This window comes from Budorcas taxicolor, chromosome 4 (assembly GCF_023091745.1).
Source record: "Budorcas taxicolor isolate Tak-1 chromosome 4, Takin1.1, whole genome shotgun sequence".
In the NCBI taxonomy this organism is placed as follows: domain Eukaryota; kingdom Metazoa; phylum Chordata; class Mammalia; order Artiodactyla; family Bovidae; genus Budorcas; species Budorcas taxicolor.
In genome coordinates, this window is record NC_068913.1 from 33538737 (window position 1) to 33610825 (window position 72089).

Sequence of the window (72089 nt, forward strand, 5' to 3'; positions counted from 1 at the left end):
GAACACTAAAATGTGAATCACAAAAGGTAAAATGACAAATTGTACTTCAACAACTAACGACATATAAGTGGTCAATAAGCACATAAAAAAGATGCTCAGTATCATTAGTCAATAAGGAAAGGCAAATAAAAACCATAATAAGACACCATTTCACACATACTAGAATGAACAGCTGGATGAAAAAAAAAAAACAGAAAATAACAAGTATTGGTAAGGAAGTAAAGAAACTGCAACCCTCATGAACTATACTGCAGGATGTATAAAATAGTGCAGCCATTGCAGAAAATCATTTCTCAAAACATTAAACACAGAGTTACCAAATAACTCAGCAATACTACTTTGCTATGGCCTGAATGTTTGTGTCCCCTCCCACCCCAATTCATATGTTGAAATCTTAATGCCCAATGTGATGATATTAGAACAGAGATACTCTGGGAGATCTTGGATCAAGAGGGTAGAACACTCATGAACGGGATGTGTTCTTATAAAAGAGACCCCACAGAGCTCCCCAGCCCCTTCCACCAGGTGAGGACACAAAGACAAGTCTGACACCATGAAGAGAGCCCTCACCTGACTATGCCAGTGTCCTGATCTCAGAATTCCAGCTTCTAGGACCGCAAGAAATGAATTTTTGTTATTTATAAATTACCCAATCTGTGGTATTTTATTATGGCAGCTGAGGCTAAAACACACTCCTAGGTATGTATCAAAGAGAAATGAAAACATACTTGCACATAAAAAGTTGTACACAAATGCTTATTCTGAGCTTTATTTATAGTATCACAAAACTGAAAACAACCTAAATGTCTATCAACAAGTGAATGGATAAACACACTGTGGTATATCCATATACTAGAATACTATTTAGCTATCTTGACTACAAAAAAAACAGACTATTGATTTAAAAGCTATGACAAACCTAGACAGCATATTAAAAAGCAGTGACATTACTTGGCCAGCAAAGGTCCATCTAGTCAAAGCTATGGGTTTTTCCAATAGTCATGTATGGATGTGAAAGTTGGACCATAAAGAAAGCTGAGCGCCAAAGAATTGATGCTTTTGAACTGTGGTGTTGGAGAAGGCTCTTGAGAGTCCCCTGGACTGCAAGGAGATCAAACCAGTCCATCCTAAAGATCAGTCCTTGGGTGTTCACTGGAAGGACTGATGCTAAAGCTGAAACTCCAATACTTTGGCTACCTGATGTGAAGAGTTGACTCATTGGAAAAGACCCTGATGCTGGGAAAGATTAAAGGCGGGAGGAGAGGGGCCAACAGAAGATGAGATGGTTGGATGGCATCACTGACTGGATGGACATGAGTTTGAGTAGGCTCCAGGAGTTGGTGATGGACAGGGAAGCCTGGTGTACTGCAGTCCATGGGGTTGCAAAGAGCTGGACATGACTTAACAACTGAACTGAACTGAATTGATTCACACCATAACATGGATAAATCGCAAGATAATTATGCTGAATTAAAGATGCCAGGCCAAAAAAAAAGTATTACTTTATGATCCCATTTATATGATACTAGAAAATGGAAAAACCAATCTTTAGTAAAGAAAACAGACAGTGATTGCCTAAGAATCAAATTGAAGGGAGGCATAGATTTTAGAAAGGCACAAGAAAACTGTAGTTTTCCTTTAAGGAAAAGAAAAAGTATAACAACATAGCAACAATATTTAAGCTTATATAGGAATAAAATGGAGAAGGCAGTGGCACCCCACTCCAGTACTCTTGCCTGGAAAATCCCATGGATGGAGGAGCCTGGTAGGCTGCAGTCCATGCTAAGGGTCGGACACGACTGAGCGACTTCCCTTTCACTTTTCACTTTCATGCACTGGAGAAGGAAATGGCAACCCACTCCCTGGAGAATCCCAGGGACGGGGGAGCCTGGCGGGCTGCCATCTATGGGGTCGCACAGAGTCAGACACGACTGAAGTGACTTAGTAGCAGCAGCAGGAATAAAATGGCAACCCACTCCAGTATTCTTGCCTGGAGAATCCCATGGATGGAGGAGCTTGGTGGGCTATAGTCCACGGGTCGCAGAGTCGGACACGACTTCACTTTCACTTTCACTTTCAGGAATGTAATAATATGAATGCAGAGGAATTGATTAAAATAATAAATGTGATTTGGCTAAGCCTCCTTTTAAAAAATGATAAATATCTGGGTTGAAAAAGAAATCCAACAAATCTGATGCTTTCAAAGAGCATCTTAAGCACCAAAATACACAGAAGAGTTTTTTTTAAAAAAACAAAAAATTATATTGTTTCAGAGGTTTCCAGTACTAAGAAGTAAAAAGAAACATCAACTGTGTTCCTACTTTAGATAAAAAAATAAATAAATAACTAGCAAGCCAAGAGAAAGTAAGAAAAGGGAAATAATAAAACTTAGAGTAAATATATACTAAGGAGAAGAAAAAATAAAATTAATTAACACCAATAGTTGATTCTGCAAAAAAAGTTAACAAATAACCTATTAGCACAAATAGTGAAAAGGGTAAAAGAAAATACTAGTTAGTAGAGTTTGCTGATGCATAATAGATATTTGTTGAGGAATATGTTATTGAAAATAGAGAAAAATATGAGTTCAAAAATAGAACTATAATTTAGATGTGTAATATACATAAATAAACATGGCAGAATATTACAAATTGTTGATTTTCCAAGTCAATATTTCTAAAATATTTTAAATTTTTACTTTAAACTACTGAAGAAAAATTAAGGAAATATAATTTTCTTCTATTTCAACAAATTTTATTACTACCTAGGAGACAGCTATAAAAATATTAAAAATATGAAACTGATAAAACAAAGGCAAAAAATATATAATATAGTAAGACCAGTAAGATATAAAATGTAAAAATTATAAAATTCTAAAGAAAACTTAGTAATTCAAACTTTAAACAAATTTGTCTTTGGGCTCCTAAGTGCTTACTACTGGATGGTAAAGTAAAATTGAGCATACCCAGTATGCTTTCAAGAGGAAAAGGGATTTACCCACATCTTAAAAGAAATTTTTATATGTAAGTCACCATCTTTAATTTCTTCACATAAGTATAAAGTAATATCTTTAAAGAAAATTTGCCAAAAAGGAAAAAAGAAATATAATCTTATGTCTTTATTTTATATAACTCTTTCTAATCTTTTTCCAGATGCAGCTACATTTTTACATTATATGCTCTGGTTTTACACATAGGATATCAAATATGTTTCATTTCAAATATGTTTCATCAAATGTTTCATTTCTATGTTTACATAATAAAAACAAAATTAGTTATGTAGGATTTTTAAACATGATTTATTAACATTTTTACCACCTAACAGAAGAAAATTTATGGGGAAATTAAACTAATAGGGGGGAAATATAAATTTATGAAGACATATACTTTGTTTCTGTCTGAAAAGACTCAAGTAAAACATTAACATTGTTCACTAAGTTAGATTAAATACTAGCTTCAGTCTCCAGCCCACTCTCTTGATAAATAGCATTATTTGGAAAAATTAGTGAACAAGACCACCATACAGTGCCTCTATTATGACTTGATGATGACGAAGAATAGTAGAAGCAGTAATAGTATCAAAATCATAATCTTAATGCTGCCAGTTTTTTTCAAGAATAACTCACTGCCTCAGCTCAATTAATCATTTCCATTTCCGCTGACTTCTTAGTCACAAAGAGAAAGTTCACATACCAGTGTAAACAAGAAGCAGAGGGGGACAGGAATAAACCAGGAGGATGGGTGGGACATTTCTAATACATCAGAATCTGATACATTAACTCTGAAAGCACAGTTGATCCTTGAACAACCTGGAGGTTGCAGTGCTGACTCCTGCTAAGTTGAAAATCCACGTATAATTTCATAGTTTACCTTGTAGTACATATATATTGAAAAAAATTCACCTATAAATGGACATGTGTTGTTCAAGGGTCAAATGTAATTCCAAATGAACACTGAACATTATTTTACGAGCTAGAAAAAAATGGAGTTTACTATCCAAATTATCAAACAATAATCTTAAAGGTATAAGATTAATGCCTTATTATACTTGATTTATAGTTAGCATTGACAAACTATTTACACATGCAGACTTGCAGATATCAAATTACCAAAATGAAAAATGCACAGCCTTGCTAGGCTTCTTTGATATGAAAATGGATATTCTGGGGCACAATTACACAACAATTAAAACTTTTAAATAAATTAAGGTTCAAAATTAGAAGCACTGGTTGGTGGCAGTTGGGGTTGGAGGGCAGGGAGAGTAATAAGTAATTTGCAGCAGTGCAATTTTTATTTGATTGTTCAGAAAACCTACCTAGCATTGGGCCATTAAAGAATTAATGTCTTTAAATTGGTAATTTCACTTAGGGGACTATACAAGAAATAATTTAAACTCGCCGTCTATGGGGTCGCAGAGTCGGACACGACTGAAGCGACTTAGCAGCAGCAGAATGTTCAAAGTATTGATACTACCTTGGAGAAATCATTTAACTGGTCTTGATTTTGTTGCTCTAACTATGAGTGATGGTTTGGCTAAAGCCCATGGTTCTCACACTCAGTGTGCAAGTAATACACCTGACCAAGGTTGGTCCAATCTCCCATCAAAGAATAAGCTGTTTAAGAGATGTGGGGAAGTTTTTCTTTTCTCCTTACTTATTGTTAATTAGTTCAGGTAAATGCCTGAATTAAAAAAAAAAAAACTTTATTATGAAACAAAGATAAAAAATAACAACAAAAAAATCATTCCCTAGTGACACCTAGCTGGCGACTGGCTGAGGCTGCCACATTGCCCTAGTTCCCTCCACGGATCCTCAGCAGAGAAAACCCTCAATCTCTCCAACTAAACTCTTGAATCTAGCTGATATGTTAGAACAGGAGAATCAAAGACTACTTGAACAATATTTATTGAGGGCTTTCTAGGTATCAAGACACATCATTGAAACAAAAGTCTTCCTGGAGTTAATCTAAACAAATCATTGTAAGGAAATCATTGTGTATGCAAAACATTCTGGAGAAGACAAAGTAGATACAGAAGGATGTGCTTGCTTATTAAAAATGCAGATTTCTGTGCTCCACATGCCTCATCAACTGAACCAAAATTGCTTTGAAGTGGCTGAGAAATCAGTCCTGATAAGTTCTCATGCAGGCAGTTTGGGGGGCTACCCTTAGGATAAAATGTGGACTTAAAGGAGTTTTAAGATCATTCTTTTTTTGCATTTCTTTTCCATGGGGATGGTCTTGATCCCTGTCTCCTGTACAATGTCACGAACTTCCGTCCATAGTTCATCAGGCACGCTATCTATCAGATCTAGGCCCTTAAATGTATTTTTCACTTCCACTGTATAATCAGAAGGGATTTGATTTAGGTCATACCTGAATGGTCTAGTGGTTTTCCCTACTTTCTTCAATTTCAGTCTGAATTTGGCAATAAGGAATTCTTGATCTGAGCCACAGTCAGCACCTGGTCTTGTTTTTGTTGACTGTATAGAGCTTCTCCATCGTTGGCTGCAAAGAATATAATCAATCTGATTTCGATGTTGACAATCTGGTGATGTCCATGTGTAGAGTCTTCTCTTGTGTTGTTGGAAGAGGGTGTTTGCTATGACCAGTGCATTTTCTCGGCAAAACTCTATTAGCCTTTGCCCTGCTTCATTCAGCATTCCAAGGCCAAATTTGCCTGTTACTCCAGGTGTTTCTTGACTTCCTACTTTTGCATTCCAGTCCCCTATAACGAAAAGGACATCTTTTTTAGGTGTTAGTTCTAAAAGGTCTTGTAGGTCTTCATAGAACCGTTCAACTTCAGCTTCTTCAGCATTACTGGTTGGGGCATAGACTTGGATTACTGTGATACTGGATGGTTTGCCTTGGAAATGAACAGAGATCATTCTGTCGTTTTGAGATTGCATCCAAGTACTGCATTTCAGACTCTTTAGTTGACGATGATGGCTACTCCATTTCTTCTAAGGGATTCCTGCCCGCAGTAGTAGATATAATGGTCATCTGAGTTAAATTCACCCATTCCAGTCCATTTTAGTTCACTGATTCCTAGAATGTCGACATTCACTCTTGCCATCTCCTGTTTGACCACTTCCAATTTGCCTTGATTCACAGACCTGACATTCCAGGTTCCTATGCAATATTGCTCTTTACAGCGTCAGACCTTGCTTTTCTATCACCAGTCACATCCACAACTGGGTATTGTTTTTGCTTTGGCTCCATCCCTTCATTCCTTCTGGAGTTATTTCTCCACTGATCTCCAGTAGCATACTGTGCACCTACTAACCTGGGGAGTTCCTCTTTCAGTATCCTATCATTTTGCCTTTTCATGCTGTTCACAGGGTTCTCAAGGCAAGAATACTAAATAGGAAAAGGAGTACGTCAAGGCTGTATATTGTCACTCTGCTTATTTAACTTATATGCAGAGTACATCATGAGAAATGCTGGACTGGAAGAAGCACAAGCTGGAATCAAGACTGCTGGGAGAAATATCAATAACCTCAGATATGCAGATGATACCACCCTTAAGGCAGGAAGTGAAGAGGAACTAAAAAGCCTCTTGATGACAGTGAAAGAGGAGAGTGAAAAAGTTGGCTTAAAAATCAACATTCAGAAAACTAAGCTCCTGGCATCTGGTCCCATAACTGCATGGCAAATAGATGGGGAAACAGTGTCAGACTTTATTTTGGGGGGCTCCAAAATCACTGCAGATGGTGTTTGCAGCCATGAAATTAAAAGACGCTTACTCCTTGGAAGGAAAGTTATGACCAACCTAGATAGCATATTCAAAAGCAGAGACGTTACTTTGCCAATAAAGGTCCATCTAGTCAAGGCTATGGTTTTTCCAGTGGTCATGTATGGATGTGAGTTGGACTGTGAATAAAGCTGAGCGCTGGATATTGATGCTTTTGAACTCTGGTGTTGGAGAAGAGACATCCAACCAGTCCATTCTAAAGATCAGTCCTGGGTGTTCTTTGGAAGGACTGATGCTAAAGCTGAAACTCCAGTACTTTGGCCACCTCATGTGAAGAGTTGACTCATCGGAAAAGACTCTGATACTGGGAGGGATTGGGGGCAAGATGAGAAGGGGAAGACAGAGGATGAGATGGCTGGATGGCATCACTGACTCGATGCACATGAGTTTGGGTGTACTCCGGGAGTTGGTGATGGGCAGGGAGGCCTGTGTGCTGCAATTCATGGGGTCACAAAAAGTCAGACATGAATGAGCAACTGAACTGAACTGAACTGAAACAAAAGAATCATTTTTCTATGTCAGGCCAATTTACTTTTCACTAACAGGTCTATGTTAATAATGTTAATCGACGTTAACCGGCTTTATCTTAGGGGAAGCCTCATCTAGAACAAAAGATCTGTTCTTTTCCAGGCAAGAGTGCTGGAGTGGACTGCCATTTCCGTTTCCAGGGGCTCTTCCCCACACACCTGAAACTAATTTAACATTATGTGTAAACTACACTTCAATTTAACAATTAGCATTTTAAAATATTTGTTTTTCCTAACTACAGACTACTACCAGAAAGATAATCAATTCACTGCTGTTAGCTACTGGACCAAACATTAAGGTTGTGTAAGAATCAACTGAGGAACTTGTTACAAATAAAGGTTTCCATGCTTCACTCCATGATTCTGATTTAGAGGGTTTAGCACCAGGTCTCAGAATCTCTATTTTTAAAAGCACCACTTTTTCCCTGATGCAGGCTACCATTAGATCACACTTAGAAATAATGCTTTTCTCCCCACATACCAGCAAACACACATGTGCTATACATATGTACATGTATGTATATATAAATACATATATATCCATATTAAATGTTCTACATAGAACAATGAAATTGTTCTATGACATTTTTTCCCCAGGTAACATTATAATTAAATAATCTTTCTGAATCATCACATACAAATCTGCATTGTTTTTCACAGCTACATCATTTTCCACTATATATATGTATGCACCATACTTTATCCAGTCCTCTATTAATGGTTATTTAGACTTTTTTTTTTCACTATTACAAGCAATGCTTCGATGAATATCTTTACACATTTATACTAAAATTTCCAAAAAATATAGAGAGTGTAATAAACACAGAAGAGTAGGGTTGCTAGCTCAGAAAACATGCACTTTAAAGTTTGATAGATCCTGATGAGTTGCTCATTATTTTAGTTGTACCAATTTAAGTCCTGCCAATGGACTTAAATTTCCCAACTCCTATACCAATACTAGTCTCAATCTTTTATATCCTTATCTGACAGGTAAAAAAATAAAATCTTAATTTATATTTTACTATGTTTTTAATATCTGACTGACTAGCATTCAGTTTACCACTGAAGGAAACCCAATTACCTAAAGTTCACCAAAAAGTATCATATTTTTAGAAAACTTTTATTTTCACCTTAAAACTGTCACTTATGGAATGAATGAATATCAAATATATAATATGTGTGTTATAAAATATCACTTAGTATCTTCTTTTACCAGGTGATAGAAAAATGAGTCACAAGACCTAGCTTTCCACCCAGCAGGTCTGTGACTTTGGGCAAGTCATCTGCCCTTTTGAGAGCTTCAGTTTCCTCTTTTTAAAATGGGGATTCTAATCATTTTATAGGAATGTTTTGAAGATTAAATGAGATCACAATTTTAATTACAAATTAAAATTTGGTAGCTATTACTACTACCACAGTAACAATACAAGGGAAATTACCAAATGACTAGAATTATCTGTCAAAGCCTTTCTTAATAATTTTAAAATAATTATGCTGGTACTACAGATTCTAGGAAGTGAGTCAACTATTTATGGTGATTGTTAAGTCACTAGAAGAGTTTCTCTTCCATAGGGCTAACATGTGATTTACAAAAATCACTTCTCTTGTTCTCTGTGAATGCTCCTCTAATAGTAGTTTAGAAAATATTTCCAAAATTACTCAGTTCCTTAGATGAAGTGGAATTATCCAAATATATAATCAACTATAAAACAGGATTTTTTTTTCAAGTTTCTAAGAGGGTTTTGTTTCTAAGCACACACAGTAATAGTATTCAAGGTAATGTCATGGAGATTTCCTAGAGTCAGTAAATGGAATTTTAAAATTTTACTGTAATATAATATATTGGAGAACTTATCCTTGATTGTTTCCCAACACTAATCTCAACCTAACTCACACATTCATTAAGTGTCTCAGTATCTACAATGCACAAAGTCCTATCCTAGAGGCATATAATCTCTGCATTCAAGAGATAAAGACTCATACAACAGATAAAAGGGCAAAGCATTGTTATCTAAAGTTGCCTGTACTCTCGGTATGACAAAAGTCAGTGGTGCGTGACTCATGGAGCTCATCTTTTTTTTGATGAATATTAATGAATTTGTCACACATCTCATCCACAGGCCATGTAAAACATAAAGCCAAGAATGAAATGTCATTGTCCTATGGCTTACTCCCAAAAGCTCTCAATGACTCAACTCATCTAAGTCTTCTCCTTTTATTTCTTCCTCCACATGACTTTTGCCAAATTTTATGATGGTTTTTTAATGAGTAAAGTGATCTGGAAAAAATTTTTTTTTCTGTTTTTATTTCAATAGAACAAGAGGCAGCACTGTTGTAAAAAGTATTATATATGGAGAACAATTACACAAATATACAAAACGTCAAAAAACTAAACTCCAGTTTATTTCCATAACCTTAAAAAGGTAGGGAGCACATAAAAATATCCAAAGTCATAATTTATTCTTTAGGAATGTAAACTCTAGGAATACAATTAGAAACAAGTATATTTACTATGAAAAGATTAGTATCACTATGTAATTAGAAGTAAAGATTAGAGGTACACAATAACAGTATGTGAAACAGATCTTGAGTTTACTAGTAGAAACTTTATATTAAGACATTAATACTCTAGAACTCTATTATTAAAAAACACAAAAGCATCTTCTAAAATGTTCACTGTTAGTCTCTTTAGATATGCACAAGTTACAAAATACAGAAGACAATATACTTATATTCTCTGATGAAGAATTTATCAATATTAAATATAAATGTGAATAACTCAAAGCATTATATATAATTTTACTAAACAATTAATCTAAAAGTATAAATTCATGCTAATCAAAGGACTAGAGAGTTAATTTTTTTATCCAAAGATTGGGAAGACACTATTAATACACTAATTTTTATCTACAATGCTTAATTTAAGTACCCATCAAATTATTCTTTTTAAATGGCTTTTTGAAAAAAATTTTTTTAGTTACATTAACATACATATTTTCTTGATTTGCTTCCCTTTAATAAAGTATAGACTTACAGTGCCTACAGACTCAAATGTTAAATAACCTTATTTTAAATATTTGCTGAAAATTAAGTCTGAGTGTATTTTTCTTTATAATTTAAATGTAAAGGCTTCAACACTAATTTTATTCTTCCAAACAGGCAAAATCCCCTAAAATGGGATCATTTTTATCTATTTTGGTTTAAAATTTTTATTTCCCTTTATTTCAACTCTTTTGTCTTTAAATGAATAATCTTTGCTAAGCAGTTACTTCATAATTGAAGAGAACAATGAAATATTGCTTTTTCAAAAACCTCTGAAATCATTTAAGGACTGAGAATTTCTACTCTTCAAATCTACAGTTTCCTTTAAAAGCTCCATGGTGGTATAACAAGGGATTCCAGGGTGCTCACCTGCCCTAGACATTCCCCTTAAGTCTTTGTTTCTCTCTCCACTTGGATTCCAAAAGGTAAAATCTGGCATCCAGCTTCACTAGAATATCCTAGGTAGTTGGGTATTTGAAGAGTGAGAGGTTGGGTAATTTGAAGAATCTTTTAGAGGTTTAAAATGTAGAATGGGACTACAGGGTCTACTGAGATCCTCGGAGCTATGGGGTACAAGGCCCCAATTTTGTCCAGACTTCTTGTGATAAAAGATATTACTCTGAATATACAGAGGTCTGTGACCAAATGGTCACGTCAGCATCTTCAGAAGAAAATGACCTACAAAAGCCACCCCAACTTTCAAATTTGGAAAAGTAAGTGGGACAAGAATAGTAGAGACAATTACAATTGTTACAATAAGTTAGCATTACCCAGTATTTATAATTGCTATAAAATTTTTCAATTGTATAATCCTTACTTGAAATAGCATAAAAGATACTACAAAAGAATTTTCTCGTTAACACAACTCCACATAATTCCACATTCCAGAAAATCAACTGGTGCAAATTACTTGGAGCAAAAATTCAGAACCATTCCTTTGAGTAATCCTTCAGGGTATTTAAAAGAATAAACACATGCAGATTTGCTGTATAAAAGAGTGGCATCCCTTTCATACTTGAAACTGTAGAGCTCTGATTCCATTTTTAGTTATCAAAAAAACACAAAATATTAACCATTTTTATTGTAAAAACAAATGAGATTCATTAAAGATTTAGAATTAGGGGACTTAAGTGAGTTGACACTATAAAAAATTAATTAGCTGTTAAGAACAGTGAAGATTATAGTATCCAACATATTTGATCTAGGGTTGTGAGACCACTGAGAATTCTAAATATTAGGTAAGTGATTTGTTTGCACTTTGATACTGTCTTCTCAAACTTTAATGTGCATAATAATCACTTGAGATCTTATTAAAAGGCAGGTTAAGATTCAGTAGGTCTAAGGTGGCTCTGAAATTCTACCAGGTGATGCTGATGCTTCTTACTGCTCCTCAGACCACAATGATTTAGAATAATACCAAAATGAGGTTCCATTACAACAGCTGAACATTAAAACCTGATCTCTTATTTGGGCTGGCTCATGTGTCCTCAAACTAATGTTTTCCAAAATCCTTCTACAACATTTCCTAAGCACCTTAACTCGCTTCCAATGCCAATCTTTTAAATTAGTTCTTAAGACTACTAAAGACTGTTAAGATTGTTAACAGCTATGCCTAGGAAAAATTCTTTGTTAAAGAATTACAAACAGACAATAGGAAATTCACAGTGATTGTACACAGGATTTAAATTGAACACAGGATTCTTAGTACATTAATACTTTGTCAACTTTCACTGTCTGGTTGACTTGACTTTTTTTTTTTTTAACTATAATGTATGCCAATAGATCTTACTTCATTTCTACCACTGGAACTAAAAATATCAAGTTCACTTATGTTAAAAACCATATTTTATTTAGGATTACTCAATGAAAACTAGTTAATGATTTTTGAAAAATTAGATAAAACAACAGCCAAAGTAGTTATAGTCAAAACTGCATTCATACTGTAAATACTTCAGCAGTCTTCAAGACATACAACTTTTCCACATATTTGAGCTCTGCATAAATAGGTACAAGATGAAAACTAGCATTTTCTCTGTGTGGCTATAGCTAAGGACTATGAATAAGGAAAACTGCGTACTAACCACTGAAAAGGGGACAGCTCCCTAGGTCTTCCTCCCCAGTAAAGCTACTCTCTCATTCTCAACCCTGCTTTTTTCTCTCTTACCCTAGATTTTTACTAAGCCTACTTGATTTAAAAGGAACCTCACCATAGCTGAAATTACCACCACTAGCAAATGTCAAAATTCTTACGTCCATCTGGAGGTCACATAATCCTCTATAGCTACATACAAGTTTGTTCAGCTTCTGTTAAATTAGCTTTTTAAAATTTTTTTTTGGCTGGGGGCAACTATACTGATTATTCTTCGTATCTTAACAAGAACATTTAAAATAGGCCTGTTCACAAAACAAGAAACACATTCAATATTTTTCATATTTAAAAATTTCAATTTAAGAACACAAACATAAATAACCTAAATTAGTTAGTACATAAATGTCTTTAGTCCACATTTCACTATTTTTATTTTCTTTCAATGATATTTAATAGATGAAAATTTTACCTAATTTCCTTCATTTATAGACAAACCATTCAATATGGTGAACACTGCTATCTTTAGAGCTGAGGTACAAAATTTACAGTGAAGTCTTCAATGATGTGTGCTCTGAATTATGGGAATCCAAACTAAGCAGTATTTCCGAAATCCAGCAGCAGGGTAAGCCAGCTTTATGGCCTATTACACCTTAGGAACTGAAAAGGATTTTCACCTGCTAAATCCAGATCAAACACTTCAAAATAACACATCTACTTGCAACCTGATTTTTGATATAAAATGTTCCAAATAAATGACAGCAATCCCTCTTCCCATTCCCTGGAATCACATAATATTTTAGGGTACTGAGTTATGAGGCATTTTCCAGTGCTTTATATTACTGTTCTACTAATCTTCAAGATTATCTGGCTACAAACATTTTTATCAGGCACTTTTCATAAGTATCATTTTTGTTTCTTCACATGCCTGTTTTTCAGAGTGGCTTCCTAAACAGCCAGCTGTAGAATTCTTGGAGTTGTACCTAGCCTCATCCTTAAAAAAACAGTTTCCATACACGGATTCCCTTTACACTGAAGGCCAAACATATAGCTACCAAAATAGGAGTTATTAAAGAAAAAGATTCACAACCTTACAGGAGATGTAACCAACCTGATCACACCACCTGTCAAAATGTACTATCACAATGTCAATCTTAGGGCAACAGAAACAAGATTTAAAAAAAAAAAAAAAAAAAAAGACTCAAGCCAAGGGGAAAAAATACAATCCAAGAAATAGCAAAACCATATTTCAACTCACTACAACCTAGAGAGTATTCCCTTCATAAAGTCAAGGTAGCCATCAGAATTTAAAACATCAGGGCTTCCATCAGGAGCAGGGATGAAAGATGACCCTGGGAACTTGCGTGAAGAAGCCCAGTTGTATTTCCAGATTCACTGCGTACATGAGGAAACCCTTACAAATTAATCTGTGGACAAAGTAATGCTAATACTAGGAGGTCTCTGCTGACCTGCTTGATGCTTCATTGGAAGTTCAGTCCTTTCAGAAGTGTATATCAGCTTTTCTTCTTGGAGACTACAAGCAGAAAACCTATTGGCATCTGTCCCAGCCCCACAGCCGACAGCAGATGACGGGTTATGTGGGACTGAGACTCCACTGACTTGTTCAAAGGATTTACTGAAAACACTGGCGGCAGTCTTAGCCAAACCATGACTGCAAGGTTTAGGCAGAGATTGGCTGGTTGTCAGCGTAAGTCTCTTTAAGGAGAGAAGCTCAAGATTCTCACTTTGGGCTCTCTGCGTTTGTTTTCGAACAAAGTGATCTTTGCAAGACTCCCCTGTAGTTTCTTTCTCTTTTCCTCCAGTTTTGTTTCCTCCTGACCTTCTCTGAGTCTTTCCTATACTTGTCTTGTTACTACAATTTTGACTAATGTTTGATAAACCCGACTGGCTGGTACTAGAGGCAGCCCTGGAGTAAAATCCCTCGTCAACTTCGGATATCTCCATCAGTTCTTCTTGACCTGTTAATTCTGTATTTCCTAAACAAAGAAATAACAAGGATTAATTAATATTAAACATTTTAAGTAATCCTTTTTCATGATTAATACCAAATCAAATATACTTTAAATAAATTTTAGAACAATTTTAGCATAATATGTAAAGCAACAGACTACTGACCAAAATCAAAGGATAAATCAAAACATTCTATAAAATGTCAACAGTTTATCACTAAAATTAGAATAATTTAGAGTATATTAAATAAAAAAGCATGCCATTAGCCACACCCCACTGTGTTTTTAGAAAAGTTTTCTTACTATTCATGCAAAGATCAGAGACAATTAGAAAAACACCACACAGTAAAACTAGGGGGTAAACTCTCCCCTAATAGCAAAGCAGTGTAAAGTCAAAGATCATACCAAGAAACTTAAAAAAAAAAATTATTAAAATAGTTTAAAGACTTTTTTTTAAGACTGCACTCCACATTCTAGATTTTCTTACTAAAAGAAAAATATATAGACCATAAATATAATCAAATTCTTTATACATTATCTTCTATATCAAAGATGGCAAAAATACAAGGATAAAAAAGTTAATTTTAGATCTCAAAACACAAGCAGTAAATTATTCTGGAAGCCACTTTCTGCCTCATTTTCATAACAATTTACTCAGAGACAGTACAGATATGACCATTCCAAAGAGCATTAAGTCATTGAGAAACTGTAGTACATAATTCATGCATTTTGATTAGATAACATGCAAGATTTTTGTGCCTGTGCAACTGTTGCTTAAGACATGCAGCAGTGACCCTTTGCCATGAGATACCTTGGAGTGCAGCTATAAAGTGCTCTGCTAAAACTGCACTCTGCCAGGTGAGTTTATTCCATCCTCCATCATTTTTCTTACAGATTTTTGCCTCCTGATCTCTGGCAAGCCTTTGCTCTCAGTTCTAGGATCTGTGGCTGTTTCCTGTACACCCTGTATATGCTGGGCATCAATCTCTCCTAGTGTTCTGCCTTTTTCCCCATTCCCGGTTCTCTCTCCGGCCACATTTGTGACACTAATCTCAGGAATGACAAGGATGCCCAATTCAGTAGTATCATTATTGTTGTCAGGTTGCTCTAGAATTGAAGATGATAAGACAAAATGATGGCTGAAAACAAAACAAAACAAAAATGCAAAACAAGAAAAGCAAACGATCCAAAACAAAAATTGGACGACTGAATGTTAGGTATTAAGCCAAATATATGCCCTGATGGAACTCCCATAATTTACAATACTCTGATAGTACTGGAGAAATGGGGTCATGTTCTTTAGTTTCAAATGACAATGAAAAAACTCAGAGCATCATTTTATGTTCTGTATTTTTTCACACACACATTTGACATGGACTGTGAAACAGAAATTTTTTTATAACTTAAATAGGATTTTTACTATTTTTAAGATGATATTGTGACCACCTGAACTTATGTCAAGCCTTAGGCAAGTTTTCAAGGATTTACAGCCAAAACTCTAGTTCCTTCCTGTCAACATGAGGAACCAAGCCATTTAGGAATTCTCCTTGTATAACTATTTTTAATTAGATTACACTAAGTCTGCCTTAATAAACCATGACATTGGAAAAATGCTTATTCACTTCTATCACGGTTAGTACTATAGGTATAGTTTTTGTTTCACACACCAATCATCTTGAATATTAGTAAATATTAATGCAGCTGTGATATAATTGAACAGTCTATTCCTTCAGACATACTAATTCCATAAATTTAGGCTAACTTGTAACAATTCATTACTAAACTGGAAATAAATAAAAATGGATTTGTAACATCAAAGTGGCTGTTGGTCCCTTATTCGGAAAATGGTAATTTGTAATTGAAACAATGAAACTCCTAAATAGTTAAAACTTGTAGACATTGTTTTGTGTCTCAAATCACAAAGCTATGGTTCATTTAAAGTTGTCAAGGAAATATCTGTAACAGATGGAAAAAAATAACATGAATATATCTACCATGGACCAGTAATGAAAGTTAAAGTTCAAAACAACGTAAGACTATGTAAAACAGTATGCACTCTTTAAAAACGTAGAACACAAATCTGGTGAGTGATGTTACCCAATACTTTCAAATATTTTTCATGATAGAACATCAAGCTCTGTGAATGGTGCTACAGCATGTGAAACAACAACAGGTAGAAGAATGGAGGCCAGAGCCACATATTCCTGTGGGTCCCCACTTTGCTGAGCATCTTGAAGAACTACTGATGCCTGGCTTTCACCCTTAACATTCTGATTTAAATAGTATGAGCTATGACTTAGGCATTAGGATTTTATAAATTTCCCACATGACCAATGTGTGGCAAATTCTGAAAGATGGATGCCTTGGGTACTCCATTACCGAGCAGCAATATGCACCTCCAAAGGTCTTCAAAGCTTCATGTTGCCCTTCATGTAGGTCAATATGTTGGCATATTAATTTTCCAATTACATAGTGCTTCATATGGAGAAGGCAATGGAACCCCACTCCAGTACTCTTGCCTGGAAAACCCTATGGACGGAGGAGCCTGGTGGGCTACAGTCCATGGGGTCGCTAAGAGTCGAACACGACTGAACGACTTCACTTTCACTTTTCATTTTCATGCATTGGAGAAGGAAATGGCAGCCCACTCCAGTGTTCTTGCCTAGAGAATCCCAGGGACAGGGGAGCCTGGTGGGCTGCCGTCTATGGGGTCCCACAGAGTCAGGCACGACTGAAGCAACTTAGCAGCAGCAGCAGCACCAGCAGTGCTTCATAAACTTTTGACTGCATATACCCTAAATGAAATCCTTTCCTAGACTGGCCAAAGTATATCAGTGAAGTATTAATGTTTAACACACTGCTGCTTCAGCTTCCCTAACAGAATTCCTAAGTAAGCCCATTCCCCATTGCTAAAAGCTGTCTTCAAAGTGAGGGCAAGTAAAATCTAACTGAGGTAAATGCCAGAGGCCACTGCCACTGAGAGTAAAATCAGCATGGCACTTGAGTCACTTGGGTGACAACCAAGACTTGTCCATTTACGTTGCAGAAGCAGTTTCACAAAAGATCTATTAACGGTATCATTGCTGCTGCTGCTGCTAAGTCACTTCAGTCGTGTCCGACTGTGCGACCCCAGAGACGGCAGCCCACCAGGCTCCCCCGTCCCTGGGATTCTCCAGGCAAGAACACTGGAAAGTGAAGTCGCTCAGTCGTGCCCGACTCTTAGTGACCCCATGGACTGCAGCCCACCAGGCTCCTCCGTCCATGGGATTTCCAGGCAAGAGTACTGGAGTGGGTTGCCATTTCCTTCTCCAGGGGATCTTCCCAACCCAGGGATCGAACCCGGGTCTCCTGCACTGCAGGCGGATGCTTTACTGTCTGAGCCACCAGGGAAACCTATTTCCTTCTCCAATGCATGAAAGTGAAAAGTGAAAGTGAAGTCACTCAGTCATGTCCAACTCTTAGCGACCCCATGGACTGCAGCCTACCAGGCTCCTCCGTCCATGGGATTTGGAAAATCCCTGGGGTCACACAGCGTAATGATTCCCATTTACAGACAAGGAAACCGAAGATCAGAAACAGTTACAACAACTACTGTTTGGGGGACCTAAACAGCAGAATCTTTTGTTGACATCAAATGTCCATTCTAACATACCATAAATACTAACTCTTCAATTCATTAAAGTCAATTTGAGTTAAATATTCTCTGACAAACATTTTTTAATTAAAAAAAAAATTCTTATTTGCCTAGATTCCTGGTCCTTTCATAGAAAGCAAACAATTTACTTTGAACAGAGAGCAAGATCAAATAAATCTCTAAAAAACCCTAAATAAGTCAGAATCTTCAAAGTTAATTTATGTTTTAAATTGGTTTTATTTTTTAAAAGATATCAGTGAAAATGCTGCTGCAATGGTGAAAATTTAGAATTTTGCAAGAAAAACTAGAAATGACAAGAAGATTATATAAAATAGCACAAGGCAGTTGGGTTACTAATCACGTTTACTGGGGAAATGGTAAAGATCTGCAGCCCAAGAAACAGTAATACTAATTTTTAAAAATCATCTAATTAAATGGCAAGTGGTAAATGAGATATGTTCTTCCACAGGCAAAAATCTTTAATAAATTTATGCGTGCTTAGTCACACAGTCATGTCCGACTCTCTGTGGCCACATGGACTGTAGCCTGCCAGGCTTCTCTGTCCATGGAATTTTCCAGGCAGGAATACTGGAAAACTTCCTACTCCAGGAGATCTCTCTGACCCAGGGATTGAAAGCAGCATCTCTTGCATCTCCTGTACTGGTTGGCAGATTCTTTACCACTAGTGTCATCTGGGAAGCCCCAATTTACGTATATTATCACTCAAAAATGGTAAAAACCACAAAATTTCTAAACTGTTTATTAAAGTAAATTCACAGAAAGAAAACCCAGAAATGAAGTATATTTCTCAGGAAAATTATAGGATAAAGAAAGATAATTACAAAAAACACAAACATCTGTTACATGATCTTTCTCTTACTTCTCCAACTTCTTCCCCATATAATTCTGTGACCCACTCCTCCTACACACAAGTACTTATTGGTCTTGTTATTCCCTAGGCCTGGAATGCTCTTCCCCACATAGCTACATGGTTCACCTTCTTACTTCCTTCAGGTCTTTTTTCAAAACTTTCCTTCAATGAAATCTCTCCTGATCATCCCATCAAGCTTCAGTATTACCCATGTGTCATACACTCTCTTCCCTACTTTGTTCCTTTTTCCTCTTAGCACTTCATCACTTTCTAACCTACAATTATTTATTTATCCTGTCTACCAGATGGAAGCTCCAAGAGGTCAGGGATTCTTGCTTGGTCACTGTTGTATACCTTGTTCCTAGGAAAGTACCTTGCATTAAGTAAGTGCCCAGTAAGATTTGTTTGGTAAGTTGAACGAGTCTCCAGTTATGAGATGAAATTATTATTAGAATAAATCAAGGTGTGGTGGTGGTGGTTTAGTCACTAAGTCATGTCTGACTCTTGCGACCTCATGGACTGTAGCCCACTAAGCTCCTCTGTCCATGGGATTGCCAGGCAAGAAACCAGCTGGAGTGGGTTGTCACTTCCTTCCCCAGGGGCTCTTCCTAACCCAGGGACTGAATCCACATCCATACCTCCTGCACTGCAGGCAGATTCTCTACCGCTGAGCCACTAGGGAAGCCCTAAACAAAGTCGAAAGCACACAGAAAAGACATGGGAAAGGTGAGAATGCGCTACTTGACCTGGTAAAACCAAACAGTAATATACAGCTTAAAAGAGTCTTTAGATGGCAAAGAAAAACACAGGCTCTTTGTTTTAGGAAAGTGTTGTATCTGCCTCTAAGTTTAGGTTTAGTAAAATGATTGTTCACATCAGAAAGAGTTATTTTTACGTCTATCCAGAGGATAACACAGATAGTTAAGAATTATTCTTTTTTGAAAAAGACTATAAAGGAGATGTTTTAAGGGAATACAAATGCGTAAGAAAACAGAATCTGCTTAAAAGCCCAGAATTTAAAATTTTATGCAAAATGTGTCATGACTATTCTATACCTATAAAAAACAATACTTACATTTGACTTCAAATAATTCGAAAAGTTCAAAAAACATCCAAAGAAAAACTTCTCAGAGAATATTTTATTTATATAATCTCTATAAATAGGTCACCTTCTCTCCATATACAGAAATGAGGAGAGTTAAGGGCATCATTTCTCCCTACAAAATGTCTTCTGGCTTCAAGAGGAAAACAAAGGTAAAAAAAATTGCAAATATCATTAAAGCTGATTATGAAAAGTTGTGATTTCTCTCACAGTTTTAGAACCTCAAATATCTATTCCATTATGTTCCTCATGAAACTCTTCATTCAAGCTTTAGCTTTTATTTTTTCAGTTTCCCTTTTTACTGAAAGTGGTAATTTAAATAAACAAACAATTTATTATTCACAGAATTTACACAAATCTATACCTAGATTGATTCACAAGTCTAAAGGAATCTGAAAAAAAAAAGAGCATCTGGTTATGCCATTCAGTTCAGTTGCTCAGTCGTGTCCGACTCTTTGAGACCCCATGAATCGCCGTAGGCACTTGCAAATTTACTTGCAAAATCAATCAAAATCTGTACCTCAAATATCTGTATCATACAATTATTGACATCAATAAAGACAAGTATTTTAGAGTAGACCCCAGAAGAAAGTTATACATATTCTTTTATAATTTATAAGATATATTTTAAAAGTCATAAAATACCTGAACAATTTCATACTATCCTGTCAGTTTAAAGTTTAAAATGTAGTCTATTCAATGGAAGACAAATGTTTTCTATATTCAGTAAGCTATTCATTGCAGTGTTATCTATAATAGCAAAACGTTAGAAACAAATTATTTAGCCTACTAAGGAAATGGTTAAGTAAATGATGGAATATCAGCTCAATGTAATATTATGTAGCCATTTAAATAATGGGACTCACTAGGAGAACTTGGGAAAATATTGGACAAGCCTAACTGAACAAAAGCAAAACATAAAAAATAAAGAGTATAACTATGAAAAATACATAAACATATGGAAAAAAACTGTAAAATGTCAATTTTTTAAGTACCAGGATTGTAAGTGAATATTCCTCTACCCAGTTTACTATCATGTTATTGCACTGTTTTTCAATAAAATAAGGAAAAAAGAAATTGCTCAGTCTACAGTATAAATTTATCATTTATTCACTCATTCATGCATTCAACTATTTACTGAGCCCCTATTATGTACCAGACACTGTTTTAGACTCTGGGCATACAATGGCCAACCAGACAAAGACACTGCCCTCACAAATGGGAATTAAGCAAACAAGAGAATTTTAGATAGTGGAAAATACAATGAAGACAAGAATAATGGAAAAGAGTAAGCAGGGTAGTAAAGAAGAAAGTCTACTTTAGATGGATAGTCTGGGAAGACCTTTTTGAGGAAGGGATATTTGAGCTGAGATCTGAATGATGAAAAAGCACTGACTACACAATAATCTTGGTGCTAGCAGTAAAAAACCTGTCTCCCAACACAGGAGACATAAGAGATGCAGGTTCGATCCCTGGATCAGGAAGATCCCCTGAAGGAGGGCATGGGAACCCACTCCAGTTTTCAATTTGCCTGGAGAATCCCATGGACAGAGGAGCTTGGCGGGCTATAGTCCATAGAGTGGCAAAGAGTCAGACACAACTGAAGAGGCTTAGCACGCACACAACAATCTGGAGGAAGAGAGTTTAAGCTGACTCTTTCCAAAATCATCAAAGCTCAGCTCAAATGTCCATAGTTGCTACTACAAAGCCCCCAAGGTAGAAACGTCTTAGTGGGTTGAAAGGTTAGAAGGGAAGGTGAGAGTGGTCTTCAGGTGCGGTCACAGTGGTAGGTAAGGCGCCATTAGGGCCACCTATAGCATAATGTTAGAGCTTAGACTTTGTTCTGACTGCGAAAGATAGCCATTGACAAGTATAGAGATAAGTTACTTGGGTACTCTATTAGCATTCTTTATCAAAGAAGTCACATTTTACACAAAATATTGAGCACAAAGTGTGTCCTGGTTTAGAAAAAACAGCAGTGTAAAAATCCACAGCCTGGGCCAGTAATTTGCAAGGCAGGTTAGAGGAAAGGACCACTGACATAGAACCACAGGATACAGTGCTGGCAGTTAAGAAGGTGCTGCACTCTGAGCACGGACATGAATGAAGACTGAGATTTAGTAATCTTGGTCCTAAAGCCAGAAGAATTTCCAGATAAGAATAGAGCAGCCTGGGTTACACAGAAAAACACAGTCTGGACCACAACAATTTATTTATGGACACACTGATTAGGAAATATTGCCCAATTTCTTAAGTAAAGAATAGTCAAGTCTTTAACTTGTTTTTATAATTCTCCTTATCGAGGTGGATTCAATCACTCTCAGTAACTTTTTCTGTCATCTTTATTAAGTCTCAAGTATTAAAAAAAAAATCTCTGTGAGAAATGCATTACTGCTGCTGGATCAGGTGAATCCTTCATGATTAAAGTACCTCATAACCAGACAGGCCAAAACCAGATAAGGAATATCTACTACGAAACTACCTATAAAACCTTATTTCTTCCTCCATGTACACTGTGCACCAAATGCTACTTAAAAGGTGGGGGGAAGAGGTAGAGCTCAACAATAAGTAACAAAATAAAAAATAAGTTCCTTAACTACAACAAAAATTATATAAGGCCTCCTTAGTAAAAAATGTAGAACATAATCATTTACAAACAACCGTTTCTGTCTCATAAGACCAATAATTTTAAATACCCTGCTTCTCTGTATAGGAAATTATTTTACTTTATTTTATCTAGAAATAAATTAAGATTTTTTTGTTTTCATCTAAAGTTGGCCAGGATCCTAAGACTACTATCTTTAAGTCTAATTTCACATATGTCAATTGTTTCAGTTCTCTGGTTAATATGTCCTTTTTCCTTGTGTCACCTAATATTTCCTAATATGTTATTTTGTCTTCCATGAATAAAAGGTCAATATAAAAAATGTCGGCTAAAATTCATGCAATGCTAAGTCTGGTCAGAAGGAAATGCTTATTTTTGGTCCAAATGTCTTATCATCTATATCAGGAAAGCAAAGTTTGCTCCTCAAATAGCATTTTAGAATCTAAAAATAATGGAGTTTCTCAAAATGATTTTTCTAAATTTCTTTAATAAGTATAAACAACTTTTAAAATAAAAATATAAGTATTATAACTATCTAACTGCAAATGCAGAATTCTAATAGCCAATTCATTAAAGTATGCTACTTTTGAATTTAAAATTACCATTTCTGCATTTTTCAAAATGCTTTTATAATTATTAGCAACTTTGTTTTTCCCCAAATGATTTACACATAAAATCATAAAATCTGATTCACAAATAAATGTTTCATTCCAAGATTTATGACATTTACCTTCTGCACTATCTAGAAAGACGAGCTTGAATGTTTTAAATAATTTTTAAAGATATTTAACTAAAGTATATCTTTTTATAATTATTCAGATTTGTTCATTAGAAAGTTATTACTACCCTATTTTTTAATATATAATAGAAATTTATTAACATTTTAAAAATCAATAACCAGGTCTTCAAAATAATTGGTTTTTAATAAACTATTTCCCAACATGAACTGCAGCTTTTCTATCGTTCCATTTCTTTTCTCATCTAATAAGTTAGTACTAAACCGCTGAGCAAATTGAAACGAACCACATTTTTTTGGTCATTTAAAAAAACATAATCATAGGTTATCTTTGAATTCTGTCATAATAATTGAAACTCATTTAAATACCTTAACATCCTTTAAATAAAAACTTAATGCTAGAAATGCAATAAAGCAGCTGTAACAACATGAAACTTCACTTTCTTTAGATCCAATCTATGTGAACTGTATTGTGCTTCATTTTTCACATAAACATTCCATGTGTGCATGTGAAGTTGCTCAGTCATGTCCAACTCTTCGCGACCCCATGGACTGTAGCCCGCCAGACTCCTCTGTCCATGGGATTCTCCAGGCAAGAATACTGGAGTGGGTTTCCATTTCCTTTTCCAAGGGATCTTCCCAACCCAGGGATCGAACCCGGGTCTCCCTCATTGCAGGCAGACACTTTATCCTCTGAGCCACCAGGGAAGCCATATAATAAACATTCCATATAATTAACTACTCTAAAATTCTCAGGGTACTGATTTGATATTACTAAGAAGACTTAAAAATATATATAGTTCTTTCAGGTATTTTTGACGTGGACCATTTTTAAAGTCTTTATTGAATTTGTTTCGATATTGCTTCTGTTTTATGTTTTGAAGGATTTCTTTTGGCCACAAGGCATTTGCGATCTTAGCTCCCTAAACAGGGCTTGAACCTGCACCCCCTGCATTGGAAGGTGAAGTCTTACCTACTGGACCACCAGGGAAGTTAGTCCCTCAATTCTTTTTTACTATCTAAAGCTTTGTACTCTTGGATCTCCTAAGTCAAAATAAGGAAATTCGATATTATAAAAATAAATCACTTAACATGTGCCAGGACCAAAAGTAGGGCAAAATCGAAAGAATCTAGACTATAAATATCACTTTTATTGTTATACTTACTTGTTGCAAACAGCTGTAATCGTACATAAATGAGAATACAAGTCCAATATATTCTATTTACATGTGAATTTGGAATGCAGACAGCAGGTATTAAAACAACATTCTAAAAAATCCTTACTGTAGGGTGATATATTTCTGTAGTGGGGATATAAGTGTCAGATAATATGAGTTAGAGTACTAAACTTCAGGGTTATAGAAATTTTAAAATATCATTAAATCGATTGTTACTATTATATCACATATGTATCACACATTGTATCATATATGTATCACATATTTTTTGTCTGATAGACTCAAACTCAACATGTTTGTCTCAAATTGAGGAAAAGTCAATGAAAGAGTTAATCAATCACAGGATCATTTGAATAGCAAGCTTGCTAATAAAAGCTTATCAAGAATACTACTGTGCAGTTAATAAAATAAAGAAGATAGTTTTTAATTAATAAACAGTCAGGCTTTACATAGTGTTTTAAAACATACCAAAATGCTTTTCACTGACTTGTCTCGTTTATATCACAAATGTACTAGTGGAAAATGGTAGGAAGTAATAAAAAATTAGGATTTCACTAGATAAGACTTTAGCAGATAACAAGCTGGCAAAAATTATAAGTACTCATTATTTGCAACTATAACTAAGTTAGGGGACTTCTATGGAATGGGTATTTCAATACCATTTTAAAAGAAAGGAGGAAAGTTGATTGCGTTGTTCCAAGTATAGATAATTTTAAAAAGTGGAAAAGTGAGTCATAATGGTGGTGGTGGTGGGGAAACAGACCAAAAAAAAAAAAAAGAAATTAAATTTGCTCTGGAAGAGGAGAAGGAATGGAAAAGTACAAGGAAATAAATAAGTATAGATTTTAGAGAATTATTCAGCGGTTTAAGAAATAGGACTCATAGCTGAAATGGTAGATAATAAAAACAGCTTTAGAAGCAACATTTAAGAATAACTATAGACAAGAAGCATTATTATAAAGAAATACCTTCTGCTTTTCTTTTAGCTCTGTTTTTTAAAAGTAATAAATATTTAAGAAAATAAAATTGCATTTTATTATTAATTTAAAAAATTAATTATTTCACAGTTTTACCTTTATTACTGGAATTTTCATTTTGATTCTTGTTATGGTCATAATCTACTCACATTCTTCTCTTGCCTTACTTAATGCTTTTAAAAATCTTTTTTCCGTTATTATCATTCTCTAATTGCATTTTACTTTCAAATTATAACTTCTAAATAGCCCTCAATCTGTAAGTGGCTTGAAAATATAGGTTTAAAAAATACACACTAAGTGAAACACAGTATATTTGAAAGAATTAATAATATATATAAATAAAGCTATTAATTATGAAACTATGACCCTTGAAAGTCAAAAGCAGCAATTCTACATTATAATTTTAGTTTCCAAACATATGTATTGACATGGAATTATAAATTCATTAAAACTTTCTCAAAAATTTATACACATAATTTCAAAAGTCTGAAAACACAACATTGAGTTATGCCTCATCAGTACAATATCAAAGAAACTAAATGAAAAGTGGGGAAAATCAGGCAAAGATGGCAATGGTCAAACATGTCTTTCCAAAATAATACATCAGCAGAAACTAACTTTTCTTTAAAAATCATTCTCTTTAATCACTGTCTCACAAAAATTAGAATGACAGGGCCCTGCCACATCTCTCTTGCGTGGAGTGTTGATTGTTGGGAGGATAAAGAATGTTGATAAAGGGTAGTGGTCAGAGGGTATACAAGAACCTGTACTTTCCACTCAATTTTGTTGTGAAACTAAAACTGCTCTTGAAAAAATAAAATCTATTAATAATAATAATTTAAAAATTGAAATTGCCAAAATATAACTTTAGAAATTTGGGTTATTTAACAATAATAAGGTCATGGCAAGGGATATATATATATGTTCTGAAATATGTGGAAATGCTAAAGCTAAAGCAATTTTCTGTTTTCCAAAAGAATGCTTTCCATTAATATATAAATTATAGATAAATTCTTAACTTTGGGAAGCTTCAGAGAATACTGAAATACATTCAAACAGAGTTCAGAAAAAAATTTTTGAATCCAAATGATTAAAAGTGTTCAAAATTAATTTCATACTAAAATATGAATTGGTTTTAGCTGTAAAGATAGTTTTTTTTTGGTTACAAATAAGAAAAAGAAAACATGTGATTAAGTGCTTCAATTTAATGTATTTGTTTGCATGAGCAATTTTTGGTGACTCAGCTATGCAAATAAACAAATATGTTTATATGGTTTAATTATCTGTATTTTTTAATGAAACAGGGAGATGTAAAAAAAAAAAGAAAATTCTGACTGACCACTTCGGTAACCTTATTTACTCCTGCCCCTTTTCTCCCCAGCTAGGATGGAAAATAGAGAAAAAAGAAGAGAGGCAATAAAGAAAGACATAAATATGGAAGCAACCTAAACATCCATCAACAAATGAATAAATAATGAAAATGTGATAGGTTATTTATTCATAAAAAAAGAAGGAACTCCTGTCATTTGCAACAATATGGATAGACCTTAAGGGAATTATGCTAAGAAATAAGTCAGAGAGAGAAAGACAAATACCATGTGAGCTTCCAAATATGTGAAATATAAAAAACAAATAAAAACTCTGAACTAGATACAGAGAACAGAGGTGGGAAATGGTAGTGGGTGAAATGGGTGAAAATGATCAACAGATACAAACTTCAAGTTATAAAAACATAAGTCATGGGATGTAATGTACAGCATGGTGATTATTTGTTAATAATAATACTGTATGGTATATTTTAAAAGTTGCTTAGAGAGTAGATCTTACAAGGTCTCATTATGAGGGGGCAAAAGGTAATTATATGTGGAAATGCATATTAACTAGATTTACTTTACTGATCAGTTCCCAGTGTATTCATATATTGATGCCTGTCTGTACACCTGCAACTATGTTACATGTCAATTATATCTCATTTTTAAAATAAGAAGAAAAAGGGAAGAGATCCAAAAAAAGAAAAACGAAAAAGAACAACTGCTTTCTTCTTTCCCAGCACTGGAATAACAAGGGAAGAAGCAAGGAGAAAAAAAAATATTCCTTAACATTCATGTTTCATGTCCCTTCTCCTACCCCAACCCTCATCATCACTGAGTTAAAGTTGCATATTCCGTGTTCCTACCATGTGATACAGTTCAGGGTCTGAGAAGAAATCCTTCCTTCTGGGAGGGCTGGTGTTGGAAGGGAATGATAGAGATATAGGTGCAACACAAAACACATTTAGCGTTCCAGCAAACAAAGAAACTCTGAATGTGTTTTCACATAGTCATAAACTAACCTTACATTCTACAGTGCTATGCATAAGAAACATTGTGAGACAGTAAGTCTTTTGTGGGTCACCCTGGAATCCACAAGCCCTTTAACACTGTTTCTGCAAAAATTAATGCATAAATTAAATTCATTATAATTATATATGTCATATGTGAATATAATAAACATAATCTATATAAACACATTTAATTTAAAAATCCACTTACAAATTGAGAATTATCCACGTATTTTAGAACTATAGTAAAGATACCTATCTTCCCCACAAGAAGCCAGTGTCAGCTAGAGCCAGAACAATGATAACGTGTTCAGATAGGAATCAGGACCATGGTGATGGAAAACAGAAAAGCTTTCAATTCAGCAAAACAATGAAAAATACTGCTCTAGGAAGGAAAGCCAAGATTGCTCTAAAAAGGGAGAATGTAATCTACCTGTGGAGATAAACAAGGACCTTGGCCTAGGAATATTTCAGAGTCCACTGGATAAACAGAATTCACACTGAAGATGAATGGTCAACAAGACTAAGCTACATTCTGTTTCTGCTACATGTATCTGACTTGCTTTTCATAGTGCATTCTCTTCTAAATCATCCTTGACTTTTTTGTTATCATAAATAGGAGTTGCCCAAGTGCTAGAGTTGTGAAGGTTGAATAAATGTAGTGAGAAAGGCTGTAGCTCATGAGGCTGGAGCCTTAGGACACTGTGCCAACCCTTGAAGTGGTAGCCAAAATAAAATCTGGCAGATATGTAAGAATCTAGTGCATACAATATATTCAAGTAGTCTTTTCTTGTTTTGGTAATTTACTGCTATACAATATTTCTGAAAAAATGGTTTCCATTTTATTGCTAGGTACACATCTTATTTCGTTAAATGCATTTATGGACACATATGCAAATCTTCTCTTTCACATTAAAACTTCAATATTTCACATTTTTAACTATAAGACCTATATTTTTTCCCCTAGTTCCCTAAATAGAAAGAAGCAACAGTGGCAAAGGAATTGAAATTCATCCTTGCATTTCCTGTAGTGGTAGTTTTTAAGCAATTATGGCCACAATCGACCCATATGATTTGGTTCATCGCCTCTGTGCCTATTTTCACCTATTAGTGCCCAAACAAAAAACTGACCTCTAGGGTAACATGGTGGTATCTAATTAAATGATTTTCTATTTGTAATCTAGTCAAACTGTAGCATAAATTTCACTGAAGAAACTAATGTATGTTTAGACCCTATATTTTAAACAATAGCATAATTTGCTTTGATAATGGCAAACATATTTCCACTTTTTTGTGCCTTCCTAAAGGACTTTCAGGAATTTATCACACCACTTTAAAAAAAGAAAAGATTGAAAATGATCATTGGTTAAGTTGGAGAATTCCATCATCTTTTTTTTTTTGGACATATAGCCTTCTAGATTCCCTGCAAAGGAACAACGGCAACTGCTATCAACTTTCTATTTCACAGTGAATCATGGCACTTTTGCATTTTCTCTATAGATATCATAGAGACAACTGGAACCATCGAATATACTAACGGAGCTAACAGTTTCATTGCAGTTTGTAGGAAGAAGAAAACAGAGAGTGGATTTTGTTTTACACCAATACATATGATTGCTTGGGGCAAGGAAGCAGCTTTTTGTTTCCCATTCTGTGGTTAACTTCTAGGTAGGTGGAGGGTTATAAAAAGAACAAGAAATCAAATAAAAAATAAGGTATGAAAGAAAGTAGAGTGATGGAAAGCACTGAGAAGGTCATGGTAAATAAAATTAACCTTCAGTAGAATTTTTAAAGAATAAGATGAAGCAGTCAAGAATGAATACTAAAACAAATAATCTTGCAAGAAAATTAACTTCCAGAAGATAGAAATATCTAGAGTTGGATCAATACCATAGGATTCTTTACTAAGACTTTCAGAAGAAAATGTTTACGTCCTATATTATAATATATATCTATTCCTGTATACAAGTATACCTGCTAAAGAGTTCAAAAATCAAGAACATTAAGGAATATTTGCAAGCAGTTGTGAATAGAAACCCAAAATGTATTAATAATTGAAACATGTATTTCCTACTGTCCTATTGTGTTGAAATAAAATTTAAAGCCAATTCAACATTTAAATAAATTTTCATCCATACATGTAACATAAGGGGCTCTGTTTCCTTACTGACTGCCATTCATGGACAGTAAATGAAAAGCTAAAGGTCAACAGCTCTTTTTTCCATGCCACTATAATATTATTTATTAAATTTAGAAGTTACAGCACCTTAAGTACGGAGAAGAAGGGGACAGCACTAACAATCCTCTAATCTGAAGAATGTTTTATTTCTTACCATGTCTTTTCCATCTGTGACCTCTTATTGACATGCTGGTTACTGCATTTCTTGATATTCTAGAGGAAGTTGGTGTGATCTCAACTTGAATACACCTTGTACCCTCCTTACTAGATCTCATGGCACCGTGAGGCAACGAAGCTTGTATTGCATTGGCAACCTGAGAAGGAAAAATATAGTTTAAGATTGTCATTGAATAGATACATTATTATACTCAGATAAAACAAGATGCTAAATTTTAACAGGTTTTTAAAAAGAATAACTCCTCTAAGATATATCATAAGATGATACATAAATCCTCTAAATTAAGGAGTAAGAACAAAATTCACAGTTAAAAATGTATGTGATAAAATTTAAAATTCCAGAATATTAAATTATATTTCCTAATGCTAATTAATAAATGCAGCTCTAGCATGTTAATGAGAACATTCTTACATATATGAAAAGGACTACCAGGCTAAGACATTAGCTTAACAAACATTTCAAATTATATATACCTCTTTCAAATATAAAAGTTTTCTATTACAACAGGAGCATGAATCATTGGGTATTAATAATGTATTAATGCACTACAAATGGCTTCTTATAGTTTTAAGCTGAGAAATTTTAAATTATGAAATTTACATAAGTAAGTGAGGCACCTACCAGCAATGGCTCTGGATATAATTCTAGCTGGGCTCTGTATATAATATCATCCAATGCTTTTTGAGCTAGATCCCATTCTCCATTGTAACTATAAAATTAAGTAAAGTATAATTATTTTAAATTAATTCTATATAAATTAAATAAGATATAATGAGAAACTTTATCTTTAATGAGGAAAATAATTGGTCATATTAGCATACTTCTTACCTTTCTACCCTCATTAAAAATGTATTTTTAAATCTTTGAATTCCTTTCAATTATATCTGAAAGTCTATTAACAGAAAATTTTATAGATGTACATTTCTTCTCTAAAGAACATGTCTATTTATAGAACATGTAGCCAAAATGCTAGGCAATTTCAAAGCATTATATGCTTTCAAAGCAAGTCACAGCATAATAAATTATATACCTTGGAATAATGTTCAGAACACTTTATGGTCAAATTACTCTGTAACTCCCACAGTTTTTAATGAAAATCTGCAGCTACTGTGGCTTGCAGCATCCTAAGTAGTTACTTCTTTGCATTCACATAGTCAATTAGAAGTGTATATGATATATTCTACACATATCACAGAGATATTAGGGGGGAAAGTGTGTGTGGGTTAATTTTCAAAGATATGGTGAAACCATTCCTAAAAATTGGCTCAATGACGGAATGGACAGGGAAATAATGGCTTTCTCATATGATAACAAAATAAAAGAGTGCAAATTACATCAAGAGTACAAGTGAGGCCTAAAAAATGGAAGGAGCATTGCTCTCACCCTAAACACAAGATAAAGTCAGGTAATCTAAAAAATCATAACTTCTCATGAATGCAACAAGGAGCTATGGTCACAGGGCAACCAAGTAGCCCAACACTCAACAGCAGTCAAGTGCCCCTGAGGAGAGTCAGGCCACAATGCAGGTGGGTAAGAGAAATCCAGCTAAACTTTTCAACAAATTCCCAAAAGCCAGGTGTGGGCCAAATAAGAGTGCAGAAACTCTGTAAGTAGATACAAGGGGATTCATACCCACTCATTAGCTCTTCTCCACAAACCACATTCAGGCACTCGTAAGAAAAGCTAAGCTCAAAGCAGGGGACCAGAGAATGCTGCTCTTTGCAGTGTAGGCCTGAAGGAAAAGAGCGGCCACCATAGCCGAAAAGGCACCAGGGTCCAGCCAGACCCTTTCAGCAGAACAAAAGTTTAAAGCCTTCGGGGAAGACCAGCAAACCATTTCACCCCAAGGGCAGAGGCAAAGACCAACTCTGGCTGTGAAGGGGAGAAAAAGAAAAAACCTCTACCTGCAGGGGAGAGTCAGGACCACTGAGGAACTCCTACCCTGATAAGCAAGGACACAGAGCCTGCTTAGAAATGAGACTAGACCAGAACACCAGAAAATACCACTTCCTCCTCCCCACCACCCCGGACGAAGCTAGTGCATGTCTAGAAACATGCGACAGCACTCTACTGCTAAAGGAGAGGCAAGTACATGGAGAGAGAGACCCTCTCTGAGGTACAGACACACCAGGAAAGCTGAGAGAATAGAGCAAGAATATTGAGGAGAGACTCTCCAGCTCTAAGTACCAGGTAACATAAAAGGAATCTGAAGTAGGTGGTGCGATATAGGTGATCAAGCAACAATGAAATCCAGTCCCAGCTCACTCCTGTCTATAAAAACTCTACTATTATACTAGAAAAGAGGCATATCCATTTCTAGGCATAAATAATATTTACCTCAGTCTCTACTGTCCTACTCGTGAACAAAATGATGGTCAAATATTACAAAGCACACAAAAAGCAAAAAGCAAAACAACCCACTGTCAAGAGACAAAGAACAACAGAACCAAATTCAAATGCTACAGTTACTGGGGAAAATAAAATAACTAAGATTAATATATTAAAGTCTCTAGTGGAAAAGAGGGGCAACATGCATGAATAGGTGGAGAGTTAGCAGAGATAGGAACGATAAGAAAAAGCCAAATGGAAAGGCTAGAAATAAAGAATGCGCTTAGTGGGCTTATTAGTAGATTTAACACAGTCAAGGAAAGAATCGAGGAACATGAAGACAGATCAACAGAAATTACTCAATCAGAAACACAGCAAAAAAGAGAAAAAGTAAAATAGATCAGAACATCCAAGAGCTTTGGATTACAATATTACTGGTCTAACACAAGTCAACAAAATTTTTCCTAAAGGGCCAGATAATAAATGTTTTAGGTTCGTGAGGTCAGCTCTGTCTCTGTAACACAAAAGCAGTCACAGACAATACATAAACGAATGTCACTGCATTTCAATAAAACTTTTTTTTTTTAAGGGAGCAGATCAGATTTGGTCCAAAGATCACAAATACGTCCTTCAGTTAAGAAGCTCATAATCAGGATTTCCCTGGCAGTCCAGTGGTTAAGACTCCACGCTTCCCCAACACAGGGGATGTGGGTTGGATTCCTGGTCAGGGAACTAAGGTTCCACAAGCTGTGTGGTGTGGCCAAAAGGAAAAAAAAACAAAAACAAAAAAGGAAGAAGTTTATAATCTACTGGGGAAAATTAGGGTATCAAGTGAATATAATATATATAGTAAGAGAATTATAAAGTAAAAGATCAGGTTCAAGGAAAAGTATCAACACCTAAAGCAACAAACACGATATCATTGATTTTAAAAATGAGTAGCATATTCATAATAACCTTCGTGATAAAAGAGACTTTAAGATGTCAATAATTAAAATTTTAAATAATTAAAAATTTCTGGAAATGGAAAAAAGATATTCATTAGGGAAAATAATTAAAATTTCTGGAAATGGAAAAAAGATATTCATTAGGGAAAAATGCTATTTGGAAATTACAGCAAAAAAAAAGTAATGATGAAAGAAACTGTGAGTGTATTTAGGTAACAATAATTTTCATTCTGTCCTTTAATTAAAGACAACAAAGTGTTTTAGTTGGTTACAAATTCTTTAGAATATTAAAAGATTTATTTTAAATAATAAAACTTATTAGGATATTGATTCATATTTTCACAAAAATATGCTGATTATTTATTGAGATTATAATACAGTAACAATAAAGTAAGACTATAATTTGCCAAAGAGATCAAAGGTTAACTTTGTATATGAAATAAACTTACAAGGCAAAATAAATTCCTGTTAACATCTGCACCATGAATCCTGAAGAAACTGGTACCCTGCTACTTATACCTTTGTATTTTCTTACATGTTGTCGAGGATATCCACAAACACAGATTCTAGAAAGACCAAAATAAATATATTTGCAAAATTAGTAAAAATATAGATAATATATTTTTTAACATCTGTAAGTTAACAACATACAAGGTATGCTCTCATTACAAACCAAATAGTAATGAAACATGGAATCTTTCAGAACAGAACATTTGTCTATAACATTTTCCTGAGTAAGTTAGACTGGCAAAAAATGTAGAAAGCTAGGAGCATGTTAAAATATAAGTGAACTAGATTCTCGGAGTTAGTTCACTAATTCTGTTCAATAATTATTATTGATCATATTATTAATGACTTTTGGTTATCATAAAAAACATGAAACTCAGTGCTGTTTAGCCTGAATGTGATATGATCCTCTATTCCTGACAAAGTTCTTGACATAAACTGCAGGCTCCAAAAAATTATTCTAAAATTATACTCAAACTTCATACAGTACATCTTAATAAATTTCAGATAGACTGAAAAATTTGTTAAAATACCATAAATAAAACATAAAATACTAGTCTTCACATGTCTAAACATGACACCAAAGGAAGAATCTTGCAGAACAATAGATTTTACTAACATTTTTAAAAGAATCTACAATAAGTATTAGTCTTAGTGAAGAATACTTAAAAGAGTATTTAGTTTAGTAAATACGAAGCCACCTCAAAGTCTAACCCTGGGGACCAATTATATATATCATTCAGAGACTAATATGAAATAAACATGTTTTGAAAGTCAATTTAAATGACAGGGAAAAAATTATAAACACACATGTATCCTATCCCATTTTATAACAAACAAGTAGCTGACAGGCATGTATCACCGTAAAATAATCATATACAAGGACACAGAGTTTTCTATTTTCTTCTCTATATTTATATGTATTTTCTAATTCTATGGTCCACATGCACTCCTTTTAAATAAACACTAAGCTTCTATCTCTAATAAAATTGGAAACCAGTTGTTTTCTCATAATATGGTGTGACTGATACAACACAGCCCTTACTTTTTTTTTGCTTTATTATCTGATTTAATATTTACTTTATTATTCTTTCTTGAGGTATAGCCATATTATTTTAAAGATATACCATAAAATGTTTGGATATTTGTATATACGGCATATTGAACACATAATAAATCTAGTTAACATCCAACACACACAGTTACAAATTTTTTCCTTGTGGTAGGACCTTTTCAGATTTATTCTCTTTGCAACTTTTAAATATGCAGTACAGTATTAACTGTAGTCACTATGATGTATATTACATCCCTGGACTTACTTATTTCAAAACTGGAAGTTTGTACATTTTCACTCTCTTTACTCATTTTGCCCACCTCTCACCACCACCCCGTCACCTCTGTCAACCACCAGCACAACCTTCACTTAATACAGTACTAGATAACAGCCTGTAATTTACCCCTCCACTCAATAATTACTTGGAACTTAATATTCCGTCTACTCAATAAATCTAAGCCTTCACTTAAACATGTCCGAGTATACTACAGACAATTTCCAAAAGACCCCCTTGAGGATATCATTTATTCAAAGCAACTTTAAAGAATAAATATAAATTCATCTGATACTGACAGGATCTTAAAATTCTTTAGAACCAAGAGTAAGAGGGAGCAGGGATACTTAAAAATGGAATGTTTCCTTTCCCTCAAAATTTGTATGTTGAAGCCCTAACTCCCCAATATGATAGTTTTGAATGTGGGACACCCTGAGAGTAACTAGGTCATGAGGGTGGGGACCATCACTGGATCAGTGACCTTATAAAAAGAGTAAGAGAGACCAGAGAATGCTCAGCCATGTGAAGGTGGTTGGTCACCTGTAAGGTAGGAACAGGGCCTTTGCCTGGAACTGTATCTGGCATCTTCACCTTGTATTTCCCAGCCTCCAGAACTATTGCTTAAGCCACTCAATCTACAGTATTTTGTTACAGCAGCCTGAGAGAAGCTCAGAAAAATCAAATCTACATGAAATAAAACAACTCAAATTTTGTTTTATATTATAAAAACTTATATGCAAATTAGAAGAGACTCCTCCTACTCTTATTACCTAAAGAAGCAAACTTAGAACACTTTCTTCTTACACTTTACACCTTTACAATAGGGATGGTAGTAAATAACTGAGAACCATCATATGAAAGATAAGATTTCTCAATTCATTTATTCATTCAATAAATACTTATTAAGGATTTATATTGTGTCAGACACTAGGGATATAGACAAAAGATATAGTTCCCACAGGGATTCATAATCGAATCAAAAAGACAGTAGTAAACAAATATTTGCAATGACTAAGTGACAGAGTTAGAAAGAGGAGAAGTAAATGCTAGTGGAAGAAGTAGAGGGTCAGAGAAAGCTTTCCAGAAAGCGATTTCTTTGAACTACGTGTGTGCTTAGTAGCTCAGTCACATCCAACTCTTTGTGACCCCATGGACTGCAGCCTGCCAAGCTCCTTTGTCCATGGGGATTCTCCAGGGAAGAATACTGGACTGGTTGCCATGCCCTCCTCCAGGGGATCTTCCCAATTCAGGGACTGAACCCAAGTCTTCCATTGCAGGCGGACTCCTTAACGTCTGAGCCACCAGGGAAGCCCCTTGAAGAGAAAGCGGTATTTGGATTTCCCAGGAAATACTGAAGTGGGTTGCCATTTCCTTCTCCAGGGGATCTTCCCAACCCAGGGACTGAACCCAGGTCTCTGGGATTGGAGGCAGATTCTTTACCACTGAGCCACCAGGGAAGGCCTAGCAAAGGGCAAAACCAGAGAAAGATGAGACAGTGTGATACTGAGGAGACTGGTAGAATTTTAGTAGGAATAGAATGCTAGGACACTAAAAAGTAAGAGACGCTAGCTAGTTAGGAGTCAGAGCATTTTATAACTTGCTGCGCTTTATCATGAAGGCAATGGGAAGAAACTAAGATTTTTGTTTCATTGTTTTAAGCAAGGATTTGACATGATCAGACTGGTCTTTTGATATCACCCAGGCTATCTTGGGAAACTAGAGAAGAGAGTGTCCAAATATCCCATGAGTGAGAGGAAGGGAGCCTGAACTAAAGAAGTAATTGTGGGGAGAAGGAGAATCGGTGGGACTGGAGTCACATCAATTAAGTATCAACAGGGACTGAGAAGCAAAGAATAAGAGAAGTGTTAATTAATTAGCCCTACATTTAGTTTGGATAGCTGACTGGCTGGCAGCCATTAAATCAATTTGGACAAACATCACATACTGTTTGGGAAGATGCTAAGCTTCAGATACATTTATTTTTAGGTATATGATACAGGTGTCACTTTTGTCTGTCATGTTCTCTCTTCCACCTCCAATATCTTCCATTAATAATCCCTCTATCCCTCTTACCTTTAGGAACTAGTCCTCCCCTATAAAATCAACTATAGCCATGTGATTATGGTGAGACTGCCAATAAAACTGCCCGTGACAAGAGATCGCTAGTCTAAGATCTATCGTTCCCTTCTTCCTTCTAATAATGTATACAAAGGCACACGCCCCTCTGCACTCCCCAACCAGTTTTAGCTAGAACAATGGCTACCTGATGGAGCCCATATTCTCTAGCCTTCCTAGCATGACAGCCTTCCTAGCATAAGTCTGATCATGTGACTAGTTCTAGACAGTGGTTTGTTAACTGAAGTGGTGCAACTTCTGGGTTGTACCCTTAAAAAGCAGCTGCTTGCCTTCCACTCTCTCCCTACTTTCAGGATAGAAGGCAGATGTAATAGCAGTGATCCATCATCATACAGACAAGAGGGACACTGGAGAGAATGTAGAATCCCAAGAAAGAAGGAGCATGAACATTTCAGAAACAGAGCCAACCTTCCCTCAGACCATCTATTAGCTTGAGATTTTATGTGAAAGAAAATGAATAGCTACTTTAAGTTACCATTATTTCTGTTAAAACATTCAAATCAACATTTAAACTGATACATACAGTATTCTTCCAATTATACTGGTACACAACTTGGCCCTAGAAGGGTTTATTCAAGCCTCAGACAGCATGATCAGAAGCTTGGGCTGGACTGTTTTACACAGTGAACCTGGGAGAGACGTTCTGAGTTCACTAAAAGTAGACAATGTCAGTTTTTAGCTGCCTGTGGTCACTGCTCTTATCACACAAAAGAAGCCTATCGTCAGAAAAAAAAATGTACAATGCCAACAGATGATAACCTAACACCATTTGAACCTCTGAATCTAGTTGACCCGTAAGTCAGTTCTATCTCTGCTTTTCCCAAGCTGTTGTTGTTCAGTCCCCTAGTCGTGTCCGACTCATTGCAATCTCATGGACGGCAGCACACCAGGCCTCCCTGTCCCTCACCATCTCCCGAAGTTTGCCCAAGTTAATGTCCATTGCATTGGTGATACCATCCAGCCATCCCATCCTTTCATGCCCTCTTCTCCTTCTGCCCTCAATCTTTCCCAGCATCAGGGTCTTTTCCAATATGTCAGCTGTTCTCATCAGATGACCAAAATACTGAAGCTTCAGCTTCAGCATCAGTCCTTCCAACAAATATTCAGGGTTGACTTCCCTTAAGATTGACTGGTTTGATCTCCTTGCTGTCCAAGGGGTTTTCAGAAGTCTTCTCTAAGTAGTAGGAGTCAAAAACTTTCTCGATGATATAATGCAGTTTTATGCAGATATCAGTCAGTTACCAGAGAAAGAATTCTAACTTTCATAAGGTATTTATGGAACATTTTAATGAAGATGTTTACTGAATCAAATACATAGGTTTAGAAAACAGGGGGAAAAATATATGGTTTAGAAAAGAAAATATGGTCAAAATCATTTACTGTTATTATTACACAGTTGGTTGTTTTTTCTTAAACAACCTTGCCTTGGGCTCTAGGATGGTCAATCAACTGTTAAATTTACTTCAGGTAAGAACTAGAAAGCCAGATCTCTCAATTCATCCAAGATATAGGAATCTAGGCCCTCTCATTTTCTCTACTAGCTACCTAAGGAGATAAGCAGTCATGTATTAGAGGGTTTATTTACTTCTTTATTCAGAAATGCAGACAGTTAGTGTCTTAGTCTGGCAACCCACTCCAGTACTGTTGTCTGGAAAATCCCATGGACGGAGGAGCCTGGTAGGCTGCAGTCCATGGGGTCGCTAAGAGTCGGACACGACTGAGTGACTTCACTTTCACTTTTCACTTTCATGCACTGGAGAAGGAAATGGCAACCCACTCCAGTGTTCTTGCCTGGAGAATCCCAGGGACGGGGAAGCCTGGTGGGCTGCCGTCTATGGGGTCGCACAGAGTCGGACACGACTGAAGCGACTTAGCAGCAGCAGCAGCAGCAGCAGTGTCTTAGTCCGTTTGGGCTGCTATAACAAAATACAACAGACTGAGTGGCTTATGAACAACAGAAATTTATTTTTCATAGTTCTGGAGGCTAAAGTCACAATCAGGGTGCCAGCATGGTTGGGTGAGGGCCCTCTTCAAGGCTGCAGACTTCTTGCCATATTCTCACATGACAGAAGGGGAGGGGGAGATCTGTGGTATCTCTTGGCTAAGAATATTAACCCCATTCATGAGGGATCCTCATAAATGACCAAGGTACCTCTCAAAGGCCAACCTCCTAGTACCATCACATTGGACATTAAGATTTCAACATAAGAATCTGGGGGTGGGTGGGAACAAAAACATTCAGACCATAGCCATTAGGGGTTTTTGTTTGTTTTTTAGCTGATAGTTTTTAATAGCTACTAAAACTTTACCCCAACTGTCACAAGTGACTTCAAGAATTTTTCACTTATCAATGAAAGATTAAAAAAAATTAAAACTGAATTATTTCCTTTAATTGTAACTGTACTTATCAGATCACAAATCTCAAGTGGAAGAGATCATCTTTCATTCATTTACTGAACAAATAGTTACTAAGTTTTAGTGTATGCCAGGCCTTTCTCTTGAACTCTGAGCAGACAGCAGTGAAAAAAATCAAAGTTCCTGACGTACTGATATCCCAGCAGTTGACAGGCTATGCCAAATGAACAAACAAGGTAACAACAGTGTTATATGCACTAAAAGGAAATAAACTGGGGTGGGTGGGAAAGCGCTTCTATAGAAAAGATGATAATGGAAGACATCTCCAAGGAGGTGACACTGAGCGACATCCAAAATAATCTAGTCCTAACAGCTGCAGCATTAACTGATAATGGCATCTCTTTACCTTCTCTTCTCTATTCTTTTTTTTTTAATACTTAAGAATTCTGATTTACTCTTTAGTACTCTGATTGCTCTTCAAAGATATTCTTTCTGCATAGATTTTATTTTATTTTATTTTCACTGAATTTACATAAGATATATAACAAGGCAAAAACCAACAATAAAGCTACATGTCACATGAATGCTTGACTCCTCTATTCATTAGAGGATTATCCTAAAGTTATCTGATTTCCCTTTACAAATCCCAAACATAAGAACTCGACCTCACAATAGAACAGCTGAGTGACCTGACCCCTACTGCAGCATTAAACTTACTCTACGGTCACATATGGGCTTCCCTGGTGGTTCAATGGTAAACTATCCACCTGCCAATGCAGGAGAGGCAAGTTTGATCCCTAGATCAGGAAGATTCCCTGGAGACGGAAATGGCAGCCCCCTCCTGTTTTCTTGCCTGGAAAATCCCATGGACAGAGGAGCCTGGTGGGCTACAGTCCATGTAGTTGCAAAAGAGTTGGACACAACCTAACGACTAAACAACAACATGGTCACATATAGATACCTCCCAAATTCATAAACCATGATAAAATTAAACTCCTTTTGGAAGGTAAATTTTGTCAATATATTTCAGGGAGAATATCTAAGTATCAATTTGTAAGTGAGGGAAATTACTGCCAGATTCTCATTCTCTGTTGAGAGACACTACTATCTCATTCGTAGACTGAAAAAATACTTCTGAAATTGTCAATATACTGAATTACAAACCACAAAATGATTAGAAAGTCGAATTCCAGTGGGACTGACTGGATAGACTATTTATTTAGAACCTAAAGTAGGAAAAAAAAAATAGATTAACTACCATCATTAGATCATCAGACCAGTGAGTAGAAACTAGTTAGAAAAAAAGGGAAACAATAATTTTTCTATTTTTTAACTTGAGAAATATTTAAAATTCTGTCCAGTTCTATTCCATATCTATTTGGATAAAACACAGACTATGACATAAAACTAACCAATTTCAAAACCTCTTCCTTTTCTGCTCTGCTTTTTAAATAGTGAGGAGAGTGGAGGTGAGAAGAAGGCCAGGAGAGCAGAAAAGTGGAAGAATAAGGGAGAAAAGAGAAAACGGAAGAATTACCTATACAGCAAAGAGCACTTTTCTTTTCTCATGCTTCTGCTCTTTGAAATTAGCAGCCTAGTAAAGGCTGCGTCTTCTCTCATTTTCCTAAAGAGAATACCATATACAAAACTAGTGCTAAAGTTGTTGGAGGAAAAATTATTTCAAATGGGTTGTAAAGGAAGGATAAAGAAGATTTATAAAGGTAGAAGGGTTTACAAATTAAATAATAAGCAGTGAAAAGTCAACTGTAGGTTCCTTCAACAAGGAATGACCTAGTATAAGGTATGCTGTAGAACGAATTTTAACTTCAAACAGGTGGGAAAAAAGAAAGTGCGTCTGTGAATCTATAGTGAAAATGTGTGTTCATCACTGGGGCACAATACATAATAGCTGTCCTTTACTGAATGATAACAAAGTGGCATATACTGTGCTAGGAGCCTGTCCTCCCCCTCTCTCTTTTAATCAGTCACAAAAATTAATCCACAGGATGGTTTCTTTGCATAAAGGTGTCCTTAACAGATAGAAAACAAGAAGAAATCTATTAGGTGATCAGAAGGCTGACTTAGAAATGAGGAACGTTCATACAGGAAAAAACACATAGATCAAGAATCCCTAGACGTACATATTCAAGTTACTCAGTGAGGTGACTCACCAAGCGAACAAAATCAGGACAGTTGCTTAGACAACGGGGGAGTATTTAACTTATAGCTTAGTATAGTTTCATATTTAATACTTATATTCAACATCAAAAGGCAAGATAAGCCATTTATTAAACACACTTATATTAAAAGAGATGCTCAAAGAAAAGAAAAATATTTTCACAAATTTACAAGACTTACTGCTGCGACTGCTAAGTCACTTCAGTCGTGTCCGACTCTGCAACCCCATAGACGGCAGCCCACCAGGCTCCCCCGTCCCTGGCATTCTCCAGGCAAGAACACTGGAGTGGGTTGCCATTTCCTTCTCCAATGCATGAAAGTGAAAAGTGAAAGTGAAGTTGTTCGGTCGTGTCTGACTCCTAGCGACCCCATGGACTGCAGCCTACCAGGCTCCTCTGTCCATGGGATTTTCCAGGCAAGAGTACTGGAGTAGGGTGCCATTGCCTTCTCCATACAAGACTTTGGCATATACTAATAAAACTTATCTGTCAAATTGGTGGCTATGTTGTTTTTAGGAGGGTCATATGTACTATCTGGGCTTCCCTGGTGGCTCAGTGGTAAAGAACTCTCCTGCAATGCAGGAGATGTAGGTTAGATCCCTGGGTCAGGAAGATCCCCTGGAGAAGGACATGGCAACTCACCCTAGTATTCTTGCCTGGGAAATTGATGGACAGAGGAACCTGGCGGGCTATAGCCTATAGGGTTGCAAAAGAGCCAGACATGACTTAGCAACTAAACAACAATGTAATATTTAGTACTAGTAGAAGATAAAAACTTGTTGACTAAAACTCATTCAATCTAGCTCAATCTAGCCTTTCAGATCTCCCCTTCCAGTGGTCTCCACACACTATGTATGAGGAAAACACAACCATCAAACTGGCCATCAATCTGAATCAAGAAGCAAAGCTTATAGTTAACTGAAGAGATTTTGGCCCAGTAGAATAGATAAGTGGAGGGTGGGAAGTATCCAGGATTGTTTTAACTCCACAACTCATTATAATCAGAAGGTTAAAAATAGAACAGAACACATCTGTCACCGAACCTAGCTCATATATTCCAAGAAATTTTTATGGCTGTATTATGAATTTATCCTCCTAGATAGCCTAGTCAATCATTCTGCATAATCATCAACAACAACCAAACTAAGCAGTAATCTGACACAGCTGCTACAGGGCCAAGACCACTTGATTAGCCATAGCACAGTGCGATCACTTTATTCTTCAGGAAAACCTGCGTTAGGACTAAGATCAACAGGAAGCTCTTATATAACTATCATAATCACTTAAAACTTATTTATCACCTCAGTTCTATAACCAATTTCCTTTCCCTAGCTATGGACTAGCCTTTGCTTGATTAGATATTGTGTGCTTCGTTGCTCAGTTGTGTCTGACTCGACAACGCCATGGACTGTAGCCTGCCAGGCTTCTCTATCCATGGGGATTCTCCACGCAAGAATACTGGAATGGGTTTCCTTGCCCTCCTCCAAGGGATCTTCCCAACCCAGGGACTGAACCCAGGTCTCCCACTTGGCAGGTGGACTCTTTACTGTCTTAGCCACCAGGGAAGCCCATACTAGTGCTTTCTAACTTTTATGTACACATCTTTAAAAAATGTACACCTTAATTAGAATGTTTGCTAAATGATTAAGGAAATGAAGAATTAACAGAAATAGATTTGAAATCAAACAATAATAGAGAATCTAAAACAAAAACAAAAGCAAACTATAAAAGACAGAAATAAGTCTGTTAGAGAGCCTATTATGAATGTTCTGTGCCTTAAGAGTTAGCATTGTTAAATAGTTTTAAGTCTTTCGAATCACATAAATCTCTTTCCTCCTTCATTTTCTTATAGCTGGTGAATATACATATGAGTTTTCTTGCGGCACAGACTTAATCTAATACGTTTCTACTAAAATATTCTTTGGCCAATATCCTGTAGACAGTTTTAAAGTAATCTGTGTTTCTCTTTGTTTTCAAAATCAGCCCCTACTTGTATTCTTAAACAAGGTTATCTAATTTCCTGGTTAGGTAAACTTGATATACTAGCTATTTTCTACCCAGAAGATAAAAGTAATTATATTAGAAAACAGTCCATTGGAGTTACACAGGACCAGCAACACATTTTTTTCCTAACTTTGTCATCAGTAATTTCAGTAAAACATCAACAGTGGATCTTATTTAGGAGGCTGTAGCAGAACATCTGTATGCACATACACACACGTGTACACACACACATCTCCCTGGGGCCTACCACCTAAGACACTGCTTTAGAATAGTGTGCTTTAAGTTTCCACAAGTGAAAGTTTCAGCATCGAGTTACTCCTTAAGCCAATGTTTCTGAAGTGTTGGCTCTTACACTCATTTTAGTGCGTAACATTTTCACTGGACCATTTCTCATTTCAAATGAGAAATGAAAAGTGCTAAACATCCCACTTTTAACTTATAAACTGTTGTCCTTGCCTTCCCCTCTACCCCTTTTGGGTGTAAAAATATTCTCCTTTCATTAAATACTGTTGATGGAAGATATTTATACCACAATGACTTCACAAAAGGAAAAGTTGGCAACATCATGTAAATACCCACTTCAGCTTTTCTGAAATTTTATAGATCTGTGAAATTCAAAAACCCTGGGCACTTCTGCCTTTAAAATATTTAAAACAAGACACATATTAGGAAGAATAAGTAATTGAGAGCAATGGCACATTGGTACCATCCTCCAAGGGGCAGGCAATGAAATTATGCTTCACTTCAGGAAACAGTTGAACTGCTCTCTGCTTCTCTATCTTATCTAATAAACCCCCTGCCTCGTTACCTTCCTCTCCCTCTTGACCTGCATGGTTTTCTATCCTAATCAACAGAATAAATTTATGGTTTTTGTTTGTTTTGACTTGATTTTTAAGTATTGCTCTATGCACCCTCCCTCTAATTAACTGCCCAAAGCTACATTTTCTAAGTAAGTTTGCCAAATCTAAAATTATTTTACAAGTTCCTGAATTCTATATTTTCCCTTATTTACTTGAATTACAAAAGGCATTTTCTCTGTCTTGTTTTTCTTTTGTTTTTCTTAAAAAAGAAAAAAAAAAAAGGGCAGGGTCTTCCTGGTGGTTCAGTGGCTAGCACTCAGTACTTTCACTGCTTAGGGTGTGGGTTCAGTCCTGAATGGGGAACTAAGATCTCACAAGCCTCACAGCACAGCCAAAAAAAGGTAACATGTTCAACACAGAAAATTTAGAGAATGACAGAAAATCACACAGGAAAAAAATTACAATAAACTATAATTCCACCAAGTAGACATAACTACTGTTAATACTCTGGTCATATTCAGTCAATGTTGAAATCACACCATATATACTATCATTAAATACTCTTTTAAATCAGAATTCTTAAATATTTGCATATATTAATACCTAACAATTATCATAATTTACTTAACCAAGTTCTTGGCTAAATTTTTTTTTAACAAGAAAAGTTTAAAAACCAGTATCTCCTACTTATTTCTTGGTACCAAATTAGAACACAGTAAAAATAACTTACTAGATAAGATAGATAAAAAGCAAACAAAACAGAAACTATGTCAAAAACTGAAAGGTCGTAACAGTTTCATACTTTTAATTATACAGTATAAGCCTTTTCTCATCAAAATTTTCCATTGAATTGTTATTCAGTTTTACCCTCTTTGTTGTGTTTTTTGCGACTTCATTGTGTCTTTAGGGAGCTTTCTGTACATTGACTAGGTGGAGCTCCATATTAACTTATTTAGTGTTTCAAACAAATGATTAAACAAAAAATAACGTAGATATGTAACAAACAAGCAATACTAGATTCATATATTTCAACACTAAAAACATTTGAATTTACCTTGAACAAATTTGACACAGTGATTGAAGAGAAACACGGGGCATATAGGTTAAGGCAGCATTGTAACACAACAAAAGGAATGTCAACACTTCAAACCTAAAAACAAACCCAAAGAGTATTTACAAATCTTGAGAATTCCAAGAAGTCAACTATAATTAAGCAAGCACTGGGGAGGGATATTGTGTTACAGAACAGACCTGTCCAATATAATCACACCAACAACAATATAAAATCAAAAAGAAAAAGAAGTAATAATCATACGAAAATTACCTTAAAAATTCAATGCTCCAGATGACATCTGAAGCAAAGTGTCTAAGTGACAAACAGGGAAGATGGGGTGTCTCTCTTGTATGAAATGACTCAACATTTTAAAACCTGTTATACACAACTCATTAAACATTATTTATAAATCTACTGAAATAATTTCTTTAGAAGTCAGCATGGTAGAATAGTAGGTTATGTCTCCACAGTATACCTATTCTGTGCTGTCAGCATCTCTCTTTGGGGGTGAGGTCCACTGTACACAACTTTTGACAAACCATGCTGGGATAGGGCGCTCTCCGTCAGAGCCATGGACCCAATGCTGGAAGGCTAAAGACAAAGACACGTGAATAAAGAAAAACCTATTCTGTTTAAGGGGTGGTATTTAGAATATATATACACCAATATATATATATTTAGAATGACTGCTATAAACCCCATATATCTTAGAAATATTCAGACTGCCTACTAAGTATTCTGCTCAAAGATTTAACAAATAACTAAAAACAAACCAAAAATAGAAATACAAAATAGTTTAACTTCAAAAATTCTGCCCCAGAAATACATAATTCACACACACACATAAAATCTAATCTTATTCATCAGATAAAGGGAAAAATATTCAAAATTAATACTTTTCATAGATCTTTTGCAATCAGGTTTTAGTTTAAACTTTAATGATTTTGATTTCCCATTTACTTTGGGAATAGGAAAATACTTTGTGTAAAATTTTACACTTTTTAAGGTACTAGTGAACCGATCAAAATTTTCACCTCAATAACCAACCAAACCCTAATTTACAGCAACTGCAAATCTTAGGACCAATAAACTTACTTTGATAAAAATGTAACTTACTTCATGATATACAGATGGTTTGGATAAAGATGGAATCGTAAAACTCAATACTTTACTATGTCCCTGTTTGTCAACTATTTCCTACAAACAAAAGAAAGTGAAAGAAAATGTCTCACAATATTTATTTTTTACACATAAATTTAAATATTTATTTTTTACACATAAATTGTTAGTGAAAAATAAAAAAGACCTGAAAAGAAAGGAATTTTAAAGTCAACTGAAATCTTAAACTATGATAATCCATTACTCATAAACATTAGGAGTTAACCTTCTCCTTAAAATCTAAGTAACATAGTTTTAAGGCTAAAATGCAGATGTCTTGTCTTAATTATCATTGATTTCTCTCATGTAAAAAGTTCCATTTTCTAAATCAATTAACACAGTCCTAAAACATATTACAAAATGACCCTTAAATTATTTTTCCATTTAAAAAAGTACCAACCTTAAGCATCTATCTAGAATATTGTACTATTTAATATACAAACATTATCAGTAATGCAAACTATATATTAAATCAATGGTGTAAACTCTGGAGACAGTCCAGATTTTATACAATTATTAGTGGTAGATCTTAGTTTAAATCTTTTCTCCAAACTTTCTGTGAAGGTCACAACAATTTATAGGCAGTGGCTTTTAAGTTTAAACAATTAAAAACTTAACACTGATATATTCAAATATTTCCATAAAAGAATCTAAATGATCTGATTTTTAGTCTCCAATCAGTAAAAAATGTGTATTTACATAATTGTATGTATGGCCATACAGCCTTTAGCCTCCATAAGGTTATTTTGAGGAGAACGAGCTCTGAGTCATCTGCTGCAATAAAAAACAAACATTAGCTCTACTAAAATGAAAAATAGTTGCTATTACGTATTCATTTTTGCTGATATTTGGCTTTTAAAACACTTTGTTAACTCCATTAAATACAAACCAAATTGTAAACCCCTAGAAGAAGAGCTTCAATGCATCCACTGCTGTGCACATTTCTGCTGGCGGAGACGGCGAGGTAGCACCAAATCAGTTCTGGAAGAAACTGCAGCGTAAATCGAAGCAACTGCTCCTCTCCACTGCGATAGAATTCAAAGAGCTGGTGACAGACAGGTTCCAACAACTGGAAGAAAGACAAAACATCGACTAAAGGGTTGGACTGTATCTGAATGACACTAACATGTAAAACGTAAAAGCATTTTCCTGATTGGTAATTACTGAAATATGCAAGCATTTCCATTTTTAGCAAGACTATTCACAGCTAAGCTAGTTAGTAAACCTATGAATTCTAGTGGAAGGCCAAACTGCAAAGTTAAGTGTATATGCAAGTACTCTGTAAAGTTTTAAAATATTCTGTAACTCCAAAGTAGTATTGTTATTAAAACTATATCTTTTTAACTTCCTGAAACAAATAGGTTGTGAAGAATTGTCTTCCTTAATATCCTTTCTTCCAGATAAAACATGCCAATATACAAATGACTGGCTACTGAGTTGGAGAAACTGAAATGAGAATGCTAGGTAGTTACTGTCACATGGCCTTCCTGAGCTTATAATTAGGTAGCATCTGACTGCAATGACTGGTATGTAGAGTAGCTGAATAATATAAAGCCCCTAGATCTAGTTTCTTACTATAACCATGATTAATTGCCCCTAGATAATCTAAACACCTCTGTCATTTTGTTTTAGACATGATTTGGACTTACTGATAACCATTTTTCTCCCAACACCCCCACAGGTATTCAGTTAAGAGAGATGAGTGTATCTTTAAAGCATATACAATAATCACATACAGGTCACTTACAAATATGTCAAGAGATTCACAGGGCTATTTTTCAAACTATATTTCACTGAAATATAGTTTCAGTGAATGGGAGTTCGTTCACTTCCCCGACTTAGGCAATAGATTTACATCAACTTAAGAAACAGATGTTCTACTACAAGTAAGTGGAATGAACAAAAACTGATTTAAAGTGGATGCCTTGATTTCAAAAAAGTTCAATATGTAAAGTAAACCTGATACAATTAAAGTCAGAATTATTTATGCAAGGTAAAGAAAAACTTATACTTCAATAAACATTGACAAAATTGGTCTTTCCTACTGAAATACTGTCTTCTTACAGCTAAATACACTCTCAAAATGGTTGTTAGAGGGCAACAGGTGTCCATGTGGCATGGCAAAGGTAATGGAAACAGAAGGGTCGGAGGCAAAGCAATGCCTCTCAAAGACTGCAAGAGAAGTTTCTAGGGTAGGAATTAATTTGGAAGAATGAAGAGGAGGGTAGTGGAAGAAAGACTGTTACGGGAATGTTTAGCTTTCAGACTGGAGTTTTTAAAATTTCTTTGTGGACCAGTGCCAATAATCTTGTAAGTTATGGTGTGACATCGCTCATCCCTATTTCACCCAGGAAATATTTGATTAAATCAATATAGTCTAACAAATATCTACAAACTTATAAAACTTTATGCTGAAAATTTATTTGATAGTCTGCATGAGCACATAATCAATTTTAATCAAAACACTCCAGTCTTTTAAAATCGTTTAACATCTAAAACAGTTTCGATTTATGAAAGCAGAACCAAATGAAGATAGATTCAAAAGGGATGTAGCAGTTACACATTGCAATAAGATTAGATGAAATTAAGTATATCGAACTACTAGAGATAAACACCAATATTTATGCAGGGTTTTACACTTGCAAAGTACTTTCATATATGTAAACCCATTCAATTCCCACAATACTAGGGTGCAATGTCTTTACCCCGACAATGTATTCTTTCTACATAAGCAAATTGAGACAAAGAAGCTACTGAAACCAAAAATAATCACACAGTTCAGGAAGGCCAGACTGAAGCCAAGACTTTTTAACTACTTTATAAACATACTTGAAAAACGTCAGAAAAGAACAAGACAACATACAATGTGGGAAACACAGGCAGTGTTGGACTTACTTAACCTGATTATAATTGAGACAAATAATGGGGCATTAGAATATGCTGCATTCCTAGTGTTTTGGTCAAATTTTTAAATGTATTTTCTCAAGGAAACATTACTAAACTTGATTGGGTAGGTTTCACAGTACTATTAAGAGAGAATTGTACTTAAAGTATTAATATATTTTGATATATTAAATGGCCTTCTATATTCTATTCATCATGTACCTTCTTTCCCTTCTAAAATACATTATGAATTCTATAACAACTGAGTTACAAATGAATTTTTACAATCATCCATTCATAAGTAAGAAGCTGTATCTTAAGAGAATGTTAATGGTAATAAGAAATGTATCATAAAATGCCTTTAATTGACTAAAGAAGATGGGAAAAGCTAAGTTTGGGTAAATTTACAAGAGAATTTTCCAAACTTTTTTTTTCATTGAACAATTACTGAGAATATATGGGTAGGACAAAGACACAGAGAAGTTGGAGGGGACTAATATTTAGGTGCCAGTAGCCAGGGAACCGACTTCTCACTATGGGCTCCCTATGTTTAGAACACCAAAAAGATTTCATATGGCTCTTTAAAAAACAAAACAAAACAGTTGGCTTCCTAACAAACCTAAGTATTTTTAGCCTCTAATCCTATATCTATCTTAAAGCTACAGTCAATTAAAAGCACTGGTAAAGGAAACTTCACTTTATCGATAAACTGCCTCTTTACAGTTTCTTGAGCCTGACTCACATACCTACCTCAGGGCCTTTGCAATGACTACTTCCTCTCTGGAAAGCTCTTGCCCTCAGTTTTATTTTCTTGCTCTAATTCATTCAGACCTTAATTCAACCATCACCTCCTCAGTCCCAACACATACTTCCCCTACTCTGCTTTATTATCTTCATAGTTTTACCACTAACATTATACATTTAGGTATTTGTTTAATGTTTATCCCACCTACAAGAATATAAGTTCTAATCTATAAGATAAAGAAGTTATTCTACTTTGTACATTTCTAAGTGATTTCTGACACATCATGTGTGTTCAATGAATATTTATCAAATGAATTTAACCACATAATGAGAAGGTACCAAATTTCCCAGATTTCAAATAAACTAGAATCAACATTTCAAATTTCAAAACTGCCAACAGACAATGACATCAAGTTTTTAGGAATACTATATCTCCATATTAAGATATAAAATATTCTAAAGAGCAAAAGGAGACTCTTTGTGACCCCCATGGACTACATAGTCCATGGAATTCTCCAGGCCAGAATACTGGAGTGGGTAGCCGTTCCCTTCTCTAGAGGATATTCCCAACCTAGGGATCAAACCCAGGTCTCCGACATCGCAGGTGGATTCTTTACTAGCTGAGCCGCCAGGGAAGCCCGAAAGTAGATCACACAGTTATATCTGAGAAGTACTTCTGAGTACATTTTTTAAGACTGAGTTTTCTTTTTAAGAATACAGGATACACACTGTCTTTACCACATTTATCAGGCTAAAAACTAGATTATTTGCTTTTATCTGCATGCCATGCATTTTGATTTTCCTCACCATTTCCAAACCTTATCTATTTCTACTATGAATGGTAGGATTTATAAGCACCAGAATCTGGGAGTACAGTTCACTTTATCACTTTCAAACTAAATTTGCTATCTAAAAATGCAAAGGAAATGCAGGCGAAGGGAAGGCAGAGAAAAGAAGCAAGGGCTGGGAAAAACTTACCACCAGAACCAAACTACTAGCTACTCAAATTTCTTGCCTTTTCTCAGGCCTCCATATACTATTCCCTTCAGCTTGCAATGTCCTTTTACTTTCTACACCTGGAAAATGTGTGCAAATCCATCTAGACTCAGTTAAGCATTGCTCTGAAAGTATGTATTTACTTATTTTCTCCCTTTCCTCTTTTGGGACACAGGCCATGTGGTACTCATCTTTGATTTCCTGTTGCCTAGCACTGCAGCTGACACATAATGGACACACAAATATTTGCTGAATGAATAAATGAATGCAGTGACCCAGGCTCTCCAAGGTTATCCCCACAGACGGAGAGACAGACATACACATACATACATAATACATAGAAAGATGAGCAGCAGCATGTTCAGAGATGGCTTTGGAATATGGTGATCCTATTTCTTGGCCTAGGAAATGATACATTGGAGCTCATTTTATCATAATTTTTTTTATTCTGTCATTTTTCTGAATATAAAGTATTCTTACCTCTCTATTCATTTCTCAAAAGGAATCAGTTAAACACTGCAAAATATACATTACAGTTTTTAAAACTCTACTTTTACTACTTTTTAAAATATATACATTTCACAATAAGAAATTAAAAATCAATCAAATGAAAACTACCAGCACGATGAACTCTGAGAGTACTTACCTCACTTTGTGGCTCCTGGATAACTTTATAGAGAGATGAAACTAAAGAACTCTTTTCCTTCAAATTTGTAGCATAATTTGGTAAAGATGTTTCTGGTAGTGTCTAAACAAATTTAAAAAATACACTTTACTTTTATGAAATGTCCCAAATAGGTAAATCCAAATACAGAAAGCAGATTGTCAGAAACTGGGGGAGGGGGAATTGGGAAGAGGAAGAACTGAGAGTGACTAATTAGACACAGATTTTCTTTGGGGGGTGATGGTGGGGCTTTCTCTGGGGCTTAGATGATGGTGTTAATGGCACAACACTTTACAACCAGTAAAAAGCCTCTGTACTATCACCTGAAAACAGTGAATTTTTCATTATGTGAATAATATCTTAACCAAAAAGTGGTAAAAATAAAACAAAAGATACATTTAATACTCAACATCAACAGGGATACAAATTAATATCAACACTGCATCTTTGACCATAGTTTGGAGTTGTAAATAAGAATACGAATCATTTGTAAAGCCAGAGGTACATTTTTTTGTAGCAACATATATGTTACCGATCTCATTAACAGCATTTTATCCTGTTTCTTAATAAACATGTTATATAAGGATCTAATGTTCCAAACCTTAAAGCCACAGATCATATAATGTCTGTTAAGTAAGACTGTTCTCCTTTACAGAACTGGGGGGAAGTTTTTACTTCTTGGAATGGAGAAAAAGATAGTCACACTACCAACAAATTTGCCTAATGCCATTTAAAATATCAACAACTAACCACAGTTTGGTAGGGTCACCCCTTCAGAAAGGACACCATGACCAGAAAGGAATGGGAAGAGATAAAACTCCAGTAGTAAGTCAGACAGTTTTGGGTAAAGGTAGTAGGGAAATATGAAAACAAAAAACAAAAAAACAACAACTTCATTATAACAAATGATAAAAACCTATCCTTCTAGAGTATGGCCTTCTTTAACAACTTCTGTCTTCCAACTCTTTATTTTTTACCTAGGAAAAGTATTTCTATCAATCAACCAACTAATTAACAATGTTTATCCTGCAGCAGATATAATGTCTCAGTTCAGTTCAGTCGCTCAGTCGTGTCCAACTCTTTGCGACCCCATGAATCACAGCACACCAGGCCTCCCTGTCCATCACCAACTCCCGGAGTTTACCCAAACTCATGCCCATCAAGTCGATGATGCCAGCCAGCCATCTCATCCTCTGTCATCCCCTTCTCTTCCTGCCCCCAGTCCCTCCCAGCATCAGGGTCTTTTCCAATGAGTCAACTCTTCACATGAGGTGGCCAAAGTATTGGAGTTTCAGTTTCAGCATCAGTCCTTCCAAAGAACACCCAGGACTGATCTCCTTTAGGATGGACTGGTTGGATCTCCTTGTCTCAAGGCAAGAATACTGAAGTGGTTTGCCATTCCCTTCTCCAGTGGACCACATTCTGTCAGACCTCTCCACCATGACCCGTCCATTTTGGGTGGCCCCACATGGCATGGCTTAGTTTCATTGAGTTAGACAAGGCTGTGGTCCGTGTGATACCTTGCTTCTAATGTCTTGAGATACTGGTAATTGTAAGAGATACATTATTTTTCCCATGTCCCATATCCTAGTATTTTATGATTTAAAATGGGTTATAGTTTAGTGTATATAGGTGTATGTGTACATAAATAGACATATAAAATTAAACAGCATATTTATAATAAGGATATTTGATTCATTTTAACTTAACTGTGAATTCCTCAAAGGCAAGATCTATCTTATCTCTCCATCTACAGCATTCAGCATAAGGCCTTGTACTCAAATCTTTGCTGCAGACATTATATAATAGATGAACAAAATAAGAAATAAATACTGTCACTGTTACTCTTCAGTAGATTCTTGAAAAACAGGTCACATTTCACCTTAGGATATATAAGTGAATAGACTGTTTTTTTAATTTAATAGGACAGTTTTGTTTCCCGAAATGGTGAAGTAAACGTGAACTATCTGGGAACCTTCCACCATTCTTTGGGTGGGGAGGAGAGAGTTTCACTGCAACTGCTTACATAAAGAGGGGATTAGGGCTTTCTTCAATAGTTCAAAAGCATGTAACAAAAGATCTCCAGGCAACATTCCATTTCTGTTACTTGATCAACAGTAACCTAATACTGGTGGAATTTATACAAAAGGGAGTAACTGTCAAATAAACAACAGATGTCTAATTGCCTGGAAGATAATGAACCTAAGCTATATATGTAAAACACATTAATGTATGTTTGTGCATGTGTGCACATGTGTGTCTAAACATAAAATTTCAAACTAAGTGAATTGAAAAATAAATCGTAAAAAATGATTAGTGAATAAAAAGATTTTTACATGCACTATCTAGCCTAAAACTGAAACAGTCATTAAAAGTGTGAATTACAATTTTTAGTTATGTACCAATTAACCCTCATGAGGTAAAATATTTTTTGTGAAATAGCCAAAAGTAAAACGACAGTTCTTTTCCAAAAAGACAAGTTCTAAAAAATATTCTGGGCCTAGGCTACTACTGCTAAATGAGAGGAAATGTCTCCTAAAAATTAGTAAGCTATTACATTTTTATTTCATTTTGTGAATGTGAGAAAAGTTAATTTTTGTCAATAGGAGAGAAAATACAATTGCTGTGTTTATGAACAGTGCTTTGAAAACCTTAAGATGTAAAAGAGTCTATGGATTTAAATACCATTACAACAAACCTTTAAATTTATATTGTACTAGTTCAAAGGTACTGGCCTTCTTAAATACTAGTTAAGTTTTCTCACTTTGAAGAATGCAGAACTAGAGACAAAAGAAGTAATAATGGGATAACAGGGTAAGAAATTAGTCTTGGCAAAATTTGAAGAAGACAGATGCTTCAAATTAAAGCATCATTTGGCAGATGGCTTTTATAAAATTTAAGGAAGTGATACAAGTTAGATGGAAGAGAATTAATGAAGATGGACAGATGGATAGAGAACCAATAAATAAAACAACTCTGACCAACAACATTACACATAAGACTAGATTTTGAGTCACATATTCTGATTCAGTGACTACCAGAAAATTAAAAAATCTGCTATATAAATTTACACATAACATTAAGAAAAACAATACAATCTGTAAGATAACATTTTACAAATAAGTATTTGAAATATAGAAATTGAACTCATGAACTCTTAAAATAATTAGGTCTGAGTCTAATGACTTTGTTGGTATACTGCTGCTGCTGCTGCTGCTAAGTCACTTCAGCCGTGTCCAACTCTGTGCAACCCCATAGATAGCAGCCCACCAGGCTCCTCCGTCCCTGGGATTCTCCAGGCAAGAACACTGGAGTGGGTTGCCACTTCCTTCTCCAATGCATGAAAGTGAAATCGTGTCCAACTCTTAGGAACCCCATGGACTGCAGCCTACCAGGCTCCTCCGTCCATGGGATTTTCCAGGCAAGAGTATTGGAGTTGTTGGTATACTAAGATGTGGGGCCCTAAATGGGAAACCTTGAAAAAGAAGGGCTAGCTTTGCAGTTTAGAACTAAGATGGCGCCTGGCGGAAGAGATGAGGGCGTGGGGTAAGTTGGTTGTTAAAACTTGATTGGCTCTCTTGATTTCCATGCAGGTGGACAGCGCGTGATCACCATGGACTCTCCTTACAATGAAGCGCATGACAACTTGACCTTTAATGTGATTGGTGCAACTATGCTATATTAAGATTTGACCTTTAACGTGATTGGTGCAACTATGGCATATTACAATTTGACCTTTAATGTGATTGGTCCAACCCTCGAAAAACCCCTTGCTTGCCTATATAAACCAAGAGTTTGTAGCAATGAAGCGAAACTGCTCAGACGGAACCCCTGTCGCATCTGATCGTCTCTTGCTTGCTGAGGGGCTGGGTTGGCCGACAGCAGGCTCACCTCTCCTCGGGACCCCTCGGCTTTGCTGAGGGAAGTTCCACTGCCTCTCTCTTTCTGCGGAGAGCCCCCCCCACACTAAGAGAATATTAATGAGGGCCCAAAGCTGGTTTGTCCAAAGGCAAAAAAGAAAAAAAAAAAAGCACAAAGCAAACTATGTTATCTTGTGCATTTGAGAGAATGCTGAGTGAGTTACGAGTCTGGGAGTTCAGGCTGCACCCATGGAAAAGTGTAGAGCTAAAAGCATCTTCACACGCCACCTATTTCAGGGTTTCCTGGTGAGGATGTTGAGACCCAAAGAAGTTATGCGATTTGTCCAATATGGTAAAACCACCTAGAGGAAAAATTTGACTTCTCAGTCTCAAGCACCCTGTATCACTTACTTTATCAGTCATGATGACCTTGGCTTATTAGCACCATGGTTATTAAACAACCAAGCAGAAACTCAGAACGACAGAAAATCTCTAAATTTTATATCTTAAATATTTTAACCAAAATATGTAACTAACATCACAAATCATTTCAAAAGACAAGATACTTTAATTTTAAAAGTAAGAGATTTGTTCTTACATACTTTACTATCTTCTATTATTTTTAGTATGTTGCTAACTTTGTCTGGTAACCTTAACCTCTTTACCAAACATAAACAGAGCTGAATTCAATGCACATTAACACAATTCAAAATAATTTTAAGAAATGCCTACCATATTAACCAAAAAATAGGAAATATCTTCCCTATACCTGACAAAAATGTGTATATCATTTGTTGTATCAAGTTGACTATCTTTACTTTTGGATGGTTAGGGGAAAGTTAAATAACTTTTCAGTTCATAGGGTCCAGGATTTTACTTCTCTTCTCTCAATGAAAAAGCTTCCTTCCCAGGAATGGAAGAGAATAAAGAAACAGATGATAAGGGAAGAGAATTAGCCATAACTTTCAATTATTTGCCTTAATAGTTGACTCCTCTCCTATGTTCCCCATCCTTCATCATGCCCTCTTGCCACAACTCCCATATTAAAAAATGGTTTAATGGCTATATTTCCTTTTGCAAATTTTGCTTCACCATTAAACATAAGAATATCCCAGGAGTGGTAGTCAGCTGTTAAAGTTGACAATTTTCAACAACTTGCCAAAAAAATCATGATAATGAACCATATTAAACTCTCATGAAACAGAAAAAAAAACAAACTTAAAAACACAAAGACAACTTATGTAAGAAAAAAAGGCACACACCAGATTTATTCAAACTTAAAATATGCAGATGGCACTACCTGCAGTGGACTATATACAGTGCACTTCTATAAGAGCATGCATAACTACATCACTCTATGAATTAGGGGATCCATAGAAAGATAATTTATGACTACAAAAGCTGACAAAATGAAAATCTTTGTCATTCATCAGGATAAGACAACAACAGCAGCTACGGCCAGCTACAAAATTAACAGGAAACACTGCTTCTCTCAAGGACATACTACAGCTGAAAAGTGTCATAAAAACCTCCATTTAAAAAAATTAATTTAGTTTTTAATTGAAGGATAATTGCTTTACAGAATTTTGTTGTTTTCTGTCAAACATCAACAAGAATCAGCCATAGGTATACACATGTCCTCTCCTTCTTGAATCTCCATTTTTTAGTGACTTCTGTATTCTTACTCAGTGAGCAGCTTTGCTATCTAAAATTACAGATATCAAAAGTTTTGCTCTTTAAACATGTATCGATAAGAATGAAATATCCCACTCCTGCCTGGAGGATGTGAGTCACCTAGACACAGAGAACCAGGCTTCAGATTAGGGGTTTCTGAACTCAACATTGCACACAGATGTTAACTTTGTAGGTTCTAAAGACAACATGACCATGGGTCCACTTCATAGTCCAGGTCTGATTTTAACCCCATTACACGTCACTCTGCTTTGTCTTGAGCCTATCAAAATACTATTTCATTTAAATTTCATCTGAACACCTTTCCTCCAAATCCTATAATTATTTTATTTTTTTGTTTGGTGAAATGCCTACACAGTACCTATTGTATGGTGTCCCTCATTGAAACAAGCTAATAACTCTGAGTTTTGTCTGAGGTCTTGCGCTAATCGAGCTGGACAAAAAAAAAAAAACCAAAGTGTCAGCCCAAACTTTCCATTCCTGTGGTTCCTGATCAGGAAGCTCACATAATTATGTGTAACAGTGAGAAAAAGAGGACAAAAAGAAGGTTACTGTTTAGTCGCCAAGTCGTGCAACTCCTTGATCTACCGCATGCCAGGCTCCTCTATCTATGGGATTTCCCAGGCAAGAAGACTGGAGTGGGCTGCCCTTTCTTTCTTCAGGGGGGGACCTTCCCGACCCAGGGTTCAAACCTGTGTCTCCTACATTGGCAGGTGGATTCTCTACCACTGAGCCACCAGGGAAGCTCCAGCTAACTGGTTAAATAAATATAATTTTAGCTATCATAGAGAAGAGTTCATAAGACAACCAAACAGAGGTTTTGTTTTTGTTTTTCATCCACTAACCAAAAGTTATATACCCCTTTACAGGCACTGGGTAAGCCAACTAAAGAAAGATGCATTGATAGAAAGTTGTGCAAATATCTTCCCATCTTCTCATCGTTGATCATGTCCATTTCCCCTGCCGCCCCAAACTGGGAGAAACATTTTAACTGAGAATTGTTCATGGTGGTTAGGGAGAGTGACATCAACTTTCAGAGACTTTAACCATTCTTTGTGATGTTGCCATAAAAGGGAGAAGACAAACCTTTAAACCACTTGGCAAAAAAGGAGCCAATTTCCTCACAAAGATTATTATCTGTAAATAATCCCCCAATAAGTTTTTTAGAATATTCTTTTGCTTCCACAGATATTTGGCTTTTTAGTCATTAAAAAAGGAAGCCAATGGAATTTAAAACTCAGATAAAACTTCTTTGGAATATAGTTATTATAGTAAAACAGTAAATATTACCTTAAACTCCGACAACCATTCCTCCACAACCCCTTTCTCTGAAGTGAACATTTTTCCACATCTGTTCTAAATCTTCAACCTGAAAATTAACATAGAAAAATGCTAAAATTTTGAATACGTTTTCTTTATAGTCAGATTACCAAAGATAGAAGTAATCCTATAAAATTTATCCACTTTTTTATTGAGAAATTAAAACAGTTTCAAACATAAAATTACTGAGTTAATATCAAAAATCAATGGGCACAAACAGCACTGAAATGCAAGAATCATGACAAAAGTATAAACGATTATAACATGATGAATTAGCTCTACAATTTTCACTCAGCTTTTAGTAATGTCAGCTGTGAAACATACTGGACATTTTTCCTTAGTTTAAATTAAATAATTCCAAAGAGATAATGCAACTTAAGAACACATTTTAAAATTGTGAAAATATAAAAAGACATGCATCCAAACTTGACTTTATAGAAACCATTACAGTAATTTCATTTGCTTATATTTCAGTTCTTTAGTACAATAACTATCTAGGCAAGCCACTTGGTTTCCTGGAAGCTTAATATTCATGAAACAGAAGTAAAAGTGCTAATAGCCAAGGTAATGACAATATGCAACAATAGCTATTCAGAAGACTGGAATTTACTTAAGTATAAATAAGAAAAAAAGAAAGTTAAAGGAAATGCAAAACAAATTTATCTCAAGAAAAACTTCTGTCAAAGTACAATACAGTTTTCTTCATACCTCCATCTATAAGAAAGTGGACTGTTTCTTGAGGGAAAACTTTATTAGTTCTATCTGAATTTGCTAAACTCCTAAGTCAGACACAAACCCTGCATTAGCCTTCTTGATTTTCATCACAATTATCATGTAGAAGAAACCGAGGCAAAACTGACAGAAACTGAATCTTGATTCTATTCTTACTTGTAGTATAAACTTGGGCAAGTTATTTGCCTTCCTTTTTTCATTCATGAACTAGGAAAAACCACAATCATACTTTCAGTTGATCACTGTGAAAATATAATGAAAAAATGTAAATAGAAGCACCTGGCAATAAAAGTGTTGTCTTACTATGCAATACTATTATTGAAGGCTATCAACGCATGCAACTTTTGCTAAGTTGTCTATCAAAGTATACAGATACATCTTAAATAAACAACACTGGTTCTTGCAAAGAATACATTCTAATGTTTCTACTGTCTAATTTCTATTAAAAATGGTTAAGAAAATACATATATTCATTGATTCATTTATTCATACATGAAGAATTACTTGAGAGATATGCATTTTACTTTTTTAGGATTAAAAAATAGCCCTTTTATTATTCTAAATTTTATCCTTGGATCAAGCCAAACTATTAAAAAACCACATTATCTGTACCGTATTATTCATTTTATAGTACTGTTCATTCACATAAACCAGGCTTTGAGTTTATGCCCAAAATGTTAGGAAAACGCTGCCTGATCATATGTTATCCCCTTTGAAATCCAAAGGAGCAAAAAATTCACATCTTCAGTTTTCAATACGATGAAAAATTCTCCTTTAGAGTAACTTGTTTGCTTTTATATTATGGATACTGTGAATCTCCCAGCAGACTGTCTTTGCTTTGATTTTAATAAAATGGGAGTCAAAGTTTCTGCCTTAACTCTATCCACAAAAAAGCTGGCTAGGATTAATTTTATTTATAATATTATATTACACACATTCCCTTATTTTCTTTCTACCTAGATCTACTTTTTTTGAATCCTGTTATACACATTTGTGAAGCAAAATGAAGCAAGGTAAATATAAATACACATGAGTTTTCTCTTTTATTTATCCATTGCTCATCTAGTAAATTAAGACAGAAAGCAATCACAAATAGAACCAGAAGTTACAAAGAATTGGGAAGGTAAAATTTTTACAAAAGTTCAAAATAATTCTCTAATTAAAATTAATTTTTAAAAGGTTAAAATCAAGAGGGATATGCAAAAGGATCAAGAATAGTCAAAGCAATCTTAAAGAACAGCAGTGCTGGAGGACTTGGACTTCTAAATATTAAAGCTTACTACAAAACTTACCAAAAGCATAGTAATTAAGCCAGTGTGGTATTATATTATCACTATCAATAAAATCCAATGAAACAGCAGAATGGCCACAAACAGACCTATACATACATGATGATCTGATCTATGAGCAAAGTGACAATGTAATTCAGTAGGGAAAGGGTAATCTTTATAAAAAATGGGGTTAGGTCAACTGGACAGCTACATGGGATAGGGGGTAGCAAGAGAACCATAACCTACTAGCTAACACCATATGCAAAAGGCAGTTACAGTTGGATCACAGATCTAATTTTAAAAAGTAAAATAAAGCTTTTAGAACATAAGAGAATACCTTCAAAACCTTGGGGCAGGCAAAAAAAGAAATTTAAACGAGACACAGAAGCACTTATCATAAAGGGATTGTTATAAATTGGACTCCATTAAAAGAATTTCTGTCTGCCAACAAATGAATGGATCAAGAAAATATGATACACACACAAACATACATAGGAATATTATTCAGCCTTCAAAAGAAGGAAATTCTGCCATTTGCAACAACATGGATGAATCTGGGAATCTTATGCTAAGTCAAATAACCCAGACACATAAAGACAAATACTGCAAGGTCTCACTTGTGTGCAGAATAAGTCAAACTCATGTTAACAGAGAGTAAAGTCATGGTTTCCAGAGGCTGGGGGTGAGGGGCGGCGGTGGAGGAATGTGCAGATGCTGGCCAAAGGGTACAAATTTTCAGTTATAAGATGAGTAAGTTCTGGTAACCTAATGAGCAGCATGGTAACCATAGCTAATAATAATGGATACTTGAAATTTGCTAAAAGAGTAGATTTTAACTGTTCTCACTACACACATAAAAATTGGTAATTATGTGTGATGATAGATTGTTAATTAACTTGATTGTGGTATATACCAAAGCATCACGTACACCTTAAATACATAATTATTTGGCAATCATATCCCAGTAAAACTGGGGTGGGGGAAGGGAAGAACTTCTATTCACCAGAAGATACCATTAAGTGGATGAAAAGACAAAACCAGAGTGGGAGAAGATACTAACAATTCTGTCAAAAGTCTCGTATTCAGAAATAAAAGGAATTCATCAATTATTAAGAAAAAGGCAGAAAATTCAACAGGAAAAGCAAACACATCACTGATCCAAATGGAAACATAATATATAAAAGGTACTCAAGACTGCTAGTCATCAGGGAAATGTCACACACACACACACACACGCACACACACGCACACACACGGCTAGAATGAAAGAGACAATACTAAACGTTGAAAAAGATACGAAGCAACCAGAATATTCATACACAGTTGGCATGAATGTAAATTGATACAGTATCCCGGAAAACACTTTGTTCATTTCAGTTCAGTTCAGTCGCTCAGTCGTGTCTGACTCTTTGCGACCCCATGAATCGCAGCACGCCAGGCCTCCCTGTCCATCACCAACTCCCGGAGTTCACTCAGATTCACCTCCATCGAGTCAGTGATGCCATCCAGCCATCTCATCCTCGGTCGTCCCCTTCTCCTCCTGCCCCCAATCCCTCCCAGCATCAGAGTCTTTTCCAATGAGTCAGCTCTTCACATGAAATGGCCAAAGTACTGGAGTTTCAGCTTTAGCATCATTCCTTCCAAAGAAATCCCAGGACTGATCTCCTTCAGAATGGACTGGTTGGATCTCCTTGCTGTCCAAGGGACTCTCAAGAGTCTTCTCCAACACCACAGTCCAAATACATGACCATAAATGCAATATGGTCACTTGGATTGGATCATATTGAACAGACCAGAAAAGAGATAGTTTCCAAAAAAAAAAAAAAGCCCTGGTGAATTTCTAATAAAGACTTGTATTTAGTTAACAGCAATGTAATAGTAATGACAAATATACAATCATAATATGACATTAGGAGAAACTGAAACTGGGTGTGGAGTATACAGGAATTCTCTGTACTATCTTTGCAACTTTTCTAGAAATTTTAAATTTTTAAAGAATTATTGAAGTTCTGATATATTTCTATTCTAGGATCCAATCCAAATGATACTGTATTCAAAAACAAAACAAAACATTAAAGTACATCAACACACAAGCACATATTCATATCTTCTGATAACATTCTATATCATTCGTTATTAAAGCTTCAATTTCAATATTTTCATAATACTTCATTATACAAGGGCTTCTCAAACCTAAGGAGCAAATTCTCTTCCATTACATTTCACTCTCTGCACTAAACTGAGATGACAAAAAACTAATTTATGAAGAGATTTCTTATCTAGTTGCTGAAAGTTAAAAAAAGGGAAATAATTATAGTACTGAATTATAAACGAATGAAAATTCAAATCATGTTTACTTATCATTAGTTGTGTTTTAAGGACAGTAATAAACTCAAGCATTTTCATTGTCTTTCCATGGGGTCAAAAATCCTCAGCACAATATAGAAATACTTTCAATTAAATCTGTAATTCATAAAAATATTACACTATACCATAAAATTATAAAAAGTAAAAATTTCAACTGGCATTCATGCAGTTTTAAATTACCAAGTCAAGCCAGTTTGAAACAAATCTAAATAGAATAAAACTTAAAAATTCTTTTAGATGACAAGTTTTTTAAAATTTCATAAAAGGAAAAGTATCTTAAGAAAAATAGAAAATGTACAAATATTAAAAATGAGACGGGAAACAATAATGCATTATATGAAGCAGAGGTTAATGGAATTTTTTTAAATGTAGAGTAAGTATCTAGAGAAACAGAAGATGAAAAAGCAATAGTGTGTGCCAGCTGAGAGAAGTTTTTCTTTGTCCTTACCACACACTGCAACACTCTAAAAAAATCTCTCCATTAGTCCTGGCTTCCATGATGAATAACCGTTATGACCAAAGGTACCACTAAAGACTAGGTAGGACAAGAAGCAAATGGACCACAAAATTGAAACAGCGTTTTAAAAACCATTTCTCTCTACCAGCACTCGGCAAGCAGCTCTCTACAGTGACTATCTCACCCCCACATTTCATATCTAAGATGTCATCTTTTAACCTTTATGGCAGTCTTGATTACGTAACTTTGAAGTTTTATAAAACTAATTAGATATCTCAAGTAATATCTCAAGTAATATTCTCACATTAAAAAAAAAAACTTTATTCTTCTCAAAGGCAAAAGGAACAAAATTAGGTGTTTCATACTGTGTAACTAACTTCCTATTTTTTTCAAACATATCTTGGAAAAGAATATTTAAAACTGTATTAGAAAGCTTGCTAAGATTCAATGCAGTATTTCACAAGCAGAGTTGGTCTGTGTGAAATTAATTTTTTATATTTTCAGTATGTAATAAAACATTTCTAAATCTCTATTCTTCAGTTGCTGCATTATATTTTAATTTTAACCCTGATAATGATTCCTGAATTCCTCAAGAAACTTTCCAGAAGGCATATCATAAAAGTGTTGTCACAAAAGGTCTATACCTTATATTTTACTCTCATCCAATTAAGGAAGAACACAAAAAGAAAAAAAGAGTACTTATAATTTTCACTGCAAAACTCTAAAAAATATTTTTACTATTATTTCTCATGCATCATGAAGTATTTAGTTCAGTTCAGTCACTCAGTCGTGTCCGACTCTTTGTGACCCCATGAATCACAGCACGCCAGGCCTCTCTGTCCATCACCATCTCCCGGAGTTTACCCAAACTCATGTCCATCGAGCCGGTGGTGCCATCCAGCCATCTCATCCTCTGTAGTTCCCTTCTCCTCCTGCCCCCAATCCCTCCCAGCATCAAAGTCTTTTCCAATGAGTCAACTCTTCGCATGAGGTGGCCAAAGTATTGGTGTTTCAGCCTCAACATCAGTCCTTCCAATGAACACTGGTCTCCTAGTTGGATCTCCTTGTAGTTCAAGGGACTCTCAAGAGTGTTCTCCAACACCACACTTCAAACACATCAATTCTTCGGCGCTCAGCCTTCTTCACAGTCCAACTCTCACATCCATACATGACTACTGGAAAAACCATAGCCTTGACTAGACAGACCTTTGTTGGCAAAGTAATGTCTCTGCTTTTGAATATGCTGTCTAGGTTGGTCATAACTTTCCTTCCAAGGAGTAAAAGTCTTTTAATTTCATGGCTGCAGTCACCATCTGCAGTGATTTTGGAGCCCAAAAAAATAAACTCTGACACTGTTTCCACTGTTTCCCCATCTATTCCCCATGAAGTGATGGGACCAGATGCCATGATCTTCGTTTTCTGAATGTTGAGTTTTAAGCCAACTTTTTCACTCTCCTCTTTCACTTTCATCAAGAGGCTTTTGAGTTCCTCTTCACTTTCTGCCATAAGGGTGGTGTCATCTGCATATCTGAGGTTATTGATATTTCTCCTGGCAATCTTGATTCCAGCTTGTGCTTCATCCAGCCCAGCGTTTCTCATGATGTACTCTGCATAGAAGTTAAATAAGCAGTGTGACAGTATACAGCCTTGACGTACTCCTTTTCCTGTTTGGAACCAGTCTGTTGTCCCATGTCCAGTTCTGTTGCTTCCTGACCTACATATAGGTTTCTCAAGAGGCAGGTCAGGTGGTCTGGTATTCCCATCTCTGTCAGAATTTTCCACAGTTTATTGTGATCCGCACAGTCAAAGGCTTTGGCACAGTCAATAAAGCAGAAATAGATATTTTTCTGGAACTCTCTTCCTTTTTCCATGATCCAGTGAATGTTGGCAATAACTAGAAATTAATACTGACTCTTCTAAAACCATTTGCTTTATATGTCATGAAAATCAAGTTTATATAAATCTAAAGAATAGACAAATTTCTGTAAGTAGATAATAACATATCACAAAGTTTTAACTTTTCTATCCTATGAAATAGGGCCATCATAAGTGCTATCGGAAGATTATCAAGATTCTTGGTTGAATTTTAGGAAAACAGAGCGGAAGGAAATGTTCAGATTATGTTATAGAATAAACTTAATTTAATCTCAGTGATTTTACTGCTTAGAAAACGACCAATCAACTGGAGAGTTCTATGAAACAGGAGGGTACCTGGGCTGATGCTTGAAAAGAAGTTGTGCTGACTGCCTCACTGCCCATGTGTGTTCTCAAGTGAACAGCTTCCTCTCAGGGCACAGGGAGAAGGAACAGAATTTACAGCCAGTAGCAGAAGCATGGGAAATCTTTCCGAAGACCTATAACTTAGGCCTATTTTCCCCATAAATCAAAAATATGTGGTTATTAAAAATAGAGCAGAGATTTTTACTATGGCAAATGTCTTTCGAATTCAGCATCTTTTGCCTTCCCCAAGGACAAACACAACTGTGTTGGGATACCAAAGTATTATGGCAACCAGGCCAGTGTATTTCTTTTGTAAAAGGTAGGACAACTGGAAGAAAGGTAGCAATCCCTCTTCTCATTCCCCATTTCCAGCTTCCTATTCCCAAAATTTTCAAGACTTCAAAAGAATCTGTTGTCCAGGGAAAGGATATCTGATTTGAATTCAAATAATATAAGTGAGAAAACAACTTTGGTATCTGGATTGTCCCCATAAGCTGCTTTCACCAAAAGAATGCAGTGAACACATGCTGTGACTTGATCTGCAGCTTTCACTTTTTTTTCTCAAATTGGGGAATAATTGCTTTACAGTACTGTGTTGGTTTCTGCCATACATCAACATGAATCAGCCACAGGTATTCATGTGTCCATATGCCCCCTGCTCTTGAACACCCCTCACATCTCCCTTCTCATCCCACCCCTCTCAGTTGTCACAGAGCACTGGGTTGAGCCCAGTTTACTGTGTTACACAGCAAATTCCCACCTGCTATCTATTTTACACAAGGAAAATGTATATGCTTCCCTGGTGGCTCAGACAGTAAAGAATCTGCCCGCAGTGCAACAGACCCAAGTTCAATCCCTGGGTCAGGAAGATTTCCTGGAGAAAGGAATGGCAACCCACTCCAGTATTCTTGCCTGGAGAATCTCATGGACAGAGGAACCTGGTGGGCTACAGTCCATGGAGTTGCAAAGAATCAGATACATCTGAGCGAATTTCACTTTCACTTTTTTCACTTTTCAAAGTATATGTTTCCATGCTATTCTCTCAATTTGTCCTACCCTTTCCTTCCCCAAGTCCACCAGTCTGTTCTCTGTCTATGTCACCATTATGCAGCTTCCACTTTCGTGTGTTTGGAATCCAGCCACCATACTATAAGAAGCCCAAACCATCATGAAAAGTTGCAAGGGTAAGAACCAAGACCCTGACTGAGAGTCAGTACCAAGTACCAGCCACAAGGCTGAGCCATTTGGATATTCCAACCGAGCCAAGCCTCCAGATGACAACAGCTTCAGCTGACAACATGAAGCAGAAGACCTGCCATGCTATAACTAATCTAGTCAAGCTCGGATTTGTGAAGAGATCAAAAATACTTGCTGTTTGAAGCCACTAAGTTTGGGGATGGTTTGTTAGGCAGCAACAGATAACCAGAACACCACCTTAATCAAATATCTAGAATATACCTTTTTCGTACAAGGCAGTGTCCTCTGATAAGACAATATCAGATTTTTCAAAACACAATCCCTGCCATCAAGGAATTTGATTTTTCTCTCAAAATTTGTAGTAAAACGTATTATAAATAGGACATAATCTATGAATGTTCAATGAATGTGTTTATATTCTCCTTATGTATACTTTTTGCCTAACCTACTGTTAATGATGAGACATTGTGATACAGATGGTCAGAATTCAAAGTTTGGAAAAGTCTATAGCCACAAAGCAAACACAAAACTCAATTAATAACTATCTTATCTTAAATGCTATGCTTGATCAATGGAGCCAGCTTAACAGAGTAACCATCACAGTTATCACTATGCTATATAAAAGTTGCTTTTATTCATTAGGTATAAACTATCTCATTTTGTACATATCCTGATACCGGCATCTCTGAATTTTCCTAAGACATAAAATGATTTCACTTAAATTTTCAGTTAAAAAAATGATGTTGCATCTTGGTTTTCTTCTTTATAGTACTGTTTGTTGTTTAATTGCTAAGTTGTGTCTGACTCTTTTTGCGACCCCATGGGCTGTAGCCTGTCAGGCTCCTCTGTCCATGGGATTTCCCAGGCAAGAATACTGGAGTAGGTTGCCATTTCCTTCTCCAGGGGATCTTCCTAACCTAGAGATCAAACCTGCATCTTCTGCATTGGCAGGTGGATTCTCTACCCATGAGCCACCAGGGAAATCATCTTTTTAGTATAGATCTTTGCAAATTTTGAAATAGTAAAAAATTTTTAATGATACAATTAAATTGTATCATTAGAATTGTAATGATACAATTCTTCAGCATTACTGGTTGGGGCAGTAGACTTGGATTACGGTGATATTGAATGGTTTGCCTTGGAAACAAACAGAGATCATTCTGTCATTTTTGAGACTGCATCCAACTACTGCCTTTCAGACTCTTTTGCTGACCATGATGGCTACTCCATTTCTTCTGAGGGATTCCTGCCTGCAGTAGTAGATATAATGGTCATCTGAGTTAAATTCACCCATTCCAGTTCATTTTAGTTTGCTGATTCCTAGAATGTCAACATTCACTCTTGCCATCTCTTGTTTGACCACTTCCAATTTGCCTTGATTCATGGACCTGACATTCCAGGTTCCTATGCAGTATTGCTCTTTACAGCATCGGACTTTGTTTCTATCACCAGTCACATCCACAGCTGGATATTGGTTTTGCTTTGGCTCCATCCCTTCCTTCTTTCTCGAGTTATTTCTCCACTGATCTCCAGTAGTATATTGGACACCTACTGACCTGGGGAGTTCCTCATTCAGTATCCTATTATTTTGCCTTTTCATACTGTTCATGGGGTTCTCAAGGCAAGAATACTGAAGTGGTTTGCCATTCCCTTCTCCAGTGGACCACATTCTGTAAGAAAAGCTGAAGTTGAACGGTTCTATGAAGACCTACAAGACCTTTTAGAACTAACACCCAAAAGAGATGTCCTTTCATTATAGGGGACTGGAATGCAAAAGTAGGAAGTCAAGAAACACCTGGAGTAACAGGCAAATTTGGCCTTGGAATATGGAATGAAGCAGGGCAAAGGCTAATAAGAGTTTTGCCAAGAAAATGCACTAGTCATAGGAAACACCCTCTTCCAACAACACAGGAGAAAACTCTACACATGGACATCACCGGATGGTCAACACCAAAATCAGATTGATTATATTCTTTGCAGCCAAAGATGGAGAAGCTCTATACAGTCAACAAAAACAAGACCCAGAGCTGACTGTGGTTCAGATCATGAACTCCTTATTGCCAAATTCAGACTTAAATTGAAGAAAGTAGGGAAAACCGCTAGACCATTCAGGTATGACCTAAATCAAATCCCTTATGATTATACAGTGGAAGTGAGAAAAAGATTTAAGGGCCTAGATCTGATAGATAAGAGTGCCTGATGAACTATGGAATGAGGTTCGTGATATTGTACAGGAGACAGGGATCAAGACCATCCTCATGGAAAAGAAATGCAAAAAAGCAAAATGGCTGTCTGGGGAAGTCTTACAAATAGCTGTGAAAAGAAGAGAAGCGAAAAACAAAGGAGAAAAGGAAAGATATAAGGATCTGAATGCAGAGTTCCAAAGAATAGCAAGAAAAGATAAGAAAGCCTTCTTCAGCGATCAATGCAAAGAAATAGAGGAAAACAACAGAATGGGAAAGACTAGAGATCTCTTCAAGAAAATTAGAGATATCAAGGGAACATTTCATGCAAGGATGGGCTCGATAAAGGACAGAAATGGTATGGACCTAACAGAAGTAGAAGATATTAAAAGGGATGGCAAGAATACACAGAAGAACTGTACAAAAAGGATCTTCATGATCCGGATAATCACAGATGGTGTGATCACTCACCTAGAACCAGACATCTTGGAATGTGAAGTTAAGTGGGCCTTAGAAGGCATCACTACGAACAAAGCTAGTGGAGGTGATGGAATTCCAGTAAAGCTATTTCAAATCCTGAAAGATGATGCTGTGAAAGTGCTGCACTCAATATGCCAGAAAATTTGGAAAACTCAGCAGTGGCCACAGGACTGGAAAAGGTCAGTTTTCATTCCAATCCCAAAGAAAGGCAATACCAAAGAATGCTCAAACTACTGGACAATTGCACTCATCTCACATGCTAGTAAAGTAATGCTCAAAATTCTCCAAGCTAGGCTTCAGCAATACGTGAACTGTGAACTTCCTGATGTTTGAGCTGGTTTTAGAAAAGGCAGAGGAACCAGAGATCAAATTGCCAACATCCGCTGGATCATGGAAAAAGCAAGAGAGTTCCAGAAAAACATTTATTTCTGCTTTATTGACAATGCCAAAGCCTTTGACTGTGTGGATCACAATAAACTGTGGAACATTCTGAGAGAGATGGGAATACCAGACCACCTAACCTGCCTCTTGAAAAATCTGTATGCAGGCCAGGAAGCAACAGTTAGAACTGGAAATGGAACAACAGACTGGTTCCAAATAGGAAAAGGAGTACGTCAAGGCTGTATACTGTCACACTGCTTATTTAACTTCTATGCAGAGTACATCATGAGAAATGCTGGACTGGAAGAAACACAAGCTGGAATCAAGATTGCCAGGAGAAATATCAATAACCTCAGATATGCAGATGACACCACCCTTATGGCAGAAAGTGAAGAGGAACTCAAAAGCCTCTTGATGAAAGTGAAAGAGGAGAGTGAAAAAGTTGGCTTAAAGCTCAACATTCAGAAAACGAAGATCATGGCATCTGGTCCCATCACTCCACGGGAAATAGATGGAGAAACAGTGGAAACAGTGTCAGAGTTTATTTTTTTGGGCTCCAAAATCACTGCAGATGGTGACTGCAGCCATGAAATTAAAAGACGGTTACTCTTGGGAAAAAAATTATGACCAACCTAGACAGCATATTCAAAAGCAGAGACATCACTTTGCTGACTAAGGTCCGTCTAGTCAAGGCTATGGTTTTTCCAGCAGTCATGTATGGATGTGAGAGTTGGACTGTGAAGAAGGCTGAGCGCCGAAGAATTGATGTGTTTGAACTGTGGTGTTGGAGAAGACTCTTGAGAGTCCCTTGGACTGCAAGGAGATCCAACCAGTCCATTCTGAAGGAGATCAGCCCTGGGATTTCTTTGGAAGGAATGATGCTAAAGCTGAAACTCCAGTACTTTGGCCACCTTGTGTGAAGAGTTGACTCATTGGAAAAGACTCTGATGCTGGGAGGGATTGGGGGCAGGAGAAGAAGGGGACGACCGAGGATGAGATGGCTGGATGGCATCACTGACTCGATGGACGCGAGTCTGAGTGAAGTCTGGGAGATGGTGATGGACAGGGAGGCCTGGCGTGCTGCGATTCATGGGGTCGCAAAGAGTCAGACACGACTGAGCGACTGAACTGCACTGAACTGAACTGGCTCTTCGCATCTGGTGGCCAAAAGATCTGTAAGATTATTTTTTTTAATTACAAATCACCAGAAAAGAGAATATTATGGAGAACTTCACCACTAGTGTACATAACTTTAAAGTTTAAGATTGTATGGCAATTATAGGCAAAGTTCAGTTCAGGTACTAGTAGCAGGAATATATACAGTCAAGTATTCAATAAAGATTTGTTGAATAAAGAAATAAATTTCATCCTTCATAATGCCTGTCAAACACGCCATCTGCTCTCCATCTCTACGGCAACACCCTCAGTCTCGGTTTTTGTTGCCTCTGTAGGCACCAGTCACAGCCTTCCTGCTCCTGTTTCTTCTCCAGGGCACTATACACATTACCGCCAAACTAATCTTCCTGAAACACTGCTTTTCTCCTGAAACATACTATGACACTTTTCCATATATCTGTCAGATCTTCTACCTCAAGCTCCCCTTGTAATACAGCCACAACTTACCTATCTAAATTTTACTTACTGCTGTCCTCCAAATGCATCTTGTCGTTTCAACCTCCATGCCTGCCTATGC

General features: G+C 35.8%; 1 protein-coding gene across 1 annotated transcript; it reads right to left on the reverse strand.

Annotated features, from left to right (window-relative positions):
* Positions 1-13827: 13827 nt before the first annotated feature.
* Positions 13828-59129, reverse strand: HYCC1 (hyccin PI4KA lipid kinase complex subunit 1). Its single transcript, XM_052638986.1, has 10 exons — positions 59079-59129; positions 52219-52320; positions 47839-48018; positions 46908-46988; positions 46267-46382; positions 45792-45887; positions 33880-33996; positions 30777-30864; positions 30132-30291; positions 13828-14402 (listed from the first exon to the last, which is right to left on the reverse strand). Exons 1-10 carry the CDS (start codon positions 59127-59129, stop codon positions 13828-13830), a joined length of 1566 nt encoding a protein of 521 aa, XP_052494946.1.
* Positions 59130-72089: the final 12960 nt, after the last annotated feature.

Excerpts from the sequence above, each read along its gene's own strand:
- HYCC1 (XM_052638986.1), bottom strand. The coding sequence starts at position 59,129 with ATGTTCACTTCAGAGAAAGGGGTTGTGGAGGAATGGTTGTCGGAGTTT. Across the intron at positions 48,019-52,218 it reads TCCAGGAGCCACAAAGTGAG|TTGTTGGAACCTGTCTGTCA; the intron begins GTAAGTACTCTC and ends TCTTTCTTCCAG. Across the intron at positions 45,888-46,266 it reads ATGCTGACAGCACAGAATAG|GTTTGAAGTGTTGACATTCC; the intron begins GTATACTGTGGA and ends GTTTGTTTTTAG.